The sequence below is a fragment of the Labrus mixtus genome, chromosome 16, assembly GCF_963584025.1.
Source record: "Labrus mixtus chromosome 16, fLabMix1.1, whole genome shotgun sequence".
In the NCBI taxonomy this organism is placed as follows: Eukaryota; Metazoa; Chordata; class Actinopteri; order Labriformes; family Labridae; genus Labrus; species Labrus mixtus.
This window is the reverse complement of record NC_083627.1, coordinates 23,338,993-23,407,641: the sequence shown is the minus strand read 5'-3', so window position 1 is coordinate 23,407,641 and position 68,649 is coordinate 23,338,993. Positions and strand designations below refer to the sequence as shown.

Below are 68,649 nucleotides of genomic sequence, written 5' to 3'. Positions count from 1 at the left end.
GACTTCGTATTTGCAGGGATTTCCCAGTTTTCTGTCCCCGATGGAGCCCTCAGTCCCGCTTCCCAATTCCTTTGCTAGCAGGTGAGGTGGGCCTCTACCTTCCTTGCCAATCGTCTAGCCAATTAGAGCCTTGCTCCGCTCCGCTTCAGCCAATCAGCGGCCGCCTCGCCCTCACCCACAATTCTTCTTTAGTGAAAGAATTTCAGCCTTAATAGTTGACCCGCTGCCATTATCAAAAGATAAGCCAATTTAATAATACGTGGGAGCAGGATATGTTAATATGTGTAACAATCTGCGTGCCTCGTGAGCACGAAACAGGCAGAGTGATTGGCTGCCGGGACAGGAGCGCCTTCACCTGCCAGGTGAGGCGGAGGAGAGACAGTGAAAGGAGGAGAGGGGCAGGGAGAGAAAAAGAAGCGGGGCGAGAAAAGTCGACTTACCTGTAGCTCAACTTCTGGCAGCTCGCTCACTCTATTACCTGCTCCGACTTGAAAGTCCAGTTTCACAAGGAAGAACCGGAGAGGAAGTCAAATATGTCACAGGAGACAGACAAGTAAGTGATCGAGCCAGCAGAGACGATCTTTGATCATTTCAACTTTAAGGGGAACATTTTTTTAAAACATTTTTTTAAAATATTTTCTTTTTACTAAAAAACGTGTGAAAAGTCTATTTTAGTGGATGTCATAAGTAAGAATATGCTGCTTTTGGATAAATTAACGACTAGTATTAAACAATTTTCTTGAGGAAAACTCATGTAAAGTAGTTGGCGCCGTGGATTCGTTCGAGCTGAATTCGCCATTTTTGACTGATGATGGGGAAGTCTTCAAAGAGAACCGGCTGGATTGTTGAGGCATTTTGATGCATTTGAATTAAAAGAAGAGTTTTAGATCCACTGTTGCATCGCTTTGCATGTTTCATGTTTTAAGGTGTACAGGGCGCGGGGGATGTTCCTGTGAATGAGGACACTTTGTGTTGCATGTTGGCCTTTTGTTTTTTCAGCACCAGGAGCTCTTTTACTTATAACCTAAGTACTGCAACAACTGCCTAAAGGAGGGCCACAAAGACCCTTTAACTTCATTTTGAACATTTTCAGGGATTGATTGCTTTTGAAAAATATTTCCACTTGGCTTAATATTTAATATCTAATATATCCTAGAGTAGTCCTATAGGCCTATATGACAATACACCTTCAAATGTAACGGAATGATGTGATGAGTTTTCGTTTATAACAACAAATTCAAATGATTTTGAAAGACTAATAACTGTACTATTAATCTGAATTATACATTTTTGATCGCTCTCAAAATAGGCACTTGCTCCAAATATAATAAATAATAATAATACATTATTATTATGTAATATGTTATTGTAATTATTATCATTGGCCTAATAATATGCTGTTATTATTATTCTTTTCTGTAGTAGTTTCTGTGACATCCTCTAGTTTGTATAGAAATGTAAAGTCATCACATGTGGTGATTCGTAGATGATCTTTTCAGTCACACTGCTGTGTGTGTCTGACTATGTTATGAATCACAACGAAATATTGACTCAAAACCTGCAGCTGTTGAAATAATAACATCTAATGTAGAAATCTGTAATACCTGTTTGTCAGCCAGAGCCACAGGTACTGCTGCCATGAAAAGCTGGCTGAATGTATAACCACTGAAAGAGTATTAAAATAAACAGTTTATTATGCAGCTTTAGTAACTGAGATGACTCATCGGTTGACACATACAGCATGCAAAAAAAAGGTGTAGAAAAGAGCAAATCAGTTTTAACTTACACTGAACAATATATGAGGCAGATATGGGAAAGCAGCTTCATCACACCTTTCTCTGTAAATGTTTGCATCAGTGTGACATCACAGAAAAGAGGCTGGATGAAAGAGCTTGTTTGATTTGGCAGTTTAGTCCAATAAGAAAGAAAATCAACATCAGCAAGGCAAACAAGTTGTTTCACATTATTCATCGATAAGCTGAGTTTCAAGGAGTTCACAGTACAGTTTCAAAACTAAGAATATTCCTGATGAATCTTCCATGTAAATAGTGAGCATGCACTTTATTTCAATTAACTGGGAATGATTTTAATTGTCTAGTTTGGGGTCTATAAAAATGTCTTAAACAGAAGAATAAAAAGGTGGAACGTTGTTTCAGGAAGTTTGTTTGTTTTTTTTGTTGTTTTTTTACAATCATAAGATGAGAAGTTTTTTGTCCAAGATGCTTAAAGAAATCAGATTTTCCAGCATTGAAGAAGTTTAAATCTGAAAAATGAATCAAGAGAATTAATTGTTCTAAAAATCAAAGTTATATATTAGATTAGAAGCTCAACTAATCACATTAGTAATTACAAGGAAATGAACAAAACAGGTTATATTAACTCGTTTGACAATGTGCTGCATCAAGACATTTGAAGACATTGTGATTTTTATACAGATGTTGTTCATTTCACAAGTGAAAATTGACACATTCGGAGCCTCTCAGGGAGTTCAAAGAGATGTTGTGACAACAGCGTGTCTTTAACTGGTCTGTGATCCTGACTTAAGTAGGCCTTATGAGAAGAGAGACAAAGCCCTGAATACACACAAAACAGGCATGAAAAAGGCCTTAGTGTCGATTGAATCCCTTATTTTAAATACAAATAAAGTCTAGAACAACGTTGATGACCAAATCTAAAGGTTTTTTATTTTGATATTCAATCAGAGAGAAAATGTAAACTAGTTTAAAAAAGTAAAAAGCATCAATCTGTGAACTGTAAATCCAGCACATTAATGTCTCCAGTCTCTTACGTGAACCTTTGCACATCTTAATGAAAATGAAAATGTGACTGTGTGTCCCGTCAGTAAGCGTCTGGTGGTGGTCGTCCCAAACGAGAGCTCCTACCCCGCGGTACGGCGAGCGTACACGAGCGAGGACGAGGCATGGAGGTCGTACCTGGAGAACCCGCTCACAGCTGCCACCAAGGCCATGATGAGCATCAACGGGGACGAGGACAGCGCCAACGCCCTCGGCCTGCTCTACGACTACTACAAGGTCCAGATAAGAAATAGTCAAAATAAAACTTCTGAACGTATGCTTCCCAGTGACCTTCAAAGCATAAAGACATTAGATTAAGGTCTATTGTACATTTTCACTTGTTTCTAAGATGAATTACCTCAGAGAGTAAATGTAATGTTCAATAAAAAACTGCCAAGACTTTGAGTAAATCTTTACAACTATAGTTATTTAGCTTGGCTTCATCAGAGGCCCTCAGACGAAGGGAACAAGATGAATGAAAAGCCCACAAAAAGATGTTATACCATATTAATGTATCACTTGAAAGAACTGTGTTCAGATCTGTGTCTGTCTATAACGTTGAAGTTAACAATGATGTAAATGAACACAGAATCTCCTCTTTTTCTTTCTTTAGGTACCTAAAGAGAAGAGGCTTCTGCCTGTTCCCAAAGTGTCTGAAATGACAGAGGAGCAGGAGAAACGGTCAGTGAACTTCAGTCTGTCCGTGTCAAACTCAAGTTGTACGTGTTCGCACAGATAGACAAAGAAAAATGTCAAAAATGTCGTCGGTAACTGAGCAATCCCAGGTATTGGTAAAATGTCATGAAGCTTTTTTTGGGCACAAATGTGACAATAATGCCAAAGCATATGATAACATAGAATACAAAAATAACAGCAAATAATAATAATAATCAATAATGACTTATAATGAGTTATAATAATAATAATGATCAATAATGTTATTATAGCAACGGTAATAAAAAGATAAAAACTTTTCCAAAACTACTCAAATATAATACAAAACTAAAATAGATGAAAGTGTTATTCATTTTTCAAATTTAGTTTATGAAAGACTCTTAAATGTGTGACTGTGTGTGTGCATTGGTATGTGTTTGTGTATTACTGTGTTTAGATTTGTGAATGTGGCTGGTTGTGTGTCTCTAAATGTCAGCTCTGTGATTGACTGACAAACAGTCCAGGGTGTAACCCCGCCTTAGCAGTATAGATGATAGATGGATGGATGGATCTGTGTTGTGTGTGTGTCTGAGTGTGATTGTTTATATCTAGTTAATCCCAGAGCTGATAAAGTGTTGTATTGGGCATTAGCACATTTAGTAATGTGAATACACATAAAATAGTTGAATATTATGAGCTTTAAGTTACAAAAATAATGAGACGATACTTATAGCTTCAATGTTTACAAAAAATGACTGATGAGTGATTCTTGTTTTACCAGAAGAACTGGAAGTAACAGAGGCTGGTCTGAGGTCAGTAAACACCTCATGACTCCAGCAGAAACAAACAAATCCAAAGAAAGAGAGCGAGAGATAATGTGTCTCCTCTTTTGGAACTAACTCAACTAAATCAACTAAACCATTACTGTAACAACTTAAAAGGTCATTTGAAAAACATAACCTAGTTTTCAGGTAGTAGGAAAATAGAGCAGTGACGACCCAACTTTATATTTCTCACCTGTATTCATCAGCCTTAACCATGATGTGCATAATTGAGTGAATCGTTAAAGATACTCAGGTGAGCTTTCTTTTAAGTGCACAAACTTGACCCACTTACTAATAGTGTGCCATGCATGACTAAATCTTAAAGTAATCTAGTTCCATCTTAAATAAACTCACTCATCAGAAGTCTGTATGTGTAGCACTAACCTCCTGCTAGCATGATTATATTAAAAGCATAATGCATGATGAACTGATTTTCTTACTCGATGAGCATTTGTAAATAAATGTTTTCTGGTACTTTAAGTCCTGCATTATAAACATCCGTATTCACCAGCTTCATTTTAGTTGTCTTTGCTGGTCATTAGCTGAATACTCCATGTAGTGAAGCCAAGTCAGGCAAGTAGTGTGAGACCCCTGATAGAAGAGAAACACACAACACAAACAAAAAAGGTACACACATAAATGAATAAAAACTTCTCCATAAAAGTAAAAGTAAAGTAAAGGAATACAAAAGTTTTCACACATTATAAAAACGTTATAATTATAGTGTAATTTGAGATCAAAAGCAATCACTCCAGAGTATAATTATGGTCTGATGAGCAGCATGCCTGGAAGCGTAACCTGCGTTACACCTAATTTAATTAAACAGCTGACATGTATGTTAGTGTTGGTGCTGTAGAATTGTGTTGATCAGTTTTGTGTCGAGGTGGAATAAGGAACACAACTTTTCAATAAAAAGAAGTTATCAACGGTGCGCCATGTTTTTCACAACCCTCTGAAATATAAAATCTGTATTTGTACTCAGGTGTACTCTTCTGAGCAGCCAAAGCGAGCCGGAGAACGTGGAAAACCGAGTCCAGGTCCTAAAATCTGTCCCCGTCAACCTGTCGCTGAACACAGAGCACCAGGAGAACAAACGGGATCAGTTCAGCAGCTCCACCGGGGCGGCCGGAGCTGTGGCGACATCAGGAGACGGAGGCTCACCGGCTCTGGCCGTGGTCAAGGCTGAGATGTACGCGCCCGTCTTCATGACGGGGGCGGGGCTTCACTACAGGGTGGAGGGAGAAGAGTCGGCGAGGGTGATCTACGAGCAGGGTTCTTATGAGGTGACCACCCTCGGCCACAACTCATATGCGAAGGAAGACCAGCAGAGTCCACCTGACAGCCCGTACGAAGAGGAGAGAGACGTGGTGAGAAAAGAGCGCACAGACACTCAAACATGAAGTCTAGGAGTGTGCGTTTCTCCTTTATGGGATAATCTGATCAGAATTTTGATTCATAGGCTTTGGTCAGATTCAGGGATGATTATTTAAATATAGAAGGATTCAGTGTGACTTACAAATTCAGCCCCAGAAGTACAGCAGACTATAGCTCTAGATGCCATGCAGACTCACCAGGTGAGACGTGTCTTGCAGGCTGACACCCTCTGGCATCAATTTCAGAGTCTTCTAAGATTGAAAACCCTGAGCACATGATGCAGAACAAGCAGCCAAGCCTCAGTTAACCAAATCATCATTTTACAATTGAACCATCGACCAGTTCCTATTATAAACAAATCCAGGGCTATGCAGACCAATGCACCGACATCTTTAACCTAAAAATTGGTAACATATTCAGATCAGGGAATCGTAACACCCCTAAAAAATTCAAAACCTGGTTCGGGTCGAGTGATAAATCATAAAGGTCATTGCGTGATTACATTGATGAGAGAGAATAAAAGCATGTTTTATATAGAAAAAAAGTTTATACTGTAGAATTTTCGTTAAACTGTAGAAGTTTATTGACATTTGTTTTCCTTTCAGCTTGAAAACATGTTTAATTGAAGTATTATTAAAAGGAAAAAAATGTATCTTAAACATATTTAACACATGGCAGCGCCTCACAGGTGAACATCGCCTCGTTTTATGAGGATGCAAACTAAAAGGTTCTTTACACAAGTTAAAAATGGCTGCTTTTTTTTCTTGTGTTTTCTGAGAATTTTCTGGGGCACATTACAGTCAAAATGTGGAAAAATCTCATCTGGATGTTCTAGTCTTGATAGATTTGGATGGTAGCCCCCTCAGGTCAAACATCAACAGCTTATCTTAATATTTTATCACTTCTCTGTCCTCCATGAGCGAACGACGGACCAGAACATATTTAGGGGTTGTTTAGAGGCATTGTGGGAAATGTAGACACATAAAAGTCAGATAATGGGTACTCCAAACAGTACTCAGATCCTTAATGTTATATGTCGTTGATATCTTACTTGTGAGGGTGGAGTTGTTATATATATTTGTGAGTGAAGACAGATTGATGTTTAATCATGATTCACTGTTAGTACAAAGGTTACCTGAACAGGAATGTACACATAGAGTCCTGTTTCCGGTTTGCATGCGATCTTGCTGTTGTCATTATTAGCTATGCTTTTACATTTCTGTTGATGAACTGTTGTCTTTTTGTTCTCATTTACTGCATTGTTTAAGCAGTTCCTCTCAAACCACATTTCATTTTCATTGTGTCAAATAATTTCCTCTTTCTGTGTGTTCTCAGCGTTCTCAACAGAAGTATCACACACCTTCCTCTCTAGCTACAGAGGACTTCATATTTCACCAGGAGGGAGTGTAAGTCTCTGAAAAACACTATAACTTAACGCATATGTCCATGTATGTTACAAAGATCTAAAACATCGGCTTAAGGTGATCCAGAAAGGAAAAAACAAAAGTGGCAGTGTTGCTCCCCCACCTTGTTATATGTCTAATCACGTTCTCTCCTCAATGTGTTGTTTGTGTGTTTTTTGTGTGAACAGTGACAGCTTCCAGTACACACTCGATGCCTCTCGCTCTCTGCGTCAGAAGCAGGGCGAGGGACCAATGACCTACCTGAACAAAGGCCAGTTCTACGCTGTGACTCTGAACGAGCTCAGTGCCAACAAACGCCTCCGTCACCCCATCAGCAAAGTCCGGGTGAGCCGATCAATACATGACTTCTCCATTCTTTTATTTTCCATTTTGCTGTAATGGCCATATACATTAGTGTTTTTTTCCTTGTTACGTCATAATTGGAATTAGCATGATAACATTTTAAACACTTATGTGTAACATAAAAATTGCCAGTTTAGCCTCTTTCATCTCATCGTTAAGGTTTTATGGCCCACAACTTTCAGTAATATTGTGTCCAGATGCAGCTCTTTAAACCCACACACTACCCACTCAGCACTGAACAGCAGAAAGATAGATCCAGTCAGCAACTAGCTTAAACATAGAGCAGCATTTGGAGCCAAATGTTTTCCCCAAAAAAAGTTTAATGCAGAACAAAAAGAGAACAAAAGGAGAGTGAACACTGGATTGCTTTTGTTGGGTTGGACACACAAAAACACAACATGAATTGGGTGATTGGATTTGATTAAAGGTCATTCTGGTCATTAGAACTTCAGTGTTTTTAAATAACAGTTTCTATGATAACAATTAATCAGCCGAGTAGCTGCTGCAATCTACCAGAAGCAGTACAGTTCTGATAAGAGGAGGTCAGACAGACTTATTGCCAGACTCTTTAGAGTGTAGAAGTTATCGGTTAGTGCACCATTTCTTGTTATAATGTTTGTTTATACGCTACAGTATTAGCAGTAGCTCAAATGGGACTTGTGACGCAGAACATTTGCCCTAATTTGTTGTTCCACGTTGCTTCTCTAACAACTGCTTATGTCTCTGGTTTATGTCTTTTATTTAGAGATTCTGATACAGTACCAGATTACTTTAAATTAACTTAGTTGGTTCAGTTTTTCCCCAGCATTAAATCTTTAATTTGTGACACAGGAGACAAGATTGGATTTAATTTCAGGTTACATGGAGCTTAAAGTCAAATCCTCTGTCCCATACAGTCATCGGTTCAATTGCTTCACCTTAATCTAAAACTTTTGAGTTTCATCCTCATTTTCTCTTTCTCAGAGTGTCATCATGGTGGTGTTCAGTGAAGACAAGAACCGAGACGAGCAGCTCAAATACTGGAAGTACTGGCACTCTCGACAGCACACGGCCAAACAGAGAGTCTTAGACATCGGTAAGAAAACGACTCTCAAAACGTGAACATCGGCAAACTCTTCAATGGCCGAATTAATGATACGAAACACACCAAGTAAAAGACAATGACAGATTTATGTTATTCCAAATGCTGGAATGCACTCAGCTAATAAACAAGGCATGACCAAACTGTGTGCAAACAAGCCCCCACCCAACTGTCTGCCCAAGGCACTTCAGCTGGCCACCATCATCTAAACGCACACACACACTGAATCTCATAATTTCTAGGTGTTGTTGAGACACATAACCTAAATCCTCTAATCTCTGTGACACTGGCTGGGAGATTGAGCAAAACTATGAGAAACTATTTTATTACCCGGAAACATCTGACTACTCTCACTCTTATCTGGCAGTATTTCCCACAGGTGTATTCTATCCATCTGAAGTATCATATTTGTATCTGAAACCTTTGACCTTGAGTCTATTGTTGTTGGTTTTTTTAAGTTGATGGAGTTGAATGAGAACCGAGCAATGATGAATGAGTGTGTGTGTGTGAGTGAAGCTTGTAGGCGGTTTATGTTTGACAAGCTCGGACCTGCTAACCCGCGCAGAGTCAGAGGTATGTGGGAGAGTGGAGGTGGATGGGAGTCACACACACTCATACACACACATTCACACACCTATACGCAGCTTGTCGGGACAGGGAGAGGAATGCTAGTCACACTGCTACCTTGGCAGGTTTTGGTCTGTTGAATGTAATTCTGGCTCAGTTTAGATCTTCATCTTAATTCCTGTATTTACACGAACCATGACAAACGTTAAACACCCCACTATTCTCACACACCTTGAGTCCTGACTTTTTTTTTTCTCTGAGAAAAAAGTCAAAACTTAGACAAAAGATAAATGTCCTCTTCTGTACACCTTTGTTTCTGCTTAAAGTCTTGTTCGTGCTGCTGGGCATTGCAAGATAATTTCACACAGTTATGAATAGGCTACAGTGATGGGATTAAAGCATTCAGCTGCTTTAAATGACATTTTTCTCTATTGTTTTCTCTTTTTATTCTCTTGTACTTTTGGATACATTTGGCTCCTCTTTCGTGAAAATATAATGCCACAGTCTCACAACAAAGTTTGATCAATATGTACAATAAATAACCATTTTAAAAACCACACTGGGTAAAATGACAATAAATCAAAGTACAAGTTATAAACTGTGAAGTGATTTGAGATAACTTTTTTTATAAACAGGGGCTATACAAATAACAATTGATTGATTGAAATTTAAAAAATATTTTCATGTAACACACAAAAAAACTGCATTTAAAAAAAAAAGCCAAAACTTTGTTGAAAGGACTTTTGTTTTCTGAAATAGGGTTATAGGATTTGTAAGTTTCATGAGACGATTGACCCCACTCTCATATTTCTCTGTTAAATTACAACGTAATGGTTAGCATTAGCCTAGCTTAGCAGATAAAAAATGGAGGGGAAAAGCTATCACTCATAGTGTCATAACTTACTAATTAATGCAACATTTAGTCCCATACACAGTGACAGATTGAGTATGCCTTTGTTTTAATTACAGTTCAAACACCTTGATTAGTTAGCCTTAGCGGTGCTGCTGCGTAGTGTTCGTTACAATGGACAGAACCAGGCTAACTGTCTCCATCTGTTTCCAGTCTTTATAGCTAAGTAAGCTAAGCTAAGCTGCCCCTCTTGGCTGTAGCTTCATACTTAACCAGACTGATACAAGAGTGTCAATATTCATATCTAACGATTAGCAATTGCGCAAAGAAGCTTTTTTATTGCCAATCTACCGTAACTTTACATAATTAAAAATAAAAATACTTAATCAAGTTGCATTCTGAGTGCTACTTTTTCTCATAATTTAGCTCAAAAATAGCGTCTTAATACTTTGTGTCACAATGCCCAATTGTTTATTGTGAGAAGACGGATTCAGAGGGCAGAACAAACACCTAGTTGTGGGAGTTTTACCCACCTGGGGGAGGGGCTACTACCCTTTGTGATGTCACAAATGGAAAATCTCCAAACGGCCTGTTTGAGCGCACATTTTCTGAAAATTGGAGCAGGCAAAAGACGGAGAGAATGGACTTTTCTCATTATTAGTGTTGGTAAAGTATATTTTGCATCGTAGGTGACCTTAAAAGATGTAAACAGTCGATAATGTGGAGGGGAAGTGTGTTATCTAACGTTATTCCCTATGGCACTCTGTATGGCATATTTGTTTGTGTGCGTGATCGAAAGATAGCATGTATCTACTGTTGCAGTTATTTTCCATCACACTGACACACAAGTAACCTCATACTGTAGATACTTCAGTGCATTGATAAACACACTTCCTGAATGCAGGCCTACATACTGCAAATGAGAAAGAAAAAGAATACAGCCTAAGTTTACATCACAATTCCCCCAAAACCAAGTTGACATATTAAAATTCAGATTTTTCTTTTGTTGCAGTTTTCTTTAAAATGACTACAAACTAACTATATAATCATGTTGCCAATTTCTTTTCTGTCAGGTAACAGATAGAACAATTGATCATTTCTATATGTGTGTGCATGACTGTACATTAAGTAGGTAAATCTCCCCTCAGTGCTCTGTAGGTCAAATGACAGACCCCTCCACCCAGCTCCTCAGATCCAGGTCAGCCTGTCGCTGGATGCAGCCTGTAACCTGACGCCGTCCTGAGAGCTGATTTGAATAGCGTTGGAGGGCTTCTGTGTGTCTCTGAGTATGTGTGTGTGTGTGTGTGTGTGTGTGTGTGTGTGTGTTTGGGGTGGGGGTTATCATACCCCTGGGCCATGTCACAGAATGGATCATTTGAATGGGGCTGTTTAACGAGGGGAGACTGGCAGAGGGACATGTTGCTGCTTGCCCCGCTGCTCTGTGCACCTGCTTAAAAAAGAACCAGGAAGTGTTGCTTTAACGGCGGGTTAGGATGATGGAGCAGGTCAAAGGTAGCTGGATGGAGAGAGAGCGATACTCTGAGATGTGAACAGCAGGAAGGTTGTAAGATGAGCCTCTTCTCCCAGGATGTTAAGGACAGATCCTTTGTGACTCATCGTTTGTGGCAGACTTGATTTTTTATTGACTTTATCTGAAAATTGAAGAAGGTGACTCTAAAACTCCCAGCATGCCTCTTGAACAGTACTTGGTCGAATAACAGAAAAAAAAAACCCTGCTTCAACTTACAGATAAACAGAGGCTGAAGATGTCCATTTCAGTCTATCACACTAACTTTTATTCTTCATATTTGACTTTTTCTTACACTTTTCATATAAACAATGGCTACCTACAACCACAATGGATGCCTTCCAAGAAAGACTAATTTCCTTCACTACACATTCCAGTATTGCCAAACAAATACACAAACTCTGTGGGAACAAATTTCTATTTAGCCAATGTTACAGTCATTGTACTGTAGGAACATGTCAGGCTGTGTTATAGTGTGACTCAGAGATGTTGAGCTGAGACTTGATCTTTATCAGATCTGTAACGTTCATTCATTGTGAGCAAACACTGCTGTGAAGTAAACATGGAACTACTTTTCTCCAAAACATTAGAAACATTATTTTACAACCAGTTAACCAACCTACAACTAACAACCATTTCCATTCTATTAGATAACAGTCACTTATATCATGTGCTATTTTTTATCAGCATATATTCTGTTTTTTTTTTGCACATTTCAGGCCCCTTCAGTGAGTTGTAACACAGGTCAACAAATGCAGCCGATCTGCTCACCTGACTGGCTTTTAATACCCTCCTCTGAGCCGGATAGCCTCTCGTGATTCCCCCCCTTGCTTACTTTGAAGCTTTTAAGAGCTTGTTTGCTCAAGCTGATAAGGGTTTATCTCATAAAATTGAAGCGTGCCATTTGATTGCTTATCTAAACACATAACAGCTACCTGCTTTTGTCATTTATTGACCATTTTGTGCTCGTATGGAAGCTGATATAAGTGTTATCTGGCAATACTGGAACATTTGAGTGTGCTTTGGTAGCAGAAGAAATATTTGAACGCTGATTTTATTTATGAAATAAACTATGTTTCTTTTGTCCTTTTAGCTGATTACAAGGAGAGCTTCAACACAATCGGAAACATCGAAGAAATCGCCTACAATGCCATCTCCTTCACCTGGGACGTGAATGAAGAGGCCAAGGTAAAAACACAAATACTACAGTCGTTTAAATGTCACTGTAATTTTCCCAGAAACCGGTTGCCTCTATTTACTCTTGCTGGAGGTGTGTTGTACATGTGAAGAAAAGGCAGTGGGACAGGTTTTTTTTGTGCTGATTCAAGTGTTGGCAAACAAACTCACACAGTCGACAAATTAACCGACTGTGACGCAAGTTTCTTATGAGTAGACACACTGACACTCCGAATCTCATTCAATAACTGGTGAATTAAGTCATCACTGTGGATAATACAAGAACTGAAAGCTAAAAGCACCGTCCGGTCATAAAATTGTTCAGCAGAGTTGTGTACTTTTGCTGTGTTTGTCCTCTTTGTCTTTTGTGAAGCTCCTTTGTGGCCACTCCTTAAACAGAGCCACAACACTCTTATTTGAACTCCAGAGGCCCCCAAGGGCCTACACACACCAATCCCTGTCCCCACCCACTGTTGTTTGTTTTGCCCTCATTTCTGTGAGAATGTGACTCTGTGTGTGTGTGTGTGTGTGTGTGTGTGTGTGTGTGTGTGTGTGTGTGTGTGTGTGTGTGTGTTGTGTTGTGTTGTGTTGTGTTGTGTGGCTCTTTCATTGTAATAGCCGCCCTGGGGACAAAGACGTTGCTGGAGTCAATCCAAGCACAATTCTCCGGGCTAATATTGACTTTTGCTCTCGTTCTCTCTCTTGATCTGTGTGACTGCTGAGCTTGAACAGGTGTAATGACCAGGTAGTTCATTAAGGACTACATGCTTCTCGGGTTGTCGGTATTTGAACCATGTGCAAAGTGCATTCATAATGTCTAGTGTATCAAGTTTAAAGCAGTGTGAGGGAAAATGTAAGTTTGTGAGTTCCTGAAATAACTTGGGATCATGGGAGTTGTCAACATTTTTAAACAACTAGCACTGTAAGACCGGTGACAAGTTCCTTTTTCCATGGTTAAGTTACTGTAACCTTTCATCTACCAGAAGTTCCTTATTGTCTTTCAAAATAAAAGCAGGGTTGTCTCCAAACAGGAAGGGAAGTACCATTAGCTTGAAATTACAAAAATACAAAATGAAAGCACAAAATAAGCAATTTTGAAATGCAAAATAATGCAATTTAAAACATGTCACACATCAAAAATGACATTAATAAACCGGAATTCAGTGATTAATTGTGGTTTTAAAAAAATAAAAAATGTACTCAAATAAAACATTGATGAACACGAATACATTATTTTTAGCTGTTGTAGGTTCATTGGTAGGTTAAAATACCACTTTAAATATTAATTTATCGCGACACAAAGTTCAATTCTTCCAGTTCAAACTGAGGTTTGTAAATCTCCCCGGTCTTCTTCTCTCTCCCTGGCAGATCTTCATCACAGTGAACTGTCTGAGCACGGACTTCTCCTCTCAGAAGGGGGTGAAAGGTCTTCCTCTGATGATCCAGATCGACACGTACAGCTACAACAACCGCAGCAACAAGCCACTGCACAGAGCCTACTCAGAGATCAAGGTCTTCTGTGACAAGGTGAGAACTCACTGACTCTGCATGAGTTCAGCTTTCTGACACTTCAATCATGTCCATTTAGAGAGAGCATTTTGTATGCTAGTTGACATTTTAGTGTGTGTGTGTGTGTGTGTGTGTGTGTGTGTGTGTGTGTGTGTGTGTGTGTGTGTGTGTGTGTGTGTGTGTGTGTGTGTGTGTGTGTGTGTGTGTGTGTGTGTCTAAAAAAGTATAGAAATATTGAGTTTGCTTAAATATATATATACAAATAAAAATAATTAGCACTTTTTTTTAGAAAGTGTAAACAATTCCCTGACCAGGGTGCCACCTTAATCATACATATTTTGAAGTGTCTCATCTTAAAATAGTATTTTATGCTGCTTTATCATTCATCTTCACTGTTTGAGAATTTAATTAATTGCAGTTACATGTTCACAAAATCTGACAAAAAAATGGCTGCTGTGTTTATTCATCTGGAAAGAATGCTTTTTTTAAATCTACCATAGCATATATGTAGAGCATATTTAAAATGTGTTTCAACAGCAAACAATCTGACTGCAGGTAAACTCCTGGCTAAACAGTAAGTGGAGGGAGGGAGTGAAATCCTGTGATTAGTCTCCCTCTAGTGGTTTCACCTTCACACTGAGTCTCCACACACACCTGTACATTAGACGTTGAGGTGTATCCAAAGGAAGTTTGGAATATTGAAACTGATTTGCTGAAAACTTGTTTATCCGTTTTTTTTTCTTCTCAGGGTGCCGAGAGGAAAATAAGGGATGAAGAAAGAAAACTGTTTCGCAAGAAGTCAAAAGGTTTGAAGTTCTTTGTAAAAATGTTTGCATAAAAAAAAACCTGAGAAAACTGAAGGTCCAGGATGTAGTATGAGGACTGGCTTTAAGATACTTATTTACATGTGAGTATATTTCCCTGATGGTCTTTTTTTTTTTAATTTATTAGGAAAAGATGGAGGTGTAGGTGTGATAACCGCTGCCAAGAGGTCTGACACCACTTATTTCAAGACCATGACCGACCTGGAGGCTCAGCCCGTTCTCTTCATCCCTGACGTTCACTTTGGTAACCTGCAGAGAGCCGGACAGGTAGAACAACTCTACACATAGATCTTTGTTTTTTTAATTCATGCTTAAAGGTTAAAACTTATATGAATACTTTATCAATTATTTCCAGGTCTTTACCTTCAACACAGAGGAGATCGAGAGAGAAGGGTGAGTTTAGGAGTCATCAAGAGACTTTTTCATTTACATCCACTCAAACAGATATAAAAGATGTACATGTGAGCAGGTCACCACAAATGCAAACACAAAGCATACTGTGTGTGTGTGTGTGTGTGTGTGTGTGTGTGTGTGTGTGTGTGTGTGTAAGGTGCATGACACACGTTTGTTTCTGTGTTCTGTCAGGAGCGTGCTGGTCAAGAGGATGTTCAGGCCGTCAGATGAAGATCTGTGTCCAACACCTCACAAACAGATCAAAGAGGAGACACACAAGAGAGGTACTGGATGGCTCATTTTAATTTTTAATTTCATCACCTGATGTTGTGTTGCAGGCAAACTTTGCCAGAATTACATTTTTATTATTTTTATTTTTAGAGGCCTTTGCAGTTATTTTTGTTTGAAATAAAGTTAAATTTTTACTTCAATGATTGGTTAATAAAGAAATTAAATCAAGTTTTGGATCTTGTAAGAAACTCATCCTCGGCTGGTGTCGAGCAGTCATGGAAGTGTTGATTATTTTGATTAAAACTTATATCTAATAATTTAGACTATAATAAATAAACACATAAAAATGATTGATGAGCACATTGCAATTGTTAGTAGCGTTTTCCTCTGACTAACTGTCAAATACTTTAATTAGAGTTAATCCATCATGATCTTAACAAGGGACAAAACAGTATGTAAATATTTCAAATGACCATTTTGTTCATCACTATTATATTTTCTTATTGTTTAAATTAGATACGTTTAGATTAGATTCAACTTTATTGTCATTGCACAGTTTTAAAAAATGTGGTTTAGCTGCTAAACAGAAGCCAAAAGCCATAAAATGCAGCTGATATTTATGCACGATGTATGCATCTGAACAGAATTTAAACAAATAGGCAGATAACTTCTGATATATAAAAAAAGTCAAAAGATGCCATCTGGATTTTTGTGTTCATGAATTAAACCTGGTTGTGTTTTAAGTACCTATTTTAAGACATTTCCCTCAAGGTCTGTTAACTATTATATTTACAAGAAAGTCAATCCATCCATTATCAAGACCGCTTTTTCCCGTTCGGGGTCGCGGGAGGTTGGAGCTGATCCCAGCTGTCATTGGGTGAGAGGCGGGATACACCCTGGACTTTTCTCCAGTCAATGACAGGGCTGATATATAAAGACAGATAACCAGCCAAACACACATTCACACCTAAGGGTAATATAGAGTCATCAATTAACCTAACGAGCATGTCTTTGGACTGTGGGAGGAAGCCAGAGAACCCACGCATGCACAGGGAGAACATGCAAACTCAGCTGTATCCAAATTGCCAAGTACCTCTTCAATCTGTCAGTAGGCAGTAGGCAGTACCTACTATCTGTGCTGTATACTGTTAGTACCTACTATTCAGTAGGCGCGCACAGTAGGCAGATATTTGTTCCTACTTCTTCTGATTCATTCAGTATGGAAGTGACGTCATTTATGTTTCCCGAACCGGCCGCATTCACCCTTTTTTTTTTGTTCAGCTTTATTCAAGAAGAGTAATGCGCATATACAGTCAGGTAAACAAAAAACAATATCACAATGTAAATCAAGTAAAAGACAGATTAAATAACTAAATAACATACAGTAGCCTTCATAAAGAAAAGTTGAAATGAAAGACAGTAAGATACAGAATATAAAATAAACCAATAAAGACACATTTAAATAGTGAAATCATTATTTAAATAGAGGGAGAAAGGTTTTATAATAATGCAGATATTTGTTATATTTTCTGTTGTTAATTTAAAGTAGTGATTTCAGTCGGGACTTTAACTCTAGATTAAAAATTGATTCAATTAATCCACGCTCGTTTGTTTTGATTTGGAGGCGGACGTGACGTGACGATTTACGTTTAATTTCGCACTGCATTGTGGGTGGTAAAATACAATTCATTTCCTGAAAGCACGCATCCGATCCATGCTGCATGAAACCCGGAAGTTAGTATCCATACTGAAATGTTCAGTATACTGAGGTGGACCCAAAAGATGCACTCTGAATGACCACGAGAGTTCAGTATACTGAAACTCCCGACTGAAAAGTACGTACCGCATACTGAACTGTGACAATTCGGAAAGGGCCCCTCACACAGAGAAGCCCTGTCTGACTGGGTATCGAACCAGTAACCTTCTTGCTGTGACGCAACAGTACTAACCACTGCACCACAGTTCAGCCTTTTACAAGAGAGTGATCAGAAAATCATTTCATAATGAAAATATGATGTGATACAGACAAAAGCCACATTCCTTTGAAAGTGAATGTGACAAACATGTAAAGAAAAGTCTTACAGTCTGTGTGCATGTCTTATCTCTCTTTTCCTTTAAGTATTTTATTTTTCAGCTAAGAGCCCAAGCTTCATTCTTCCTCCTCTCTCTGCAGTGCTGCTGTATGTAAGAAAGGAGACAGACGAGGTGTTCGACGCTCTGATGCTGAAGTCTCCCACGCTCAGAGGCCTGATGGATGCTGTGAGTGGCTGCTGATTAGATGTTTGAGGCAGAGTCAAAGGCCACAAGTGTTAACAATCTGCTTTCATGTGTGATTGGCAGATATCAGAGAAGTACGGTGTGCCCTCAGAGAGGATAGCCAAAGTGTACAAGAAAAGTAAAAAAGGGTGAGTGAGGACGGAGTGTGCCATTTTTATGTCTATACAGAGCTTCGGTTTCTGCGCATGGAATTACAATTTTAACTCTTTTTTTGTGTATGTTAGGATCCTGGTGAACATGGACGACAACATCATCGAGCATTACTCCAACGAGGACACTTTCATCCTCAACATCGAGAGCTATGCGGACACCTACAAGATCACGCTGACGGAGATCTGACAGCTCCTCAGCCGACCTGAAAAGACTGCGGGGTTGACGCAAAAAAGAGAGAAGCTGTGACTGCTGGTTGGCTGAAATCTACAAGGCTGCTAAGGGATTGGCTGATAAGCTGACTGACAGTATTGAAGACAGTCTGATGGGGCACAATGGCGGCTCCCACACTGAACCCTCTCTGACACTGAAACTCGACGAAGAAAGTCGTATTGTCAGTGCGGGAGGACACTGCAAATAAAAAAATGGACGTTGTAGAAATTCTCTTGGATCTAACTGGATCTATTTGCTTCCTTGTTGTACTCATCCCCTCTCTTGTGAGGTGACATCATGGAATACAGAACCACATACTCCTCTTTTCTGCAATATTTTGTATTGTATAAAATAATTTGTACTTTTATCCTCAGTCTGTACAGTCCTCAGTCTTTGCCAAATAACACATCAGGTGTAGCCTCATGAAATACCTGATGTATTGTATGTAGCTTGAATTAGTCGGTCCTAAACGACATAGCAGCATCCCTGCATGCCAGTCTTTGTTTTTGTTAGTTGTGTTATTATTTATTATTAATGTCATTGTTTTGAATTTCTTTAATGATGTATCCAAGGATTTCAAGTACTTTATATTTCAGTGATTTCTTATCAAAGTCACCCTCTTTAAGTTTTTAAATGCTCCATTTCTCAGCCGTTTTGTACCATTAACATTTCATCCTATAGCTATAAGTGTTTATTTTAGGAACACACATGAGATGGTAAATACTGTAAAGAACTTCCGAGGGGTGACACATGGCACTTGATTGTCTTGTAGCTCTCGTGTGCTTGACTGTTGAAAAAGGGAATAAAGATATAAACATAAAAATGTTATTTTTGTTCAAACAAGAGTAAAAACTTCAACAATGTGATTGCTGCCAGTGGTGTGAAACTGCTCGAGGAAACATGTTTCTTTGAGCTAAATAATAACAAACATGCTAATGTGTACAACTAGCCAGAACATTCAAGCTACACATGGAAAGGCTAAGTTTGGGTTCCAGAGAACAGAAGAACCCTGACTATAGACTCTATAAAACATGGATGTAGTCTTAATGCAGCCTCTAGTGGACAGCTGAGGAGCTACAGTCTTTTGCACATCTGCATTGGCTGAATTTTTCAACACCAGAGGTTGCCACTTGACTTCAACACCAGGATGTATCTCGTCTCATCCTGAAGGGGCTCCTCCACAATAACAATCCACTCTCAGTAATCCTGGTTATTATGCAGCTACACACTCAGGAAACCAATCATTTGAAACATCGATTTAGAAATTACTTTATGGATTTAAAAATGTCTATTTATAAGTTTCATTTATTTACTTCTTCCACTAAACAGACAGGTTAGAGCTGTAGTCTACGGTTAGAGCTGTGCCATAGCAATGATTTACTGTAGCCTTCTTAAAGTGAGCTGGACTTGCTTTGATTACTCACATTAAGCCAAACATTTCTTAAAACGAGATTAGCTTGTATTACTCACATTCAGCTGAACATTTCATCTATGTTAAAGTGAGATAAAGTGAACAGTTCTGTGTCCACATGAATCAGCACAGCACCCAACTGAGTTTTTCAGCCTCATAGATGTCAGCGTGAGTTGACATTTTCTTTCCATTTTTAAAACACCACAGTATATCACTGCACGTTCAGTTTGTGTTGCCTTCATATTTCAGAATCACCTAGTTACTCATGTTTGCTTACTATCTCATATTTTAAATGTTCAGTATTAATTAATACAATATAGATTTTGCTTTCATTTACCTTTGTTTTGTACATGACTACAGTACTACAGTACTGATATTACTAGATAGCCTACACTCTCAAAGCGAATCAATTGGGGGTACGGGTTACGTTGCCATTTGGGGTTAGGTGTAAGTTTTCTGGTGTCTTCTTGAAACCAAAGTAACTGTAAAATTGATCCGATGTTATGAGGTTTCAAGGTTCCTTCGAGTTGATTGCTAACATCAGCAGGCTAACATTCTCACAATGACAATGCAAATCTGTAGTTGATCCTGTTAGCATGCTAACATTTGTCAATTAGCACTTCACAGTCCAGCTGAGGAAATAGGAATCACTTAAAGACTTTATATGTGATTTTTCACACTTAAATATAATATAAATCAAGTATATCCTCTGAAAATAACTCTGTGAGTCATGACTGTCTACAATGGGTGTAACACCTGAGTCCCACTGTCTGTGATGTTTTCAGTTTTCAGAGTCCTATCTTCACTTTGTTTACATCGTCAGGACGGCCGGCTGACTCCTCCCCTCGTGTATAAAAGTTGTTTAATTGAGGGACTAGAGAAAAGAAGAATAACATACTGTACTCACTGCTTAACTGTGTTTCTAGATCACGCTCATTTCAGGTAAATTTACATGCAGTGTGAAGATACGAGCATAATAAAGATCGCTAGCATTAGCATGCTAACACAACAATGCACCGCGAGTTGTTTTGGTTTCATGCTGGTGCTCAAGGGCGACATCTGCTGGATCAAAAAAATCACATATAAACCCTTTAATTCTTCAGACAATAGTCATGAACCTTGTTTTTCAGACAATGTAATATCTTGTCCTGAGGATTAGAGGCTACTAGAGAAGAAGTCAATAACTATGACAAGCCATTTCTCCATGTTGCTTTATTTGAATAACAAAATGGACCTCCTACACAGAACACATAATGCAAGTTAACAATACAAAATCTACAAAATGATACAGTGATAAAGTTCTTTTTTGTTCGACAAGTAACAACTGTACAGTATAAATGGATACAATACTGTTTTATTTTAGTTGATGTATCTATATTTGGCACTTGACCACAAGATGCTATTGAAGTGAAATGTGGGGCTGAAGTACCAGATCACCTACTCTGTAGAATATGCGGAAGAAGAAGCCCAGAGAATTGAAGCATCAGTGCTTTTCTCTCCAAACTTATCGTACATCTGCCTGTGGAGATAGCTGTGTAATATTATGATGTCTTCAGACCAGCAGGGCGAAGCAGGTCAAAAGAACGCAGACTGGAAGCTGTCAGTAAATCCTGCAAAAACACAATGAGGTTCTGTGGACGCTGCTGTAACTCAGTACCAAGGTCAGTGCTTTGTTCTGACAGTTAAGTATCAGTAATCTCCAGTCACAGCAGCACTCAAAGAGCTTTACTCTTACAGTTATATTTGACGTCGACATGCATGAAAGTATAAAGTCACAGATGTTAACATTGCACTTTAATGACACTTGCACTGATTTCTTTCTGTTAACTTTAGAGTGCTGAAGGGAATGACCTAAAACCTGGAAATTAGCATTTTTGCACTTCTGGTTCCCTCGTCCCAAAGTCAGTGGGTTTTTATAACTGTTTAACTTCAATGACTGCTAAAGCTTAAAACTACTAGTTGCGAAGCTTTTACTTGCATTTTAGCATAGATGTTTGCTAGCCATCATAATGAGACTACAGAGGTTGTCGTGGAAATTAAATGTTTCAATCTATGTTTCAGACAAGTTAGAAGCCTGATGTAGGAGAGGGGAAAGCTTTTTGTTCTCGCAAGAAATAAAGTCTTAAAACCTTAAATGTTACTGAAACTTATTTCATAGAACAAACCAGAGAGCCTGTTTTCTGAATAATCAATAGAAAAAGAAAATGACCACTGTCTTTGAGTCAACGGAGGTAGAGCAATGCTAACTTATCGGCAAGCCTACACAAAACTTCATCCCTGCAGCACTCTAAACAGGAAAAACGTTAGGACTCCTAATGTTGTGTGGCTTGGTATCAAAAGAGATCTGTACATAATTTCTCTCTGAAGATGAAAAAAAAGGAATAGCAATATGTGTGGTCGTCTCCTTTTTTTTTTTTTTTTTACCTCTCTAGCATAAATATGAGTGAATATACATTTTTCTTTCATATCATATTTGTCAAGTAAAAGAAAATAAAATGTTTATCATCACATTCCAATAATTTATAAGTCAAAATTTTAAATCAAATCTTCGACTGTGACAAATTGCCACAATGTTATCACAGAGTAAAAGAATATATAAGTACATTCTATATATTCATATGAGATCTAACTTTTTTTTTTTTTAACTGATACGCTTGTTAAATCAAAGTTGAAGAAAAAAAGAATCACAGCTCGGTTTATATTCATATGTCAAGTTCATGTGTTCATCACTAACAAGGTTAAATGTTTGTGTGTGTGAATTTGTGTATATGTGGACACAGAACTTGGCATGAAAAGTCACTTTTGAAAGAACAGATGTGTGTAATCCCCTTCAAGAAATCTAAGTCAGTTTGGGTTTGATGAAACATCCCCCCAAAAAGCACATAAAAAAATTATGTCTTCAAAGGTTAAAAACTACATTTCCCAGATTTGCTGTTTATATGAGCCATACTGTAGGCTGTGAACACTTGTCCAAGACTCACATACTTCATTTAATTCAGTGCAGACGGAGTGTGACTGCAATGCTCTGCAAAGATCTGTCTGTCTTTACACAACAACCCGAGTCAGTAAAAACAAAACAAAACAAAAAATGAGCATGATTTCCTCTAAATAAGGAATACTGCTTTAAAAAACAAAACAAACAAACATTAATGAAACAAAAGAATAAAAAGAAACAGCGAACTTGGATTCGGCTCTGTGTACCTCACAAATCTGTTGGATGATCCATGTTGGCTGCCCTCCTCAGGCAGAGACAGCACAGCTTTGATTCAGTGTTTAACAAGTCTTTGATGAGATTTCAGTCCTTTGGGTTATATTTGTACCGTATACAAGACCCGTGTTGTCTGGAGCTTTCCATCAGACATAGAGGCACATGTACAGTATGTGCTTCTGGGTGTCTGAAAGATTATATGTGGTATTTGTAGCATATACAGTTGCATGATGTCTATATTTAAGTATAATGTAAATGTGTGTGTGCATGTGCCTCTATGGCTCAAGTGATCAAATGTCAATAATCTCAGGTGGGTCAGCAGGAAAGGATTTCTTTTTGAAGATTTGTTCAATTAATCAAACTGCAATGAGGAAAAAGAGTCCAGTTTTCTACTGCCCAGCACTGCTGGGATCACACTGAAGCAGCCGCACGATGGACGGGTCGCTCTTCGCTCCCTCCACAAACTCCTCCAGGGACAGTTTACCTGAGACAAACAGAGAAAAAGATTGAAGCTTATTCCGGGGTTTTTCTTCGATGCCTTTGCCAGTATTTTATTGGTTATAACTTTGGCTTTATTACATGAAATCAGCCAAAATGATCAGCCATGTAACATGATTGAGATTTGCATTGTACAGGCATTAATGGGCTCAACATGAAGAACACAAACTAATGTCATTTTAGTTTTTTACAACTTGTTAATATTTTGTCATAGTTCTGTTGAAAAAGTGATATCAAAGCTTACATTGCATTACATCATGCTTAATGTGACCGAGACAAGAGTCAAAGTGGACTTTTTTGAGGTCTATAACTGGCTACCCCATAATGGTACTGCTTACCACAAAGTGCAAAAGCAACAATAATGAACAACATAATATATAATACATCACAGTAGAAGAAAGGCTTTTAAGCAAACCACTGTTTGATCAGAATTCACTGCAGCAAAGTGAAAGTCAGCAGCTCACCATCTCTATTTGTGTCCATCTGCCTGAAGATTTTATCTGTGCGTTTTTCAGGTGTTGACTCATCCTCAGGCATCTTCATCACAGAGGAAACCATCTTGTAAATAGCCTGAAGACAGAGAGAACACAGAGAGAAATCATTAACAAAATATCATGCGTAAAACAAACAGCCTCTCATCTCATCTCTCACTTTTAACATCTTCTATTTCACTGAACCCCATACTGAAAGATAAAACACAGACAGTCTAACAGTCTGATCACGTTTCATATCAGTTATGGCCCCGAGGTGAAGAAGAACTACAACCACACACTAAACAATGTAGCATCAGCTGGAATGTCACAATGAAATATATACACCCCATCAATTTCATTATCTCTTTTAAGATGAAGAGAGATTAAGGATTACTTTAATTTATGTTCGACTCTTTTCTTGGAAACAGGAAGTATTCAAGCCAAAGAGACAGAGCTACTAAGAAAAGTGTCTGACAGGCTGCCATAAAAATCTCTTGGTGTCTTATTACACATTAAGAAAATAAACAAGCAGCTCCCCAGCTTTAAGAAGGGGTAATGTTTAAGCAATCATAATCAAGATTTTTTGGTCGTTCCATCCATAGATCTATCAGGTATAAGTATGGTGAGTGCATGTGAGTGTGTGTGGCTTGTTGTAAGGAAACAGTGGAGCTGCTGAGGAATCAGTAAAAGGGGAACTGCTCTTCCTTGACCTGCATGATGAGTGGATGCAGTGCTGAGTCAATATGAGGATCAGAGTAGGAGTAACTTCCCTCTATGTAGAAATCCACCACAACCAGGTTTTATTTAGAGACATCATGGGCCTGACAGGAACTGCTGGTTTCTAAAATTAAATAGCAGCTGGTTCTCATGTAGTCAAATGGTGCAGGACTCAGAGGCAGACGGATATATGATACAGCAGCTGGTGTGGATGACTGAACAAAATGTTACTACACTGCAGGAAAATGATGTTACTGTGATGGCATTTAATGAACGCTGAAAGACCAATATCCATATAAAGCTAGAGAAGAAGAAAGTCTAGTTAAGGAGAAGGTAGGATAGAGAAAAAATAAATAAATAATTAACCCACCGATACAATTTCCAGCATCTCTGCCTTGCTAATGTATCCGTTCCCGTCCAGGTCATACATGCTGAACGCCCACTTCAGCTTCTGGTCTAGACGACCGCGAGAGGTCACGCTCAGGGCGATGATGAACTCCCTGAAATCTATAGTCCCATCTCCGTTGGCGTCAAACGTGCGGAAGACGTGCTCGGCGAACTTGGAGGCGTCTCCATACGGGAAGAAGTTGGCGTAGATCTTCTTGAACTCCTCCATGGAGAGCGCTCCGCTGGGGCAGTCCCTCAAGAAGCCCTTGTACCACTCGGTGATCTCGTGCTCGGTGAAGTCCGTGTTGTCCATCAGGTCCTGCATGACGTCGGGACGGAGCTTGCTGTTCTGTTTGCCCATGGTCGCTGCTTCTGCGGAGGCTGTGGGTGATGTGAGGACAGCGGCGGTTTAGACTGTGGACAGGGAGGAGGAACGAAGGAGAGAGAAGAAGGTTGTTAGAAATAATGTGGAATGACCAAGAGACTTTCTGAAACAAGAAGGGAAGTACACACAACCTTTTCTTTTCTTGATATCCACAAAATTAATCCACGTATAAGAAACCAAAAAAGAAATCTCCTGCATGAAAACTTGACTTTTGGTCCACTTTGGGACAGCGGAGCAAGCTGTAAAGTTTAATTCCAGCAGCTTTAACTCTTAAAGAAAGAATAGTGTCACAAAGCAAACTTCCTGAATGAGTGCTACTATTGGCTCAGCCTTCATTTACTTACCATTTATGTATGAAAATGAAGGATGTACTTGAGCTTTCAGAAAGCAGAGAAACGCGTGTAGAAGCTTTATCTGATCTTGACACCGATTACATCTGTAGTTTTCTTTCATTTTGTACCCAGTAACTGATGAAAGTGTGATGCAACTTCAATTCAACAACTTTTGATCAGCCTGCAATAATCTTTTTCATTTAGTTTTCAATTAATACATGCAAATAGCTATAATAAAAGCAACAACACAAGTTCACTAGATAAAAGCAAAAAGGGGGATAAAGTGGAGTTTGTGGTCTTGTCTCCTCTGCAACACAAGACTGCCAAATGTTCTCATGGTGCACAGCCACCTAGCTGCACAACTACACCCACTCATTCAGTGTCAAACAAGTGCAGCTGATAAACTCAATTCATGCTGATATACAGTATCTGTGTGCATCACTGCAGACATATCTTCCACTTCCTGCGGGAGCAACCATGCCAATGTCTCTAAACAGACATACTCGTCCTCTGTTTAAACGATCCAAGATATTTTATGGACCTCGTTTGAGTTTGGATAAGACCTTTGAAATAAAACCTGCAGAGAAGACACACAACAGGAAGTAAAAATCCAATTAGTTTTATGGTTTCCAAGTGTACAACCACCCTCATCAAGAACAAATGAGCGGTTGCAGAAAGTGAGTGGGGAGCTTTAACCGTCAACAGAGGATGCGGTTCATCATCTAACCCTGCAGCTAATGCGCTTAGAACTTTCCCCACTAGCCGCTGCTGAGCTCTCCTGGCTCAAGACAAGAGGGAAGCTATTCTAGGCCTAGGCGAGGATAATGACAGATACAAATCAGCCATGTCAGGTCGGGGCAAAGAAAATGACCGTACAGGTAGCTTGTTCCTGGAATGGGAGTAATGATCTGCTAAATCTATGTTTCCTGGTAATGCTTGTGGTCTCTCTTGTTTTCTTCAAAGACTCCAGAGGTAAAATATCAAATGGATCAGAGACATGAATATTGTATTTCGTGGTCAATTAACAATTCAGTTGTTTGCAAAATAGTTAAATCTGGCTGTATAACAAAAGCAATGTATGTAGACTGTTTTCTAACCAATTTGTCTGATGTTTCTCCTTTCAGATAATCCATTAATTAATCAATGAGGGTTAAATGGAGCGGCCATCTTTCCCTTTTAAGTGGACGCCTCACTGAATAAACTTAACATGAATGGAGGTGTTGCTGCAGTGACAAACACAACAGGATATGACTTAACAGAATCATCAAATACAGGAATATTCTACGCAAATCAATTTGGCTTTTTTTTTTGGCATTGATTTGAAACTGTTGTTTGTGTTTTCAATTTCCATTAGTGTTGGTAACTGCTAATGCAAGGACTCAGTCTTTGTCCGTCTGTATTTCACACTCACATGTCGCATTAAACAGCCAGCTAAAATCCTTTAATTAACTCAGAGGAAACACGCCAGCGATGTGGCACCAACCTCTACAAAACGTCCCCTGCTGTTGCCTTTATTTCACCTCAATGAGCGTCTTGAATTCTGGAGCAGCATGAGAAGTCGATTAACACCTGTTTACACACTTATCACTACTGGAGCCAAGACGCACAGCGAGGGTCTCATGAGAGAAGTGTGTCTGCCCACAGTGGGACATTGCTTACATTACAACATTTACACCTTGAGTATTAACTAATGAGTTATCACAGACTTATAATAAACTATTTCAATAACACTATACATGTTAGAGCTGCAGCAGTTAGTCAAATCAGGTAATAGTCAATCGTCTGATATGATGTACGAGTTATTTTCTGGGAAAAATAACAAACATTGAAGGTTGAAATGTGACTTTTTTATTCTTTGAACAAAAATATTAGAGCATGCATATTTTAACAACACCACCTTGTGCCCTGGGTAATGCTCCCTGGTGCTTTCAGAACGGATTAGAAATAGATTAATCAATTACAAAGTAAACATATGCAGCACTAGCAAATCAGCACTGAAATCGTCTTAACAACGGCATTTAAAAGCCACTGAAAACACACACAGTTTTCAATTTTTCACCTGATTAGACCTCTTATCTCGCTTCATGTTACCTACACTCACAAAGGCAAGTTAGCATTAAGGTAGCCAAATTAAGTTTCTTATCTCTTATTTGAACTTAAATACCAAAACACATAATAATGTAGCGATAGGAGGATCTGAAAAACTGCCTCTGAAGCCAAACATTTTTGCTTCTAGACAAACTCATCCCACTAGATGTTTGTCTCACTTCTATGAATAAATAAATCATGTTAGAGGTGTAAGACAACTCAGATTACTCTTCCCACACACACACACACACTTCTGACTGTTATTCTGCTAATCAACCAGCCGATGTTTTCCGCACCAACTCCCTTCACTTCATTCATAAACTCTATTGTGATGCTGTGAACGGGACACGCACTGCAGTTTTTCGGTCTGAATTTTAATTTCTTAATGGATTTGTTGAGCGCTCCCATAATTATTGAGGCTCTGTTGTCATGACTACTGACCTGTACAATCCCCTTTTTTTTTTTTGGTTTGTCTTGTTTTGTGTCAAACACTGCCAAAAACATTTCCCTCAGGAGGACAGCTCCTTTTAGTCAAATAACAAATAATGGATCTTTTTGTGTTGAGTGCTTTGATTTAAGCTGCTGTTCTAATTATACCGGCTCCATTAATACAAACTTATTACACATCAAGGTGGAGGAACAGAGCGGCTTAAATGTTTTCTCCTCATTTCTCTACACGAGTGAGGGAGGAATCAGTCATATTTTCACTCGCTTAACAACAACAACAACACATGAACTTCAAGTCATATTTAGTTATGACTCATATGTTTGATGTATTTGAATGTGTAATAGAAATAAATGTAAATGTTGATATGACAATGATGTATGAGTACGAGATTGTTAAGTCAGGCTCAAAGCTCACAAAGTCGAACTTCAAATAACTTGTTTTCCTTCTCACCAAAATATCTAACTTTTTAAATCACTGTAAAAAAAAAAGATAATAAACAGGTCTCTGCATTTAAAGCTTAATACAGCTCATTTCTAGTATTTATGTTGATAAATGGCTTGAATAAAAATTGTTGTCACTTGATTTTGTTTCTGCACACTAAAAGATTTATCGACATTACATTTCCTTTTTGAACTCCTTGTCAACACACATAACTGAAGTACATGCTACATTCAGAACACAAGCACACTTATATATGCAATTGTTTTTTTCCAACTTATTTAACCCGATGTCTGATATTTGAATACAAAAGGCCTAATTTACTTCAGCTACGTATTATTTTTTCAAGATTTTTAAACTGCACTACGATGGGTGCAGTTCATACTCATTTTTGCATGTTGCTCCCTGTGGGTTGTTTGTTTCCTCCCACAGACCACAGACGTGCAGGTGACCTTCAATTTCATCGCTGACAACTCATGTCAATGGAGTCCTACCAGAGAAAATGTCTTCATGTTCCATGTTTAGCTTGGTAGCACTCTCAACCTTCCCTTTTTAATATATATAAGCAATCCATTTTAGTCATTCTGTTTATAAATCATCAACTCACAGAAGCCTACATGGGGAGTTATAGTAAGTAAAGTTTCAGAAATGTATGTAAAGAACCTCACACTGCTCCATGCAGGCAGCAGTACGTTATCGTAAGTGTTTTGGACAAATTCATGACTCACAATGTAACATCCAATGCCAACCCCTCCTCCGTCTCTTCTGGATGACGGTTTCAGTGTATTTTAAGAGAAGAATTGACAAGATGAGAGCTCAGACCTCCCCTGAACATCCCTTCAATTCCCGACTATTTTGGTCTCTCGGAGATCATAGCCTACAATTAACCGCTAAGACTCTTACCTGCTGCTGCTGCTGCTGCTACCGCCACCAGACCTCTACTGGTTCTGTTGCATAACCAAGGCTTTGACTAGTGGACAGTTCACATGTTGAGCCAAGTTTCTACCTCCTTGAACCATCTCCTGAGGTCAAGTCAAGTGAGTAAACACCAGTCATAGGCTATTTTAACCTTCTGAGAGCGTCTGAGAGGAGAACAGGCCTGAGATATAGTCGACTGAAAGGGTATTAGTTAAGAGGAGAACAGTCTGTCACTTTCACTTACTAATGACACTGCTGGTACAGACCAACATCATGTGACACATGTTAACACCTAGCACAAACAACATGCAACGCAGCATCAAACTGGTAATCAAATAAAGACAACAAGATGACACACCAGCCAACATGAGAGCAAAGTCTGAACTGGAGAAGCTTCTGTCTTCTTATCCAACAATCACTGAGAGCAATATCATCAAATCATCATCACCATCTTCTTTACCATAATTCACATAAAGTACACAATCCAAGACAAATATTATTGCAAGTGTACTGATTTAGAAAGATTACTTAATATCATAGTCATGGGTAATAAATGAACAGCACCCATTTTGGAGGGGGGGCTAAAATAAGGAAACCTTAAATTAAAAAAAATCAAATAGTTGGAGTTGATTTAAAACCATAAAATAAACTGAATAAGATGAATATGGAATCTTTTCTTAAAAATGACAAAGCATCTTGTTCATAAGACCGGTCAACAAGATGGCTAGCCTACTTCTTGCTTCAGAAACTGAAATATTCTCCTGTTTTCTTAACCTTCGACCTTGCTGCGTGAATCAGAGGCCCTACACGAGACTGTCATCCTGGAACATCTTGTTGTCTGTTTACGTAACACGCACAAGTCTCCATTTATATCCTGCAGGTAAATCTTCACTCAAAAGTCCCATGGATAATCCAGAGACGAAGAGATCTTGGGGGTAGGAAGCCTACAGCGAGCCAAAGTGAAAGAAGGAGAGCTGAAGACAGGTAGAGAGAGTTTATGAATGATACATTCATAATGAAACAAGATCTGTCTGTGAGCATGCCTGCAGAGCAGAGGGCAGCCAGCCGCTCTCTGCCTAACAGCAAACTAATTATGAGACGTTCAAGAGCTGCAATCTGATATTTACACACAGGTGAAAATGAGATAACTATGTTTCACTTCAGCCGTGATAAGATACAAAATCCAAGAGCTTTTCCCTCCTCAGATTAGATATGAAAACCTGAGGATAACCTGAGACAAACACACAGCCACCATTGTGGCTCTTCTTTTATTTAACGTTATTTATCACTAACTGTGTTCAGCATCCTTTATAATGAAAAGAGCTGAATGTTGTACATTTGGTTTACAACATGTCTAAAGCTGGACAAACACGTGCAACATGTCAGTTTTGTCCCTGCAAGAAGACTGCTTCTTAGATTTACAGAAAACCATATATTTTCATTCTCACACTGAACACATTTAAGGTTTGGTTTATTAGCCGTTATTCAGCCTCACTTACTTCATCAATCCATCTGGTGATTGTTCCTGAAGATCTGTGTTTTTACATAAAACTCATGTTGTTTTGGGATGTGTTCATGTAGTTAAAAGATTAAAGACAAAATCCTTCACTTTTAAACTGTAGTACCAACATCTTCCAATCAGCTTTGAGTTGTGTCGAATGGACAATGGGGAAAATTGTATCCAAGTGTCTGTGGTGAGATTTATCCCCGATGTGATGTGACAGCTCATACCAGGACTAAGTGAAGACTGACAGAACTTCACCATTTCTGCAAACTCGTTTCATATCCTTATTCTGTAACATGTTCAAAAGATCAACATCAGTGTCATTAAAGTTCAGTAAGGTTTAATAATTGTGTAGGAAGAAGAGAAAATGACACAGCAGAAAACGTTTTACTTAAACTAGTCAGATCCAGAGTCTTAAATCAACACCAACAACCTAAAACTTATAGCCTCTCAATGTGCTAAAAAAAAAGGAACAAAGTGTGAAAACAAACAAGGAGAAGTCTGGTTTGTTTCTGACTCCTTCCATTTGGCTCACCTCAACTTCTTAATATGTATTTATCTGAAACCACCTTCACCACCACCTGCTAGCTGCAGTCATTTTTGCGATCACGTGTCTGATCAGCAGCACATTTTAAACCACCGTTGAAGTTGCTGCTGCAGCAAAGCAATCATAGCTTTGGGAGCACTTCTTGTTCTCACATTACAAGTATCGTGACGAGTGAGCGCTCTTATGTGTAGGATGTTTCAGTGGCTTCTTCAATATCTGACTGCAACTCTACCTCCTGAGTTATTTGGTGTAAGGTCAGAGCTGATCTACCACTGCAAAAGTTTTGATCTTATGCTGCCTGTGAAAACAGGACTCATGGGCCACTAGTAAAGGAAGGTCATATCAGTTCACGATGGCTTCTATATCACAAAGTATTGGCAGAAAGGTTTACAAAGTGAGAAAAGTACAAAGGAGATTGTCTTTGGGTCTTGGACTGAAGCAACATTTTCACCATTTCTTGATATCTTGTTGACCAATGCATAATTTAAGAACTTAATCAGCAGGTTGAAGAACAAATTGCAATTTGCAACTCTTACCTAGTTTCCAAGCTTCCTGCACAAGAGTGCAAACATAAGAATGTTTTGTACCTTAAAATACAAACTAAAAATAGCCACCGCTTCATGAACAAATGTTTGTTTTTGTTACAATACCACCTCTATCAAAGCCTCTAACAATGTGCATCAGTGGACTCTGAATAGCGGAAAACACTTCAACAAAACTTGCGTTAAGACCGAAAATCCAAACTCGTCTCATCGACAACAAAAGCTACGAGCTGAGACAAATCGTCAAAACAAGTGTTCTTAAAAAATGCATTTAAAGTATTCATTTCTGTCTCTTAATGTTGGTTAACATCCCACTCCAGCTTTTCAGTGAAAAACTTGAGGCAGCAACTTCATCATAATGCAGCACACATGAGCTCCTATTGTCAACCAGAGCGCTTTGTGCGTCAAGACGCTGCAGAAAACCACAGTCATGACAGAGAAGCCATTATGAGGCAGCGAATGAGAACAAGATAAAAACATGTCACTGAAAACAACTGCAAGGAGGCAGGCCTGCAAAACAGACCCTGGATTGGACAAAACACTCACATTCGCAGGAAACTGTCACTGATTGTATGAGGGGGGCTGCTGTTTACTTTGCACTGAATATCTAACTGTGCCTCTCTGAAACAGCCTGTTCTAAAGACAAAAGGCTGCAGAGATGGAAATGTCAATCTGTCTGATGACTAAACACCTCCCACCCCTCTCTGCAAGCCATTTATGTCGCCCAGCATGTGTGAAAATGAGGCTTTTAATCCAAAAAATTATCTCTGGAAGGACCAGACTTTCTTTATTTCTGTCACAATATTTACCTCGGCAAATCTTTTATTCAGTTTTATCCTTCCAATAATCCATGCTTTCTTCCACTCACTCACTTGCCTCCTCTTGAAAAGGTTTAAATCAATTCAAGAAAAGCACAAACTGCATGCTGCCCAGACGAGTATAACTACAAAGGATGCTGGCAGTGCGGTCGGTCTGGCCTAAACAAACCCAACACACCCACGCAGATGAAAATAGAACATCTGTTCAAATTTAGCACATATTTGTAAGAGCTCAGCATCTTGAAGTGCTTGGAGGGATGCTTTTATCGCCGAGGGCACTATTATCTGGACTCCACCCTTTCGGTCAGCACCTCCATGGGTTTTTTCAATTTTCTTGTCATGACTTTCTGAAGCAATGAGAAATCTATGAAAGCTGCAGAGCTTCAAAGATGGCTAAAAACGAGGTGCCCCCTTACAGTGTGTGTTTATCAGTGGTGGTCCTTTTGCACAGTGAGGCCTCTTTATTCCCCAAGCCTCTTTTAATGCAGCAAGCTTTTCTTCAGTCTGTTTAATCCTTGGTCCTTCTTGTCCGTTAGAGAACTGGAAAATAAGTGTTCTGCTTGTGAAGCTATTCAATACAGCCTGGAAAGCAAATAATGAGTATATCTTTCATCATTGTTTGACTGATTGTTTTATCCTCACACTCGATGAATGAATAAGTAACGGTTGGCAATTTTGCATGACAAAAGACATCAACTTATCTGTCTAGGATACAAACTATTGCTGTTACATTTTCAGCTGATGGACTGATAGATTAATCAGCAAATTGCTTCCTCACAAGTAGTTTTAAATTGCATTAGACGTGAATTTGAGACTGCATACCAATAAAACCTTTCCATGAGAAATGGTCATTTAGAAGCTTGAAAGTGTAAACATCAGATATTTTTGCTTGATAAATTAGTTAAAAAATTAAAAGATCAAGTTACTTACTAAGTGCTTAATATTTGATCTCATGAGCAGTGATCTTAATTCCTGACTTCCTTCCAAGTTTTTTATTGTATAACCAGCAAAAAATGAAATTCCCAAAACAGTCAGCTCATGTAAGTGAAGACACATCTAACTGCTGCTCCACTGTAACTACATGCACTGATCGGGTGGATGATGATGAGTACTATGAAAAGTTGTACTGTCACAGTAAATAAATCATTTCACACACTTGCCTCCTCATAGTAAAACAATGCTCTGTCTCCTGCTTTTAATCCACCAACTGACTGATGTGTATTTGCTGAAATAAGATACCCCACACTCACTCGGCCATGGCTGGAAGCAGGAGTCCTTTTTCACTTCCTGTCCCCCCCCCCCGCCTCAAACAATTAAATAAGTAGCGTGTACAAAGAAAAACACGTCTCTAGGGCTCCCTTGGGGGGGTCCATTTAGGACAGGAAAAACAGCCTCATCCGATTAGACATGTAGGTAAAGCTTAGCATCTTTTAAGGCTGCTGCACAGCTAAAGTTATGGAGAAAATGTGTAACTTAGGTTATACCAGTTGAATCCTACAGACAGATAAGAGTGTTTACGAGAGTTTAAAGGTGTTAGGTGGCAGCTTGAACCTGTAAAGTCATCTCACCTGAGCTGCATGTAACAAAAAGAAAGTAACAGGAAGCGGACAAACTGCGAGGGAGGGACGGCGGACACAACATAAGCGACAACTTACCTCGCTTTGAAGTTGCTCGGGAGGCTCTGTTGAAAGTCTCTCTAATAGTCCATTACCTGGAGTGAACAGTAAAATATTCAGCGACAATCACCGGCAAGTAAACAAGTTGCAGGAGCTACAACAGGAGCTTGAGTTGCCCGGCTGCTCTCAGTCCAAACTCTACCAAGCTTTTTCCCAGAGCCGCTGCACATACTCCGCTTAGCTCCCACAGCCTGTAGGCGTGACGTCAAGAAAGTTCGACACGTGGTTTTGCAGCGGCCAATGGGAAGCCGCGTTGTCTTGGCAACCAGAACCCAGCACCTCAACGACTTTGTTAGCATGTAAAAAATCTGAACAGAAAGTAGCTGTTAAGCAAACAACACATTCTCATATATAATCTCAATTATCATTTATTATTATTCATTTAACATGCTACTCACACGCATTTCTTTTCATTTGCGTCATAGTTTTATTTTAATATATTTATCATGTAAGGTATACAATTTAATTTCTTTGCTAACTCTGTTTTTGCTTTCTGTATTTTGTCTCTGTGTCTTAAAGTTCAGTGGTTTCCTTATTTGTATCATGTTTTGTATTTAACATTAATAATGAAAAAACTTAAAATAAGCATATCAAATATTTAGAAAGTTACAAAAAAACGTACCAGCTGATTGTGCTGGAATTCAGTGCATGTGCCCTTATGTGACAACAGCCTAAATGTTTTTATTTTATACCCTAATGCATTTGATGCAAAAATCCTTCAATGCAAATTACTTTCTACCTATAATTTTGCATGCGTTATGTATCCTGATTGCCTTGCTGTTTTTCCCCTTATATGTAACCAATTCTTATAATTCAAATAGCAAAGATCAATAGTTGTGCATTTCTTTTTAAAATATCATCTTTAGCATTCCCTCACATTTTCTCTGGTCCATATGTTCTGCTGGAGTGACAAAATAATGAGCTTATTTATTTCTGAGTATTGCATGATGATTATGATGATGACGATGAGAGGGATTATGGTGATGATAACCCACCATGCATTTACTGTGGCCCAGGACAAGTGTTCTCATGCAGGCACATTGGGAGCCATGCTTTGCCTAAGATGATTAGTGGAAGTCAAAGCCACAGGGCTTATTCATTCGATGTTCCAGAGAGCATTTTCTTAATGGCCTTATAATGTACATTGAGAACCACTCCCAGCTGTTGAGTCAACAAAATCCCTGCATTTATAACTGTAACATTAAAGTTTTACATGATGATTGCATAAAGCCGTCATCACAGCTTCTGTGATTAAAGATGGCTTGCTGCACAATTAATAGCTAACAATTGTAAAAGTAGTTATGAAAGGGCAAAATATAACAGACATATCTCAGCATAACCAATACGCCTTCAAATTGTTTTGGTTCCTGACCAGACTTCAACACAAGTTTGTTTTTCGTGAACATCTACATTTTAACACAATATTGCATGGAGAGCCTCCAGAAACACTTTTCAGAAAATCATAAAAATCAAGATTTCAAGAACAGTCATGCAAAAAAAAAGTGCTATGCATTCTGTTATCAGAAGCAGACTGGAAAAAAAGTCGTAGGAAACCTCGAATTTACCAAGCCTGGTTTTGTCTTTTGTCATTTATACAATTTGTATGCAATAATAAAGATGAAAATTATGAACTTATCTTTTTTAAACAATACAACAAATCTGATTAATTGCAACCAAAAAATAATGAAACACCTATAAATCAATATTTAATGATCAAACAAAGTTCAGGAGTCTCTGAAGCCTTTACTGTTGCAGTCTGAGTCCTTCTCTGTGTCATAGCATTTCTGTGTCATTATAAGGCTTAAAACAACGGTAAACAAACATTTTTATTTACTCTTTACAGAAGCGAGAGCTCATCAGAGTTTGACCCTGAGAGAGACTGCCTGAGTACTGTTCAGCTAGCCGTGCAACCTCTGACTAATAGGTTTGCATAACATTGATCTAACTGACTCTTCACTGAAGAGCAACTCTGCTCTCACCCCCTTCCTGGCACACACACATAAAGTACCTATGTGCACATCAGTGAGACCTTCTCAAACACCAAGAGGCTTTGAACTACACAGCCAACTTCTAAATCAGCCAGCCCCATGTCTCTACACGGGGCTCTGTCATTAGGTAACAGCGGCTTTAGAGACAAGACAAGGCTAAGAAGCTGGTGCAGATGGAGAACTGAGCTGCAAAGTAGAGGAGCAAACAGCCTCTTCTCGCTGATTATCTGTTACCTAACCTGATGTTCTGAACTTGCCAGAGGAGTGCGGCCAAAGTGTTTAGGATAACTTAGCTCGCTGGCAGTGATACCTTGGCCAATGAATATGATCTTATTGAGAGAAAGCCGCTGAAAGTAACTCCTTCAGAAGTTCTCCCCCAGAAATTCACCCATCAAGATTGAAACCAAAATTAGTTTTTAACACTTTCTGTTTCAGTTCCGATATTTTTTACAAGTATCTATAACTGAAAAATTAGTGGTTTACGACCCCGTGTAAGGATTGTAATATGCAAGTGTATTTTATTTTCAATATATGCAGGAGGTTACCCCTGCATTTTCTAAACCAAATTTTGGACTGCTGGACATCAGAGACATGCAGGTGATCCTCTAGCAGTCAGAGAACGAAGTGTCGACCTGTGACTTTATTGCTGTGCGTCATGAGCAGCACACTAATGCTCAGGCTCACTGGATTACCAGGCAGGTGAATTTATTCTCAACCAGAACATGCTGAGGGTTGCGTGTTCAGCGTCTTCAGAATGATTAGACAGGCATAGGTGTGAACTGTGTCTCTGTGTGTTTGCCGGTCTCTGTTGTATTTCTGCAAGATGACAAGCACCTGCAGCAGGGGCTATCCTCTGAGCACATCCAAGAAAAAGCCCAGGGATGAAACCCTCAGAGGGGGTTGCCTGAGTCGAGACGAATTGTACTGCCAATGTCCACTAACTATTTCAAAAGGCTCCAAATGGTTCCTGTTGAAAGAGTTCGACAACATTTAGCACAATTTCTCTGTAATATGTGCACATACATGCAAATACATTATTGTTTCTTATGCATGTTCTAAAAAGATTTATTTTAAAGGCACAAAATGAGGAAAGGTTTTGTAAGATTGTCAAACTGTTGGTCCAAGATGTAAGGTGTACACATACGTGTATTTGGCAAATTATTTCCATTTCAACAGTTATGGGTTAATCAACTGAATATTCAATACACAGGGGATATCTGGAAGGATACTGCAAAGTTTAAAACACATATTTGTATATGATTATTATCCCATTAGCTACAGTTTTAAACAGCTAACGCTAGCATTCTGACAACTAGGAAGAAATACTGTTAGCTAAGTAAGTGGCCAAAAAGCTAATATTTTAATTTGTTAGAATAGACAGGAAGGGTGTAAATTCCTCACTACTGTAATGTAAGCTAGAAAGGCACAATCTAGCTAACCTAACGTTAGCATGGAAAGACTTTGATTGCTTGCATTAACTGTTGTCTAATTGTATAATAACCTTATCAAACCGATATGTTTTACCTTGATAAATGTTCTCTGGTATTTAACTTTTCAATGGTCTTTTTAGTTGCTCATCAATTGAGAAGCAGTGAAATGTTAGTAATTGTCAGATTCACTACTGAAAGCAGACATCACATGTTTTGTCTTCCCACCCTGAGCTCCCTGCTTACTGTTTGATTTTACAGCTTCACCTCCACAAACTATTGCAGAATCAAAGTTATTTGTGCACTCATTAAAGAGAAGCCTGAATAATAATTAAAAAAGATATTGTTCAAATTTGTTGTGCATAATTAATACTTTTACAAGGAATAATTTATGCTCATGGCCCACTGGTTCTAATGGATGAGTGATTTATTTTCCTATTTTTTATTAAATATTGTATTGACTTTGGGCTTTAGCTGCATCATCTTGATTGTTTAAACTTTCTTTTTGTACTTTTAAAATGAAGTGAACTGTGATTTTCTTCAGCCGTAAAAATCAAGGATGCAGATTTGACACTGCAACAGAGACACCATTTATAAAAGGTACAGCCGAGTCATCTTCATTGTTCAGGAGTTTTATTTTTATCTGCTTGGAGGAGGCAGAGTGAGAAGCAGCTACACCTTGACTTCAAACAGCTCTGTGGCACTGATAAGCTGAGTCAGGCTGAGGACTCACGTCAGCAATCTATTATAGAGAGTTATCCTAAGGACTTTATCACTTAGGCTAGTCTTCCCGACATGCTGTACAATACAAAGCGTGACACCACTGGTCAGGTAGAGCCAACACTAAGTCTTCACCTGTTTGCAAACATGACACAGTGAAATGCACCACACAATGTTGTTTCGTGGTTGTAAAGAATTTATAAGGAGATACAGGTGTTGAGCTACTTTGAGCAAATATCTGTAATGTGTGTTGCATTTGCCTGAGAATACAACTAACCTCTTATTTGACGTCATGTGACGGATCTTTGATGTTTTTAATCAAGGACAAAAGTTGTCAACAATATCCAAAATGCTTTTAATTTACCATATTGACAAAATAGCAATTTGTCTCTGACGTTATGGTGGATGGTGTTAAAAGCTCATAATGTCATATTGCTGTGTCCCAGAAACCATAGGGATTTAGGGATATGGTTACTTTTTTAACTTCCTGTATATTCCAACTAAAAAGACAAAGACAATCCAGGCCATATTTCATTTAAAAAAAACATATTCATTAATTTATAGCTACCTTAGACAACAATTAACATAAGTATTCAAACATTCCTAAGCTAACACTACAGTTAGAAAACTGTATGGCTAAAATAAATTACCACAGAAATGTTAGCTAGGACTGTAGGCTACTTATCTAAACTTTTGGCAAAGAAAACTATAAGCAAAGAATAACCAAGTAAGCAAGCTAACACTTTAACACTGTTCAAGCTAATGGTAATGTTAGCTAGGAAATGATGCCTTTGCTATTGTACTGTTTCCATTAAAAACAGTAAAGATAGCTGGAGGCGGTTAATGCTAGCATTAGTTGACTTCTAACTGTAGCTAATGAGTTATCAAATGTATTATTTTAACTTGAAAACAGCCCCCTATTTCTTAAAATGTTCACAATGAAATGGTGAGGATTTTTACGACGGAGGATTAGGGCCACGTAAAAAAAAAAAAATTTCAAGATTAAAGTTGTAAATTTACGAGATTAAAGTCGCAAATTTACGAGAATAAACTTTAATCTCGAAAATTAAAATCTAATCCTCCGTCGTAGATTTTTAAATATTCCCTGCCTTTTTAAAACTTGCAGCCTGAAACACAGTAGTAGGATATTTCATAAAATGGGAAAAATTCCCGCTATGGGAATTTGGAGAATGAAGCAGAAATGAAATAATTCATGTGAGTCAGCACTTTCTTAAAAACTCTCCTGCTGCTGGATGTGGCAGCAGATGGAAGATTGGCTTGAGATCTTAACTTGATAGATGCCTTGTTGACTCCTGTAAATTTGGGGGAGTTGATAAGAGGGATTGAGAAAAACAATGAAGAAGAGATCGGTGGAGGTGAAGAGGGATGGTAGATACAGGAGTGGGGGGAGGAGTGAGAAGCAGATAAATGAAGGTGGTGAGATTATGCAATAGTGAATCAGCAGGTAAGCTGCTGATCTACAGCTGCCTCGCACACATGGCCCTCACCGATGCTCTGGATTGTTGCAGGACTCACGGGCATAAACACACACGCAGACAGACCATTACTTTACACACACATGTAGACAATCACATCATATCTAACTCCTTGTTACTAACTGTTACCAAATCCAGAGTGAAGCTGCATTAAACATAATCCAATGTTTGACACGCTATTAAAGAGAAACATAATTAAATACAGCAATGGAAAAATCTTTAATGACAAAATCCAGGAGTGAGAGAATGCATCTGAAGTCAAAGCCTGGAACACACTACAGGCCGACTTGTGTCTGAGTGATCTGGTCACTCTAGTGGAATTTAAAGCGATGCTGAAAGACCACCAATCTAAATCAATTGGGAGTTGTCTATGTTAACAGCCCTGCATTGGACACTTGACTTGACTTTTAATGTGTTTGTCTGATGTGTGTATTGGCCATGCATCTACTTTGTGTTTTTGATATCTGTTACTTCAATGTTTTTTATTATTTTATTTGCCACTGAAAAAAAGATTACAAAATTTCAATGAGACTACCTGGTAAAATAAAGGTAGGCTAAAATAAAAAAATAAAAAATCAGCATGCATGCTCAATAAGTCAAGGAAACTCAAGGTAATTTATTGATATCGCACATTTACAAAAAACAAAAGTTATTCCTGCAAAAATGTTACAGTTACAATAAATCTTGTCAGCTTTTGGTTAAGGTAAACTATTTTAAAGGTTGATGATCACTTATTCCGAGGAGACTTGAGATGGATAAGTTGTTCTTAGGCATGATTGATTTTTATGTGATAAAAAGGTCTTTACATCTGCAGGACCCTGCTGATGCAAAATCATGTGAACTTAAAATCACTCTCTGGTCTAGACTATAAGGCAATAACCTGCTCATACTTTCCATTTAATCGGTCACAAGGAGTAGATGGTATGCTAAAAATGTTGGGAACCACACAGTGTTTTCTGTTGTTCTTATGATATGCTATTGCAAATAAAACAAACTAAGTTAGCTATAGTCAACCATCCCACTCAAAATAAAGAACACTACTGCACACAGCAGAGATGCAGGGAGAGCCACAGTTTAAAGACTCAAACAGGTAAGCCCATTCAAACACATGTAAACTCTATGCATGGCCACTTTATAAGCCAGGCTCATGTTAAACTGTTACTGCCACCTAGTGGTTTCAGATTCAAAAGGCATTGGTTCCTAGAGGGTAGAAAACCTTGTGGTGAATGTAGCTAATGTAGTTAAGTTGATGTTGTTTTTTTTTTGTTTGTTTTTTAGCAAAATGATACCATCAGGGCTTCCTGCAAAGTCTCACAGAGGCCAAAAGTTCACAAATTAAAAATCGGTTTGGTCAAATAGCTTGATAACTAACTCAAAAACCTGGCTTTTTATAAAACATGATAATGTGAGTCTAGGCACATTTTTACAAATGTTATTTATCCGCCTTTCTTATCAAACCAAAGGTTTGTATTTGACACAATTTGCATATATTTATAATAAATAGATTTTTGTTTAGTGGTATGTTTTGTTGCTGAACTGTCTGCATGCATGCACTTCCAATTACATGCTCTAGCAATTCCAATCATTAATTGCCGCTACAGTTGCTTCACGTCCTCTTTCAGGATCATCAGATTCTTCATAAAAACAAGAACTCGCTGGGTAAAATGATGGCACTAAGAAGGGGGAAAAACTGCAAAAAGGACAGTAAGTCAACCCAAAAAGTATTAAAAGCTAGATCTCTACGGGTTGTTTTGTGTGTGCACTGTCTCTTTATGGGCGGTGGGAAAATACACGACCATTGGTTGCTTTGCTCAGTCTTATGCAATCACAAGCCTGGAGGTCTGCCTGCTGCAGCCACTCACTGTGCCTGAATGAAAAATGCCACTGGGTGCAGACGACTCTATGATCAGTCTCTGAACGTGAAACTTCAGTTAAAGTACAACAGGAGGTCAGATACTATCAAGAACAGCTGGATGTCTTCCTCTTGACACCCAGTTTCTGCAACTTACAGCAGAGAGTCAGAAACTATACTTCCAGCAAGGTGAGAGCTTAGCCAACTGTAAGTGAAAATGTAATGCCGTTTTCAAATAATAAAATGAATTGTCTCTCTGAGCACCCATAAGTCTGTTGACCCACAAGTGTCATGACAATCATTTATTCATGGCTATTTGATTTTCTTTGACTTTACTTTAAATGCATGACATTTTTTTAATTTATTTTTTTGTCCAACACTGTAGAGATTAGCAGCTCAGAATGCGAAGTCTCTGCTTTGTCCGATGTATGAAAACACTGTGGGATCCAGCACAAACATACCGTCTTCTGAGAGTCGCTAACCTGCACAGATCTGCTTGTCACATGCAACACAAAAAGGTATTTGTGTGATTTGGATAAAAAAACATATTTTTGTTTTGTTGAATGTCGTTGGCAAAAGGGCGAATATGATGTTTGTTTTTCTTAAACTTAAGTCAACTTTTTTAGTTCAGTGCAAACAAGTGCAGTTCAAAAGGACAATGCACTGATCACACACAACTTTTGAGTTTTTACAGTGTAAGAAAAAAACATAATCATGTCAAAGCAATGTCATCAAGATTAAGGTTTGGAATTTAATTACAGCTTCATAGCACTGGAGTACAAAAAAAATACATGGACAGTTACCAGATATGAAGGGTTAAATCATAAATTATTATTCTATAAATAATGATTAAAAGTAAAATAAGTGGAGGAACAATTAGTTGAGAAATTACATTTCAAAATTGGCCATTTTCAAATACATAAAACAGGGAGAATGAAAGATGCCTTGGCTGAGGTATGGGTCAGAGTCCAAAGCTATACCACTTTTCCCAGCCCCCTGTTTGGTTTAAGCATCATTTTTAAAAAGGTTAGCCATTAAACAGGATAGTCTTGATGACCTTTCTGACCCACATCTCTGTGACTATAGTGAAAGCCTTCCAGCATGCACAGGGGCAACAGATTTATTCATATTATTTACAGTCTGTTGTATATTCCCATCACCAGTTCATTGAGTTTGACATGTTTCATATTGATAATCATATGAAAACATAGCCTATACTGCATGACCGACTTAAACAACAGAAAACTAGAACAAATAATAAATGAAAAAGTACGTTTTAAAAAGCAGTCATTATTGCCATTATTTATGTTGGTGTCATCTTGATAATATAAAAGTATAGGCTAATGTAGTAGGCCTAGAAGCGATGAATGTCGTTGTTGAGGAGAGAAGCTTTTATTTTGAAATCTTCGACACTCCCCATATTGTTGTTCCTGGTTCAAGAGCAGAAAGAAACCAGAGGCGGATACACTTTTGAGTAGATTCCGGTTAGTCCCTAACCTTTGCAGAGTTCCTCCTGCATTGCTGAATTATTAGATTGTGACCTTAAAATGCGTCAGTTGTATTTAATGTTTTATTTAACGTGTAGTAAGCTAATGTCTGTGTAGGCTTAGTTAAATGTGAAGTGATCTGCGACATCCATCTTGGATTCACGTGTTCATAGTGAAACATTCACTCGATAAATTAAACAGTAATTAAGTGAAATGTTGATTGCAAAATGTGAGAATATAAATAGCAATGTCAGTTAAATAAAGATAAAGCAACATCAAACACTCTCTCAGCTTAGCATACAGACAGTAAATATCTATAGTAATATTTACAGTCTATGGTAAATATCCGTCCAAGGAGAGCAGTGACTTTATATCGGTTCTTTTTGGTTGCCTAGCAACTGTTCAGAGGCCGTAGTCTAAATAACCCCCCCAGTTATAACTTACTTTTTTCTTTCCAGGTTTTTTAATGTGATAATTACTGAAAAATGAAAATGTAAATGTGCTGGTTGGCAGGTCTTTTATTATATTTGTTTATTTTAACCTTTGGCCAAGCCTAGGCAAGCTTTTTCTATCTAATTTCAGTCATTATAGATTAACTTGAGATACATTACATAGGCCTAGTTTTTCTACAGAAATGCCTGTGTTGTTGATTTTTCCAGCTTATTACTCAAACATGTTTTAAACAGACTGTTTTCCGGTGCATATGGTTCTAAAAACCAAATATAGAGTTGATTACACTATAAGTTTAAATGTCACATTCTTGATTAAAGAAAAGGCCTGTCTTTTAACCTCCTGTAGGTCTGGGCAGTCAGGGCAATTGTAAATGCTGGCCTCTAAGTAGCCTTTTATAACACTTGGATATAGTATCATTAAAAGACAGTTAAATCTGAAACCATTTGCTTAATCTCTACCTACTCATGGACATTTTCTGAATGAAAGTGTTTGAATGCTTGTCCAACTTTTAATTTCTGTTAAATCTCTCCAGGTAATGGAGGACAACAAACCATGGGCTCTGTTCTCCAAGGAGGGCGAAAACAGTTACCTGGAGGAATTCACTGATATAATGAAACAACACTTCAACATCATCTGCCTCAAAGACTTCCATCAAAACTCCCAGCTGTACGGTCCTAAGATCCAGGCCATATTCGTGTGGTGGAGCCTCCCCCCGACCGAGCCCTCATTTCTCCGCTTGCTCCCCTCGCTGAAGGTGGTCTCCAACGGAGGAGTGGGCATCGACCACCTGGATGTGCCATACATAAACAGCCTGGGAGTAAAGGTAACCAACACACCTGGTGTGGTGAGCGATGCCACGGCAGATATCGCAATGGCTCTGCTGCTGGGATCAGCACGAAAGATTGTTCAGGGTGAGTTAAAGAAACAAACAAACAGGCAACTAAACTAAATCAAATCAATTCCATTTAGTTAGTTATCAGTTTTTGTTATTCCAAACGTCTGTGTTTTATGTTGAACTAGGTCACCAAATAGCCACGTACAAAAAGACCACCCACGTACCACTAGACCTGATGGGAGTAGAGGTCACAGGGTCGACTCTGGGGATTATTGGAATGGGACACATCGGCTGCAAGATAGCTCAAAGAGCAAAAGGGTTTGACATGAAGATCCTGTATCACAATAGGAACAGGAGGTCAGTTTCATCATAGAAAAAGTTCAATATCAATTCAATCAATCAATCCATTTTTATTTGTATAGCGTCAACTCATAACAAGTGTTATCTCGAGACACTTTACAAAAGAACAGGTAAAAGACCTTACTTATTGTTATGTTACAAATATGATTTTGTTCATTAAGAAGGGTTTTGGTTAATAAAAAAAATGAAAAAAGAAAACCTGAGTCACTGAGGTCAGCTGCAAAAAAGACAGTTGATTGTAAATAAATAAACTACATGTATTACACAAATATCTCAATAATGTGTGTTGAGCTTCTGAACTGACATTGAGTGCATAATATATCTGATCTTAAGAACAAAATTGTATTGTATTGAGTACAATTTAAACAAGTTTTAGTGATTTCTTCTTACAAATGTATATCCAATTCTGGCACTAAACCTATAATTAGGTATGTAGTACATTGTAAAATTGCAAGTAAGCTTTCTCAGTTTGCAGATATATCACTGCTGTAATGACATATATTTAAAACATATTTAAACTAATCATAATCTTGTTCAGCTGTACTCTGTTTGCTGTCAGCTTGATCTTTTCTCTGTGCTGTTCAGGAGCTCTGAAGACGAGCAGGCGGCCGGGGCGAGTTACTGTGCGAACATGGACGACCTGCTGCACGAGTCAGACTTTGTCGTGCTGTCGGTCAACCTGACCCCTGAAACCACGAGTCTGATCAGCCACCGAGAGCTCTCCCTCATGAAACCCACAGCAACACTGGTGAACATCAGCAGGGGTGAGCGTCATTTCAGTTCAACAATTGCAGAAGTTAACTGTTGGAGTTATTCTGAAATGAAACCTGTTATCTTGTTTCTTGTCATGTCTCAGGTCTGGTGGTGGACCAGGATGCTTTAGTCAAAGCGCTGCAGTCTGGAACGATTTGTGCGGCAGCATTGGACGTGACTCACCCTGAACCTTTACCAAGGTCTTACATATTATCTTTAACCTGAGTAATATTTCTATATATATTCTATTTTGTCATTGTACCAGCCATAGCAGGAAGCTAAATTAAGTTATAACAACTATATTCTACCTATCTAGCACCAAACAGCTGATGGACCCAGTTAGAAACAACTGGTGAACTTCCAGACTCCATTTGATCTGCAGAGTCCCTCTGCACCTTTAAGAAAAAGCTAAAGAGCCAGCTCTTTCATGAATACCTACTAACTTAATGATGATGGTCTCCATATTATTGATGATGATGATGGTAATGACGATGGTTTTTGTTTGATAACGACGACTTATAAGATGGTTTCTATACTGATTAGAGCTCTCAAAAACTGCCCTCAATGTTGTACTTTGCCTCTGGTCACTTCCTGTCAGCACCTGTGTGTCCAATCAGACTCAAAGCTGATTGTTTGCTCTTACTGACATTGTTCCTTTTTTTTAGATCCTTACTTGTGTTGTACTTACTCTTTGATGTACATCGCTTTGGATAAAAGCGTCTGCTAAGTGAATTGTAGAATTGTAGAATTGAACATAAAGTTGGGTATTTAACTATAACATTGCCAGATATTTCCCTCATGAGTTGTTGGAGACCAAAAACTAAGCTATAATTAAAAACTGTTGCTTTGCTTTGTGTTAACGATTTCAAATCCACATTTTAAATTCACCATCTTAACTCCCTCCTAACTGCTCTTCCTCCTCCTCCTTTTCTTCTTCTGCAGGGATCATCCTCTCCTTCACCTTCCTAATGTGCTCATCACTCCCCACGTCGGCACCAACACTCATAATACAACAAGAAAGATGGTGCAGAGGATGGTTGACAACGCCGTGGCTGCAGTGAACGGGCAATCTATTCCCAATGAAGTCAAGCCAAAATAACTTCACAGATTCATTGTTGCAAAATGAAGTACTTTTTATAGGTCTTAACCCGTCCAATGATCTACTGTAATGAGTGTTATAACTGTTTAAAACTGTTTTAAAATGACTGCAGTATCAATTAGACATGTTTAAAACCACAGGTCTGTGAACAAATGTTGGATGAGAAATTATAAGTTGAGATAAATGTGTTAGTGTAGCTGCACCTCATTTTTTTTATTGAATAACTTACATAAAAAATAGAAAATTCTGCAATGCCTAAAAACAAATAAGATAAGAAGAAATAAAGCTACCTCTGATTTTACACATTTATATTTAGGATCAATTCCTTCCACACAGCATCATCTTTCATGACTGTCTGTTTTTCCAAGTCCTCACTATCATTAACAACACCAGCAAAACATTTGTGGTCAGCAGGGTCAAACAAGTTAAATAAGTTGAGCCATGGTTGAAATGCCTCTAATAAATAATTTACACTTTTGAAATGATTAAGTGATCTTTGTTTTCCTTCCCTCTTGTGCTTCTAGTTACAGGTTAGCAAATAAAAGTATCTTCTGTTTCAGACTCGTTGGGCTGTTTTGAGTTTATCCTTCAACTAAATCTAAGAAATGTTTAACCTTAAGTTTTCAAAAATCATTAAATGGTTCACATCAGTCAAAATAAAAAAGGCACCCTTTTTGATAATATTGTAAATGTGTTTGCACTATTTTTAAGCGGAGTTGCTGATCTCTACAATGCACAACATCTTTGTGAAGCTGCCGCTGGCCGTGACTATGCCTGATTATAATGCAACTGCTAAAAAAATATTTCAACATGAGAGGAAATTGACGGATTCAAAAGAGATAATATCATGCGGCTTTACCTTTACTATTGGGTTTTAATCCCCAAAATAAAGTCGCTTGTAAAATTTAAATTCAGGCATTGACAACATGTACTAAACCTATCTAATCATCAAGAGTCGACGCGTAGAGAGAGACCTAAAGGCCCACAACACCAGGCATGAAAATAGAAGTGAAAAACTGCCGGGGGAATAACATTTTGGGCAAATAAATAACGTAACTTGATTAACATCTCCAGTTCTTCTTCTGTTTGACTCTGTGCATCTGCACTCTCAACAACACCATGTTTATCTCTTCACAAAACTCACCGCCCTCCTTCAAAGATTTCACCCTGGTCATGGTGAGTGTTACATCTGGACTTAGTTTCGTTTAGAGGATAAGACTCCAGTGTAGTAACTTATTGATATGTCTGATTTAGGTATGTGTTATAACAGATGTCTAAGTGCTCTAACTTTATTTCCGTCTCAAAGTCTTGTCATACTGTGTCTGTAAAGTTAAATCAGTTCGGTAGACGCGTTCAAGAAAGTTGGACATTTTAATAATAATAATAAATTAGATTTATATAGCGCTTTTCTAAATACTCAAAGACGCTTATATATTTTATTATTATTTATATATTATTATATTATTATTATAGTACATATTTCACAATGATAATTAATAAAAATCCTACGATAGTTGGTACCATTTTGTATTAATGTAATATGTTTTAAATTCCCTCGCCATACTGTTGTTAGCTTGCAGAACTTCTGAGTTAGCTGGCGACATTTTTTTTTTTTTTTTGAACCGTCTTTATTGACAAATTTAACATGTACAAAAAATGTTTATACAAACTCTTAAAGAGGATGAACATACAACAGCAAAATACACAGGAACAAGTCAATTCAAACATAATTCAAGACTAGGGAGGATTATATATAAAAATAAATAAATAAAAATCTAACTTTTCCAAAAGAAATCAGGCAAATGTAAGCAGACAACAAACTGGAGCAAGGACAAAAAAAATCAACAAGGGACAGAAATCAAAACAACGACAAAGAATGATGACAACAACAAAACAAGAATTTCGATAAGTCGGCACTAATCTTTCTAGCAATCCTGCTAGATTTCAAAGCTGGCCACATTTAGCCTGCGTGTTTATTTCCGCCCAGCTGCTGCCAGTGTGAATCAGCTCCCTTCATTTGACTTTGAACTGATCTTAAAGTATTCTGTTGATAGAACTATTTCAATGACGTTTTTGTCCTCCTACGATCATCAAAACAAGATAAGTGAGATTAAACAGCAGCATGCCGTGTGTTATCCATAGTTTTGGTCATTAGTAAATGTTTTTATAATCCTCTGATTTATTTTTCTGTCCAACTTAAAGTCCAGACTCTAGACATGAAAACTAACTAACACTGTTAACTGTGTTCTCTCCTGCAGCCAGCAGTGGCTGTTGGTAATGTGGGCCAGCTGGCTGTGGACCTCATGGTGTCCACTCTCAACATGAACAGAGCGGGATACATACACACAGACTGTCTCATACCTATGTCTGGTAACAACCCGTATGCCACCTGCAGAGGAGATGCAGAGGAGCTGCACACACCTGCAGAAGGTGATGATTGATCCCTGCTGACACACACACACACACACACACACACACACACACACACACACACACACACACACACACACACACACTTTTAAACTGTGAATAACTTGTAAGTAAGCTCCTCTAAAGTTTACTCTGTTTCTGGCTTTGAACACATTTAGAAATCAAATCCTCATTTAATCGTTCAACCTTTTTTCATCAACAGTGTACATAGCAGCAGAACTGAAGTTGGCAGTTCTTCAAATCAGGGCGCCAATTATTCAGGTAGTTGGTGACATCATTTTTTAATTGTATAATTCAGGATTTTTAACTGAGCTTTAAGAACATGTGAACTAGTTTTTAGACTATCCATTTACCTGCATTGATAGCTCTCATTGTGCTCTATTGCAGACAAAATCCAAAAAGTTCAGGCAGCTTGTGGTGACATGGATCAAAGCCAGCGGGTTCTCCAGGACCGTCATTCTGTCCAGCAGCCACGCCTACCAGAGGGACGACCAGCAGCTACAAGGGTACCGGCCACAAACTCATCAACGTCATCGTTGACATTCCTTCTCTGTGTGCTATTTAAAATCACGTATTCAAATCAAACGTGTCTGTGTTCAGCACTCCTTTGAGGTACCTGGCCACTCCGTCTCTGCATAAGGTGAGCGAGGACGCGTTTAAAGAGCTCGGCTGGAGGGAGATGGAGCGAGTGCCGGCCTTCCCCGCACTGACAGACGCCAGCACAGAACCACGCCTCTACATCCCTGGAGGAGGAATAACCAAAGGACTCTACACAGACAGGTGCAGAGAAAGGAGCGACCTCAATTTGAGTCTTTGTTACAGTTTATATTTATCATTTTGCAGAGATTGAAGAAGTAAAAAAAAGATTCATAGTTTTGTATTTTCAACTGCATGTCCATTGTTGTTGATATTACACTTTCACACTTGGCACATGTAGCTGGTTAGCACTCTCGGCCCAATTAGTCATAGTAAAGTTCTTATATACAACTAGACTTTCTCTTGAGTAATAAATAACAGAACACATTGTAAACACCACACAACATGTGGTGTTTTTGTCAGCACACTTTAACAAACTAGCACAAGGTTTATGTTCTTACGATCTTTTTTTTGTATTTTCTGACCATGCGTGCTGAATGATGTGTTCAGTTGTGAGGAGGATCTCCCGCTGGCTGTGCTGCTGCTCTTCTGTTCGGAGGGGGACAACATCCCGGATTCCTTCACGCTCGTCAACCACCTGAACGACTGGCTCCACCTGCTGGACAACCCTGTGAGTGACACACTTATGCAGACAGTCTTACTCCAGTCTGGTTGAAGAGATATTTAACCTCTAATACTTTACAGTATTGAGAGAAACTAAAGAGAAAAAATGGGAATTAGTCAGCACTTAAGAACTCTTCACCGCAGTACAACATGTGACTTAAGACTGTACACTCTCTAATCATTTTGTCTTGATTCTCGTTGCAGAGCAAAGAGCCCAACAAATGGAAGATCCCAACTTCCTGGAGTCTTCTGTTTGGCAGCGGTATCCCGCCAGCGCTGTTCTGATACTCACATACCTGGATTTAGTTTTTTTTGCTATTTTTAGCTCCGCTTCTGGGAAATGCAGTAAGCTCCAAAACCTCACAGATGTTTTCTTTGACATCTGGGCGGTCCAGTTGTAGCACCTTGGTATTCTACAGAGCCTTGTGCATTAGTGGAAATGTATTACTAGTAAAATGATGATTGTTTTTTTGTGCCCTAAGCTCATAATACCAAGACCAGGAACTAAATGAAAGGACGTTTGTCTGCTCTAAACAATGAAAACAGACATAAAGCAAGGATGTAAAATAACAAGAAGCTCCAGCTTTTCAACATTCATCACAGTTTACTATTACTCTTAAGATGTATAGACCAAAACGTACCAACATGCACTTCTGGAATACTGCAGCATATCAATGTATTTTTCTAACAAATAAAAGATTGCTACAAAATGCAGAAGGAAGCGAGATTATCTGGAATGATTTCATATTCTGTCTTTAGTGACGCCCACTGGACCCTGCCCTCGCCTGTTTAACTGAACGTGTTTGGAAAGGTGCCATCCTGTATTCCTGGCAGACCCGCCTCTCTGTAATTTGATTCCTTCCTACAATATGTTTGAGCGGTACATATTGGTAACAAGGAGACAACACTGTGATTCATACGTTGACCTTTTCAGGCTCTTTTGCTAAGTTTGTGGTTTCCCTGTCTGTCTGCATTGTTTTGGGTGGTTTCTGTGTGGACTGTTCTGTTGGGAGAGGAATGCCCTGACAACATTTTCTTTAGAGGTGAAACTGAAGAGAAACCAGGAAATGAAGACTTTCACTGAATATAGTATGTGTCCTTTAAGATGCAGATTCCATATGAACAATTGGCAACAAAAAGCCACATGTAATCAGATAAAAAATATACTTCAATCCTGTCATATTGCTGATTTATATTGTGCTTCTATGTTCATAATGTTCAAATGAAAGTAAAAGTTCAGTGTCTTAGAAGTCAACCTGCGACATCTCAACACCACATTCATAATTACACTGTTAGCTTAGATTTGCAGAAAGACTCAGAACAGTGAGCTGTACTGTGTCTTTAAAAATCTGCATTATGAACAAGTTGCTGAAAAATTGATTGTCGTTAATGTGACAGACATTTTCTTAGCTAGGGGCAGCGTACGCTACTTTGCCAAGCAACTGCAAAAAAAAAAAAAAAGAAGACATTTTCACCCTTTTTACTAATACAACTTTTTCAGAATAAACTAATTTAAAGTGTAATTTAGGGGAGGCTGAGGCTCAGTTGGTAGTCGTCGTCTCTCAACCGGAAGGTCGAGGGTTTGATCCCCAGCTCCTGCAGCAACATGTCCGATGTGTTCTTGGGCAAGACACTTGACCCCGAATTGCTGCCGCTGCTTCTTCAGTGGTGTATGAATGGGATTAGTTACTTCTGATGGTCTCACTACATAGCAGCCTCTACCATCAGTGTGTGAATGTGAAGGTGTGACCTGTGGTGTAAAAGCACTTTGAGTAGTCAGAAGACTAGAAAAGAAATATACAAACTCAAGTCCGTTTACCATTTAGAAATGTGATTATCAGTTTAAACGATCAAAGCTAACAGCTGCTTCTACATTTTTTACAGTCAGTGTAGGAAACTAATAAAAGACATGTCCTTTGACAATCAACAAACATGTTCGGAGTGTCGTAACAAGAGAAGAGCCAGGACAGCTTTGTATGTAAACTAGATCAAACCAGTTTTATTTTGTAGATTACACTCTAAGAGAAAGAGAAACTTAAGACAAAATGCATTTCAAAAGGAGAACAAGTCATCAAATCAGCTTTTTCTACTGTTTTCAAATATGTAACATTGTCGTCCATCTTTTTTCTTTTTTTCCGTACAAGCAAAAAATATGTCTTTTTACACACATCTTTTTAAAAAGAATATTATATACATCATGGAAACTTTACATGCCACTGAATTTCTCATGTGGGAGGAGGCAGTGCTTTTCATGAACACCCCCCTCCTCCCTCTTTGTGAAAAACTTCAAGTAATCTCATATAAAAAATAGAACATTTTTATTTGCACCTGCACTAAAAATACACATATGAACAGCATTATAAATTGGCAATGCATAGCCCCTATTATCACTCTTAATTTCATGAATGCAAAGAAGCATAATAGAACAAAAACGCTGCAAATAATAAAGTTAAAGCAAACAAAGAGGTGGTGACTCCAGAAGCAGCACAGGCTGTGGTTGAGGGATGAAGCGCTGGTGTGTTTATCTGGTAAAATGTGCTCTCTTCAAAGAATGTCGAAGTGTCGGCTGTAAACAGTTTAGAGAGGATGAGGAGATTTGAGGAAAGCTCTGAGGAGGACTAAGGCGGATTTGAGAGTGACTTGCTCCTATTAAGAGAAAAACAAGGGAGGTGCCGGGTGAAAAATGCTACTAAGCTTGGATTTAAAAAAAGAAACGTGAAAGAGAGGACAGCTGGCTGTTGAGGTGGAAGGAGAGGAAGAAGGGCACAGAGGTTTGGGAGAGAGCTGGAGTTCCCTGCCGAGGTTTTGCTTTTTGCTGCCAGAGCTGGCAGTGCGTTGCTGGCCACAGGTGGCGGTTAGCAGTCGCTGGTTTTCGCCCTGTCATGAGATAAAAAAATATTTAAAGGTTGAATAAAAAAAACAAACTACAACAGTCAGTTTAGCTCAAGACAGATTGATGGTATTTTTTCCACAAATTCTCGTTAGTGTTTCCAGTTAGCTCAAATTCAGAGATAAATCCAGACCACAGACAAGAAGAAGAACGAGAGGAGCTGTTAAAATGACACACTGTGACCTCTTCGATCACACCGATGTTAGATTAAGAATCAAAAACAAAAGCAGGAAACCGCGTTTAATTAACATGTCACACTGTTTTTCAGATGTTTTAAGTTGAAGACGTTACTTTTTGGCTGTTTTTGAAAATTGCAAGTGAAGTTATTGCATCAGATTTGATGATCTGGATGCTGAAAAGCAGACACACTCAAAGGACCCCCCCCCCCCCCCCCCTATGGTTCTATGGTAAACGCTGACTAGCATTTTAACAAAGCTATGGTTTTTGGTTTAGTGAAGTGGAAAAGGAGAAGTTGTTGTGAATAATCTCATCGATGACACATAAAAAGGTGCCAAATTGTTTTCCCAACTCAACGTGACATTTCAGAGCTACAACCATAAACCACAAATGTACACACATACACACGCCACACACAAACACCATGCTAGAGTGCAGCCAAAAAAATCAACCAAACTCCAAAAACCACACGAGCGAAGCAAGTCACAAAAACAAGAACAAAACCTCAACCGAAACTAAAACACAGCAGACACCAGGCTCAAACTTACACACACAAACACACCTTTTTGAACAAGAGTAGGCGGGTTTATTTTGTTTTTTTTGTTTTTTTAAAGCGGTGGGTAAACTTCGTCCTCTAACTGTGCTCTCCATGGTTGTTGTCGCTGTCACAGAGGGGGGGTAGAGACACACTGCCCCCCACTGGACAGGCCAGCTCTTGTTATGTGCAGCAAATGCAGCCCAAGCTGTCCGAGAAGAACCACAACAGCAGAGAAAAGACCTCGTCAGAAAAAAAAAAAAAAAAAAAAAAAACGGTACGGGGCTGCTACTCTGGGGCCCAAATTACTGGAACAACACTGACATATCACACAACAAAGAAAGGCTTCTCAGAAATGACTTAGTGAGCTGCACAGTCATCAGAAATAAGTGCTGCATCAGGTCTAGCTGCCTGGTCTCAATGGGAGCTTGACATATATATGTCACTTAGCTGCACTGGAGGCTCCACACAAAATGATGAGGGGAAAATAAAAAGAAACTGAAGCCTACGCTATGCATCAAGTGTAACTTATGTTTTCAGGAGGTTGAGTCATACACAGGGAAAATATAACTGTGTCTGATTCAAAGAACTGTAGCTGAAATCAAACTCATATCTTTTGTGCTTTGGCATCTCTTTGAAATCATCAAATGTGTAGTGAAAAGCAACAACAGTTAGATTCAAACATGATTAGATTAGATCTGGTTCTGAGCGGTATAATAAAAACAAAGTATGGAAAATCAATCTTAAGTGGTATTGTGATGTTGCATGACAGTTACAGAGTTTGTTTCAACCAGACGATGTGATCACCTTTTTCTCTTCTTCTCGGAGTCGCTCGTCTTGGGCTTGCTTTGGGGTGTTTTGGCTGAGGCTGATTTGGAGATGCTGTCTTCTCTGCGTCGTTTGCTGCATAAAACAAAGAAATGGATAAAAAAAAAAAAAAAACATTGTTTCCTGTTACTGGGAGAGGTGTGTAGACAAGAATTGGGAAGTACAGAGAAAATGTCGCCTTTACAAGACCACATGTGAGACATACATGAGTCATACTTATCTAGAGCAAACGTTTTAAGGATTAGGGCCACATTAAAAACATTTTTTTTTATATATATATATATTTTGAGATTAAAGTTGTAAATTTATGAGAATAAAGTCATAAATTAACGAGTTGTGAGACCAGCCTGCGCGGAAATGATGAAAGTATTCTTAAAGTCTTTAAAGAATAAAGTGGTTATTTTAGTCTATATCACAAGAGCAGCAGCATCCTGTTCTCAAATGACAAACATGGAGCATCAATACTTTAGTAAAGGTTTCACTAATAAGGAAATGTGTAGTTTGTAAAAAACAGTTCAAGAAACGTATTCACTTCAACTTTCAAGGAGTTCTTTATCTGTAAACTGATGAACAGGACACAAACTGTCTCTGCACATGAGACACTTTAACAAGGCAGACTGATGACAGACACAAATAGTTGTGTTGGGACTTTACTTATGCAGATATGAAACGACACATGCTTTTGGCACATCATCATCTTCACATTGTCATAAAATATCAGGAACCTGAAAAGATACTGCAAGAAAGAAAGAACCACACTGATTTGGAGGAAGTTGTCTAAAGAGGAAAAGACTCTAATTTCATCATTTTCTACTTTCATCATTTTCGCGCAGGCTGGTCTCGAACTCGTCAATTTACGAGATCATTCTATAAAATTTACGAGTTTAATCTTTCATCTCTTTTTTAACATATTTTTTTCAAATCCTCCATCGTACTTATTCCCTAAAGTACTTTTAAAATATTTTGTGAAAAACACTTTTGTGTAAATAAATTCTATTTTTTTCTATTTCTTTGTGACTTTAATCCGTTGTCGGACAAACATGTCATTGGACAATCATTCTTGTGAAGGTCTGGATTTAAGAGGATTAGCCGGGGGTGGTCAGAAGGATTGTGTGGATGGGGGATGGATAGGAAATCTTTCAGAACTGTGATCATTTTAATAATGTTATTGTCCTACACATGATACACTTTTATGTCTAATATATACTGCAAACAAGGGACCGATGTCACCAACAGTAAACTGAAACACTTTTTACTAGAAATTAACAATTACTCAAATAAAATATATCAAAAAAACAATAAACTTGAATTGAATAAACCTAGTTATATCGGAGATCAAATAAGCCGATACTGAAGGTTATATGCTAATATCAGGACGATTTATAGGTCAGGCTAAAGTATGATGACTTATTTAAAAAGCTGAACTTTTAAGATATTTAGAAAAAAGAAAAGATTTAACAAATGAAAAAAAAATGTGTTAGCTGTGGAAAGTCATGTAACCAAAATTCTCAGAAATAGTTTGAAAATCGATTTCCTCACTGAGGCGACCGCAGACACAAACTGACCACAGATCTGATTATTTTTAACTGATACCATGCAACCTTTTCACTAACACACTATCATCACTTTTTCTGCTTGTATGTTTCATTCAAACATTATAACATCTTAATGTGAGCGTGGACCTGAAATGTAACCCTTCTATATCAAATAGTTTGAAACTAAGATTATCTAATATCAAATAACCGAGTCAGATCATTTATTCAGTTGTTTATATCATGGTGCATGTTTTTTAATTTACTCACTGTGCTGTGCTGCCGTCCAGCTCCTGTTCTTTGCAGGGAGACTGCGTGGGTACTTTGCCATCCTGTCTGTACTCTCCCCCCTCCTCCTGCTGACACCCCCGCTGGTTACCGTTGCACCGCTCTGTCTGACACCTTGACTGAGTCTGAGCTGAGGGGGGAGACTCCAGTATCGGCTCCTGGTCTTCTTTGGACAACTCCCGCCATCGGTTCTACACAGGTACAGCAAACAGCAGGAAGTAGAACAAGGTTTCCATCAATCAGATGGTAGTTTTTCTCTGTATCACTCACAGGAAACAATGTAAAAATAGATGTTACTCTCAACAGAAAAACAACAAATGAAACTCATGTCTGCTACAACTCACATGAACACAAAGCTACATTTTCTTAAATTTATATATTAGAAATAATGATATATTGTCACTCTGGACACAAGATTGTGAATTTGATTTTATTATTAATCAGAATTGCCACTCTTCTTTGTTTTGGATTTTAATAAGCTGTGATAATGTGAGGGGATTATGAAGATTTTAAAATAGAGCTTTTGAAATTTTGGTGCTTTTTATTCTTGTGATTGTTTACCCATTCACTAGAGCCAAGGAGTCAGTTCATGGTCGCGCAAGAGTTGCCCGTCAACAAACAGCTTATCTACAGAGACAACAGCCTTGATTTGTTTTTTCTACAAACTGCTTCCTTGAAGGAAAAATAGTCTTGCTTCTCACCATGATTTCACAAGGAAATTGATCTCTAGTCCGTAGTTTGTACCTTTTGGCTCTTTCTCTTTTTTCTTCATGAGTTCTGTGTGTTTGTAATGTTCAAAAGTTGTGATTATGGTCCCGCGGTGTTTTTGGTTCTTTTTTCTGCAGCTCACAGACGGTGAACACAGTGGAATGTGATTTTATCAATTGTTTCAGGTTGGATTTGGAGTTGAGTAGCATGATTATTTTTCCCAGGTCGTTTTCTGGATCAGAGGGGGAATGGTCCGAGGACGCTGGTAAACTGGAAAACATGATGTTGTCTTGAATAAATGCGCGAAGTCCAGAACTGTCCGTCTGTTATGGTTGACATTTCAGTGGGAAGAGTTTCAATTGAGTTTTTTAACTGTTTGTTCTCTGTAGTAAGAATGATGATATGTTCCTGACTGAATTCCAGACTTTGTTGTAGTCTCTGAAATTCCCTATGTAAGAGTTTAATGAGTCAGGTGACAGGGCTCGTTTCACACTGGAGGGTAGAGCTGGTTGGACTATAGCCAAACATGTCGAGCAGGTCATGACGCTCATCAATCAAATGTACCAATTCATCCAGTTTTATCAATTGATCAGAGCAGCACAGGGGTTAAATGTTAGTCCTTAGCGTATTTTTTTTTATTGGCTTATTCTGTCAAGCATCGTCAGCAACACAGCGCTGCCATGTTACACCGTGCACCAGTCTTGAAAATGGGATCACAGCATCATTTAACTGTTTTGGCATATCATAGAAAGAGTGAGTGTGTCATAGTGAGCGATAGAAAGTGTCATGATGTGCTGGTACAGTACAGCTACCTGTAAAGAAGAGTCTCCCTTGATGTACTTGGCTCCTTCCAGGACAGCCATGTAGGAGAAGCGCAACTGGTCCGGGGTTTGTATCAGGCCCATACGGCACTTCCTCATGTCCAACAGGATGCTCTTGATGTCCACTGATGAGGGATCTTTCCTCTTGTCCATCTGCAGGGCGCGGTCATGTAAATTAGCTCTCCAAAGCAGGATGAACCCCGACCTTCTCTCAAATCATGACTCATTTAATGGTTGTGTTTTTAAAGGAAATTGTAGCCGGACACATTCTTACACCATTACACATCAACGGCTTATACAGACCGAAACCTCATCATGTTTTTAAGTATTTTCCAGCATTTTCAGCGCAAAACATAACTAAACTGAACAGCTCCAAAGTAAAAAAGACAGATCCAGAGTTCATTAAAAAACAAGGAGGCAGGACTTACCAGAACTACACATGTGTCAACTAATGAAAATGTCCCTGAGCGTCCAATTCCAGCACTGCAGTGCACCACGGCTGGTCCATGATCAACGCCGAGCGCTCCCGACTCCCGCACTTTAAAAAGGAAGTTTAGAAAGGATGCCGGGGACTCTGGGACACCAAAGTCAGGCCACGTGGTGTAATGAAAGTGGTAGATCTCTCTCTTCTCTCCAGTCTGTGGAGGCAGAAAAAAACAGAGACTCAATCAGCAGGTTAGAAAAAACGTTTTCATCTGCAGTGCTGATAAAATCAGTTCTGTTTGAGGTCAGGGGTTATTTCAGAATATATAGACGGCTCAAGCAGGAAGACATTCCCACTAGTTTCTGTATCACTTCATGAAGCACGTTATGAAAACTTGTCATGCCAAAACAACAATTCAAGAAAAGCTTGTTCTTATTTGTTTTCTTGGCACTTGATCTGCGATTGTTCTTTTTTTAGGCAATAAGGAAAAGAAGAGTTCACTTTTGTAAAAAAAAACAAAAAACTTCATGAACAACTTGAACTTGATGAACAAGGATGTTTCAGAAACCCTCAGACATCAGAGATACATGTGATCCCTCTTTCGGCGACAGGCATGAGCAATTTCAGTTCTCCTTTGCCGATTCTTACTGGGAATGCCCCCTTGGGTTAAGTTAAATTTTGGCCTACACTCAAGTTCTGAAGCTCCAGGACTCTGGTGGTGTAGTATGACTTTGTGTCTTCTGACAACAGCGTGACCAGAAAGCGCGTGTCTCTGAAGGCCATCTCCCTCTCCTCAGCCGTGGGCCAGTACTGGGCACATTTTTCCTAGCACAGAAGAAAACAAAGAAATCTGGTTAGAGAAACCAGGATCAACACACATGATGAACAGCACAGGTTAGCTGGGCGGCAGGGTTGGCCTTGAGGTAAAAGCAGATGTCCTAAAAGGAAGACGGTTTGCTCCTTGGCATCAAAAGGGAAGCTGGATGATTTGAGTTTAAAGAATGCTGAGTACAAGTACCAATTTTGTACGCCTTATTAAGGAGTTTTCTGGTTGTGAATCAGACTAAAATTAGCATTGATGATGCCGCTTTACGACCAAGACCATCAGCAAGAAAATTGATTTATGTATTTTTTTATTTTTAATGGCTGTAATTATGCCACAGGGCACGAGTCAGACAAAGCAATACACTGTGAGCTGCTGGAAAGGCTTTTTTTTTTAATTTCCTACAGAATTCAATTGTCACTGGGTGATTCATATGAATGTTAAGAGACAGCAGGATGAGGCTTTTTAGATGAAACACATGCACATGTTGTGGACAACAATCCAGAGGGTCAAGCGGTGACGCATGTACATGCACAGTTACTGTTCAGTTGAGTGATCGTCTTGTCCACGTTATACTATATATATATTTTCTGGAAGTGTTCGATAACTTCATTTGAGGGATCGAAGCAATAAATGTGTAATTTATAGGTATCTAGCTCTACAGATCAAACATACATCGAAGAAAGTTATTGGCCGTTATCCAATTTTTTCTCTCCCCAATATCACCCATAATAACATGAATCAAGCACCAGAGGAGGTTTGTGACCCTGTATAAACCAGCTCTCTCAGAACGCTCCGTTTTGGTGTGTGTGTCTCTTTAAATGCAATGAGCCCCCCTGAATTTCCCCGGTAGACGTCACTCCTCTGTAGTGAGAATAAAAAAAGTGGACCTGTGTAAAAGTTTTGTTCTAGGCTGGGGGTGGAGACCATAGGTGGAGATATCAGGGGAGGAAGGGGGATTTCTTTTTACCAGAATCCCACTGTGACATCACAAGGAGAGCAAATTTGAAACGGAGAATTTCTCTCTTTGTTGTAAGACTTATGCAGACCACAAACAAAAGACTGGATGGGTTTATTTCACATTTTGTGGGTCAGTAGACACTCAGGAAACGCAAATATATGTTCAAAAACACTGTGAAAGTGGATTTCTCATAATATGTCCCCTTTAAATATTTTTCAGAGAACAGAAGTCAAATACTGTGAATAATACTTCAGTCAGGTGAACAGCTAACTTGTCATCCCACAGTGTTGTGTTTTTCACAGTAAACAGACAGGGGTCAGAACTGTTGGGATAAGTCTATTATGTAACAATCCCTCTGCAGGATTGGAGAGCTGGCCTACATAAAAGATCCTTGTCAGGTTAATAATACCCATGAACTAAGTGCTCTTTATCTTCCTGTTTCCAAGAAAACATTGAGAGTGAATCTCATGGCCGAGCGAGAGCCTAGCCAGCTGCTTTGTCGAGAAAGATAGAGAAAGAGAGAGAGAAAGAAAGAGAGAAAGATAGAGAGAAAGATAAAGATAGAGAGAAAGAGAGAGAGAAAGAGAAAGATAGAGAGAAAGAGATCACAGATGCTCTGCGTGAGAGAGACAGAGTGTGTGTGTGTGTGTGTGTGTGTGTGTGTGTTTAATCGTTGCAGGATCAGAGGAAATAAAAGAAGTTGGGCTTCATCCCAGTTCCCTCCCATAAATCTGTGACCACATTAACTAAACATTAAATTCCAGTTCTCCCTTTTAAGCCTTGTCTACACTTTCAAAAAAATGTATGAAAAACTTTGAGGTGCGCTGCATGGTGTGGACGCAAACAGCTGAATGTTTCACTCTGACTTTGTCTGGAGTTTCTCCTGCCGGCCCCCTAGTCATTTTTTCTGCAGAAACTCAGAGTGAGCCGATGTGAGATCGCAGCAGGACAAAATCCGGAGAATTAACTTTGAGCTACTGTCATCTTCACGCACGTGATTAAACAGCTAAATGAAAACTTTAAAAAAAATTCCGCTCTTTCCTTGACATTGTGAACACATAGGATTGATATAAAGAGAAATATTCCCATGATATGGTTGTATAGCAGACTGCAGACTCTATTGCCAATAGAGATAGTCTCCCGCTGTGAGTTGCATGTGTGAACAACCAGATCAGGAGGATTTCAAGGGCAGTTCTCTAGAAATGTACAGGAGTGCATGTGTTAAAACGGCTTTACAGAAGAGGGACGCTTCACAGTAGGCCATTAAACAGAAATCAGGATTAATCAAACAAGCTGCTTAAGTTATTTCACAGGCTCCAAATTTTAACAGTGTGTGTGTGTGTGTGTGTGTGTGTGTGTGTGTGTGTGTGTGTGTGTGTGTGTGTGTGTGTGTGTGTGTGTCAGAACAAAATTCTGTTTTACTCACCGAGCCTTTCTCAATGACTCTATTAAGCATGATGACAGCCTTGGTTTTCTGCTCCCAGATCATGAGCCAGAAGTGGCCGCATGTGTTCTTGAGGGGGCCCTGATGACAACAAACACACACACACACACACACACACACAGGCATTGTTTGGATTGGGTCCAGCAGGAGAGCGGAAAGTCTTTTACAAATGGAATGTGGCAATCTGTGTCGCACTAATAATAACACTGGACTCACTTAATACATCAGCTGAGCAATTGGCTGAGGATTGATGTAATCAATGTGATAACAGTGCAGAGGATGATTAAAAACGGTTTACTTAAAGGTCAGAGCAGGTTTTTAATCAATCGAGAAAGCTGCCCTCTATGAGGTAATGATACATTTACATTTCTCATGGCATGAAAGGGTGGGAAATACAAGATGGGTAAATATTGTAACAGTAACTCACTGACGTCATGTAAAGTAGGATGTTATTGACTGGGAATGTGGGAAAAAATTATGAAACACCAAAAGCAGAATTGCATAAATTTCTATTATTAGAGGCCACTCAAAACTGTATTAACTGGAGCAAACATTAACCCAGATCTTTGCCTTATTTACACATACTTATTTATTACTTTTCATTGTGTAAACACAGGCAGAACACAAACAAATGGTACCACTTGTGCTTTTCCTTATAATTTTTAAAAAATAAAATGGGTAACATTTGTTTGAGAAATGTATCTTTTTTTTTTTTGAAAAAGCTATAATGTGCAATATACTGACACTGTCCTTTAAAGCTCAGTTAGCAAACTTCCTGTGGCTATACACTCTTCAAGTGATCAGCCTGTGATAAAAAGATACAATGAAATAAATCGCATAGAAAAAGTGTTTTTGACTTCACTCTTCAGAAACAGATGATTCCTAATGCTCAGTAATGGTGGATATATTAAGCATAAGATTTGAGTTATTGAGTTAGTCATTTGGAGGGTTACAAAACTTTTAACAAAACAATACTGCTCCTCTCTTCCTGCTTTGGAAATGAAGAAAGCTCTGTGAGGCTCCTTTGATTTCGCCTGGTTTTAAATGTCGGTGTAATTACATGATTAGTAGACGTGTCTGATTACAGTCGTTCAACATTCATTAAGACGAACCATAACAACAATGATTTCAACCTAACTGCCATAGCGACTGGTGGTGTTCTGTCGAAAGCGGCTTTCTTAAAAAATAACCTCTTCAAAAATGCAGACGTCAACACCAAGCAGCTGACTGGGATCAGTGTGAAACTCTGGTTTCCAGGTAGCCATTAAACTGGGATAAAAAAAAACCCAGATAAGGTTCATCTGGAGACAGATTCTACCCTGCAGGTTTCTTTCTTCGCCATAAGACGTCAGTTAAGTAACCTCTGACACATTTTCTTTGCTTTACTAGTCACTACTTTGAATATCCAGACGATAGGAAAGTCATCATTATGGTCTGTAAAACACAAAGTCATGTGCATACAAACAACATCATCCACGGGCAAAGGGGTTGTGAGGAAAAAAGCTTTTGTTATGACAGACATCTATGTTGATTTGTTCATCTAAATGAAAGTAAATATGACTTCATTGTCTGTCATCTTACTGTAAGTCTTTAGCCTTTGTCTGTTATATTGTCTGTCATACGGACAAACAAAGGATATCAAACAGCTGTGTAAGATTGGAACACATGGAGGGATATTTTCATTATTCATTGTCTTAAAATAAATGTGTGCACATCTTACTAAACCACTTCTTCATTAAGATTTCAGAAATAACATTAACTTCATTGTTTGTTGGGGATTCAGTGCTTCAAAAATAAATGATTATCCGACTTGGTGAATATGAGAATAGTTTGAAAGATCCATGAAAGTGTTCTGAAAAGGACAAAGACGACTACTTCTCACTATGTCATAAATTTCAAGATAGAAGTTTTACCAGCTCTTTTTCATTTTCTGGCCACATCATGCACATACCATGTAACCGTTACATAGTGATGATATATTCATCACTTAACATTTTAGGTTAACCAAACCAGCACTTCTTTTCAACCATCATGCTCGGTGACATCACATTAACTCATAAGTGAACATGCAGTCAGGAAAGTGAAACTGGTCAACTCTGCTAATCTGTTGGACATTAACACAGATTTGTTTTTGCTTTCAGTCTGATCAGTCTATCGGAATCGGGTCTATATTGACATAAACTTACGTATCAGATATCAGGCTAACGGCGCTGATCCACGGCGCAGATCAAGAAACATTGTTGGACAGTTCTTACACTTCAGTTTAAAAGATTTAATTTGAAAACCTTACAGTCGGTGTTGCTTCCTGTTTGTATACGAAACCAGCACAAAGCAGGTTTGCTACAGCGTTGTGTAGACTTACACATAATACCAACAATAACACTATTAGTTATGATCAGTATCGGCACATATGTATCGGAATCGGATCAGAACTGAAAAAAGGTTAATCTGTGCATCTCTATTTTATACTTTGAATTTTTTGTTGGAATAAATGTAACATCCTTTAAATTGAACTTGTTGCTCACACATATGTAGCATCTTTTTTCCGCCCACTGGAACAGAAATCAAACTTTAGGACTTGCCTGTGTTAATATGTAGCTTCTCTGGGCTTCCTCCATTACTACCAGACTTGCATTGATGTAGTCATTTTCTGTGTTCTCCAGCTTCACTCGACTGTGATCAACTGCAGGCAGCATGAAAAGAAAATTACTTCAGAATTGTTGAAGAAATTACTAAGACTTGACTCCACACCATAAGACCCAGTTGACATCAGATGGCTTACGTTGATGAAAGTTTATACATCAGATGAATACTCATGAGGAGACATGATTCAACATCACACTTCGCGTCTTGCTCAATCACATCTGCAGAACTTTTCGAGAAGGCATCGCATATATCCTAAAGACATTACAATTATCAGGGTCGTGTCACATTGACCCACCTAGACTAATCTAAGACAATAAGTCTACCAAACATCCTTGCAGATATGAGGGAAACAGTTGACACTCTCCAAGCTGTACTTGGTGTTCTAGTTAGGGCTGGGCGATATGGACCAAAACTCATATCTCGATATTTATTAGCTGAATGGCGATACTCGATTTATATCGATATGTATTTTATTAACAGTGAAAACACATGGAAAAATAAACTACCTGTTTGTGAGTTTAAAAAGTAATATTATAAAATAAAAATGTTCCTTAAATACAATAAACGAGAGAGAGAGAGAGAGAGAGAGAGAGAGGAGGAGCAGGGTTAAGAGGGACAGACAGTCAGTCATCATCAGTGAGATGAGAAAAAGGTGACCTGGCACCTCTGTAACGTTATTTTAATGAAACATAAACTATATTGATATTAACGATACTGTCTTACCCTATATCTTGTTTGAAAATATATCGATATATCTTAAAAACTCGATATATTTCCCAGCCCTAGTTCTAGTCACAGCTGAACTCTATCAGGTGTGACTGACATTAGAGAACAGTGAATAAACATAATGACATCTGTACATTATAATCTAAATAACTACAGAAATTCCACCACAAGGATCAGCAGTACTTCTTTTAAGACGTAGTTAGAGGTTTGGAGAAGTTTGGACCTTTCACAAATGTTTACCTACATGGACTGACATCTCTGTATCTGTTTCGGTTGCGATTCTCCGGACACTTTGCCACTTTGTAGGAGCACTCGTGGGACTGATTCCTGATTTCCTGAAGACAAACATACATTTTTTTCAGGGGAAGGAAATTACCAGACGAACAACTAGCATGGCATTAAATTTAATTTCACACTGACACAGTGATTCAATTCCTTTTTTTTTCTTTTTTTTTTAAAAGCTGAATAAAAGAGGAAAACAATGACAGACTGTTTGGAATAAATGTGTCAAATAATCAAAGTGTACAAACAGTAAACATGTGTTTTCAGCTCTGAATATTATGTAACCTCATAATAAGACCATATTGTGGGCAATAAACTCATACATAAAAATAATAAACAATAATAAACAATAAACAAGTTAATTGGGTAAATAAAGAAGCCATTCACATTGATCTTCTATCACATGATCATGCTTATGGCAACATGTTAAATATAAATATATCCGAATATATACTAAACATTTAACATAAAAAGTGTGAAGTGTAACCTGAAAAACAAACAGAAAAACAGCCAAACAGCCAAACAGGAGACACATTTTAAAGTGTTTACTGTTATCTTGCTGAAGTGAATCCGCACCTGATGTACAGACTATTTATGTTAGCTCTATGCTAACTATGCTAACACACTTACATGGTAGAGTTTCTGCCACCGGCCCTCTGAGTCTATGTCTTCAAACTCCTGGTCCATATTAACCCAGGCGCTGTCAGTCTTTTTCGACCAAGGTTGTTGTTATTTGTTGTCCGACTATCTACCTCATTACTTAGTCCCGGCTGGAGCAGCTTTTGGTCATGAATTGTTTCTTCTCTGCGCTAGCGAACTCTCGCTAAATGTTTGTCCGTTATCTCTCGTCTGCAGTTGACATCTGAGAAATGTTCTAGTGCGCATGCGCTAAAAGAGGTCCTTCAAGCAGCTTTCAAACCAAAGAGCAAAGATATTCAGCGAGCGATCGAGATGTCAAACACAAGTACAGCATTTAATCTGAAGCAGCCATTTTGAGAATAATTTGAAGCTTTTCAACAAAAACTTCTCTTTTACTTTTTGTTCAACATGAAAAATGCAATGATTTTAGTAATAGTTTGGATTAGGTGAAGGTTCTACAGAATTTCCTTTTTTAAGTATTTGCAGAGAGATTCAAGTCTTAACAACAATTTTAATTATTTTTGTTATTGATTATAACGTTTACATTATAATCACATTAACATTTTTAAATGAATAAGCCTTTACACATTTTTCAAGCTTTAGACCAACAAATATATTCATATTTGGCAACAATTTTAATTATTTTTGTTATTGATTATAAAGTTTGAATTAAAAGTCAAAACACATTAACATTTTTAAATGAATACGCCTTTATGCATTTTTCAAGCTTTAGACCAACAAATATATTCATATTTGGCAAGATGGACCAAGTTAATTTACAGGCATTTTGGTTTGCCTTTCAAAATACTGACATCATTTTTAAGAAGTGTGACAGTATGAAGCCAGTTTCACACAATGTGAGAAGCTTTAATTTAGTTCTCAAAGAGATCATCATGATATTCTTGAAGAAGCTGGAGATTATTAGATTATTGTATTTAACAAAAATAAAATATATATACAGTATATTCAGTAGAAAAACAGATCTTCCAAGCGGGCGGCCCAGGTTCAAATGCCTCCTTTCCCGCATGTCATTTCCCACTCTCTCTCTCTCTCCCTGATTTCCAACTCTATCCACTGTCCTATCTCTACATTAAAGGCACAAAAAGCCCAAAAATAAATCTTAAAAAAAAGAAAAACAGATTTCTTTTCAAACTGTTAGAGAATCACTGACATTACATATTGTCGAACAACTCAATTTATCAGATGAAACACCACCATGACGTGAGCTATGTCCTTTCACAGTAACACAGTCTTTGTTAAGCAACATGATCAGATGGAGAAACGTAATTCTCAATGTGACTCACAATTGACACATCAGTTATCTGATTATCATGTGACTGATTACAGGTAAACAAAGAGGTAAAAACAAACATTACATTTGTTACCGTTGCTCCAAACTGGTCTGCCTTCATGCCAGAGCTCAGCTAACTGCTTCTTATCTTTCTGTCTTTTTACAAGACAAGTTAATACGCAGAGATGAGACATGATTGATAAACAGCTTCAGTGCAACACAATACTTGATGTGTTATATTTTCAGGGATGAATGCAGTTTCTACACTATGTATTGTATATTGTCTAACTAAAACATAGTTCAATGAAAAGGCCAATGGTCATGAAATACGCATGCAGTATGCTGATGCTCTACATAATTCAGAAAGAGTATAAAAGTAGAGTTGAATACAATGTTTTCTCACAGAATAGGAAGAAGCCTTTGGGGAAATCTGGCATACATTTAAAACACAAAATGATCTCTATCCATAGGGAGAAGTTTAACCTTGCATTGTGTCTTTTCTAAACATTTATGTAAAGAAAGGAGTCTTCTGGAAGATACAGAGAGCAGAAAAGTATGTCTGTGAGTGTTTGTATTAATTGAACATGAAACATTCATTCGGGGGAAACCCGTTTACTAGAAGATAAAGGGGACTGGGTATTTAGGGCCACATTGGGATGATGGCCTACAAATAGCCATGAATGAGCATAGGGGCAGAATTTTTTTTTACTGACACAAATATTTTATGATATGCCCCCAGGTGCCATGTACTGAATTTTCTCTAATGAAGTGATGTATTTGTATGTCTGACAAAACTCCTCTCTGGTAGCCACAGGGTGGTAGTATTTCTTCTGCTAAATGAACACTAACTGGAACATAACACTTAGTTATCA

The 68,649-nt window shown here is 38.4% G+C and overlaps 5 protein-coding genes across 9 annotated transcripts; 3 read left to right on the top strand and 2 right to left on the bottom strand.

The window, feature by feature from the left end:
* Nucleotides 1–213: 213 nt before the first annotated feature.
* On the top strand, nt 214–19,035 carry grhl2b (grainyhead-like transcription factor 2b). Of its 2 annotated transcripts, none has more exons than XM_061059852.1 (16): nt 214–553; nt 2,843–3,032; nt 3,409–3,476; nt 5,256–5,640; nt 6,983–7,053; nt 7,239–7,395; nt 8,377–8,488; nt 12,533–12,627; nt 13,984–14,142; nt 14,873–14,930; nt 15,076–15,215; nt 15,304–15,341; nt 15,534–15,625; nt 17,746–17,831; nt 17,913–17,977; nt 18,074–19,035. In XM_061059852.1, exons 1-16 carry the CDS (start codon nt 534–536, stop codon nt 18,186–18,188), a joined length of 1,851 nt encoding a protein of 616 aa, XP_060915835.1. In that variant the 5' UTR covers nt 214–533; the 3' UTR covers nt 18,189–19,035. The 2 variants fall into 2 exon arrangements, with proteins under 2 accessions (XP_060915835.1, XP_060915836.1); XM_061059853.1 differs by lacking the exon at nt 214–553 and adding an exon at nt 633–926.
* A 1,783-nt stretch (nt 19,036–20,818) lies between these two features.
* On the bottom strand, nt 20,819–34,803 carry ncaldb (neurocalcin delta b). Its single transcript, XM_061059314.1, has 4 exons — nt 34,582–34,803; nt 24,890–25,320; nt 23,794–23,899; nt 20,819–23,315 (listed from the first exon to the last, which is right to left on the bottom strand). The coding sequence occupies exons 2-4, from the start codon at nt 25,265–25,267 to the stop codon at nt 23,221–23,223; spliced, it is 579 nt and encodes a 192-aa protein (XP_060915297.1). The 5' UTR covers nt 25,268–25,320; nt 34,582–34,803; the 3' UTR covers nt 20,819–23,220.
* A 7,267-nt stretch (nt 34,804–42,070) lies between these two features.
* zgc:136493 (uncharacterized protein LOC692276 homolog) lies at nt 42,071–47,557 on the top strand. Of its 3 annotated transcripts, none has more exons than XM_061059526.1 (7): nt 42,071–42,274; nt 42,478–42,603; nt 44,558–44,936; nt 45,046–45,217; nt 45,806–45,984; nt 46,077–46,173; nt 46,916–47,557. In XM_061059526.1, exons 2-7 carry the CDS (start codon nt 42,487–42,489, stop codon nt 47,070–47,072), a joined length of 1,101 nt encoding a protein of 366 aa, XP_060915509.1. In that variant the 5' UTR covers nt 42,071–42,274; nt 42,478–42,486; the 3' UTR covers nt 47,073–47,557. The 3 variants fall into 3 exon arrangements, with proteins under 3 accessions (XP_060915509.1, XP_060915508.1, XP_060915510.1); XM_061059525.1 differs by having other exon boundaries at nt 42,072–42,274; nt 42,473–42,603; XM_061059527.1 differs by lacking the exons at nt 42,071–42,274; nt 42,478–42,603 and adding an exon at nt 43,490–43,569.
* Nucleotides 47,558–48,032: 475 nt separating this feature from the next.
* Nucleotides 48,033–51,483, top strand: psmg2 (proteasome (prosome, macropain) assembly chaperone 2). The gene is made up of 7 exons (XM_061059528.1): nt 48,033–48,248; nt 49,331–49,502; nt 49,705–49,763; nt 49,890–50,008; nt 50,103–50,282; nt 50,649–50,769; nt 50,967–51,483. The coding sequence occupies exons 1-7, from the start codon at nt 48,192–48,194 to the stop codon at nt 51,045–51,047; spliced, it is 789 nt and encodes a 262-aa protein (XP_060915511.1). The 5' UTR covers nt 48,033–48,191; the 3' UTR covers nt 51,048–51,483.
* A 1,250-nt stretch (nt 51,484–52,733) lies between these two features.
* Nucleotides 52,734–66,719, bottom strand: ptpn2b (protein tyrosine phosphatase non-receptor type 2b). 2 transcript variants are annotated; one of them, XM_061059215.1, is made up of 10 exons: nt 66,478–66,719; nt 65,806–65,900; nt 64,776–64,876; nt 62,176–62,274; nt 59,653–59,790; nt 58,970–59,179; nt 58,533–58,694; nt 56,995–57,203; nt 55,172–55,267; nt 52,734–53,639 (listed from the first exon to the last, which is right to left on the bottom strand). In XM_061059215.1, coding segments are annotated over exons 1-10 (1,134 nt in total). In that variant the 5' UTR covers nt 66,480–66,719; the 3' UTR covers nt 52,734–53,617. The 2 variants fall into 2 exon arrangements, with proteins under 2 accessions (XP_060915198.1, XP_060915197.1); XM_061059214.1 differs by having other exon boundaries at nt 65,810–65,900.
* Nucleotides 66,720–68,649: the final 1,930 nt, after the last annotated feature.

Excerpts from the sequence above, each read along its gene's own strand:
- ptpn2b (XM_061059214.1), bottom strand. The coding sequence starts at position 66,534 with ATGGACCAGGAGTTTGAAGACATAGACTCAGAGGGCCGGTGGCAGAAA. Across the intron at positions 64,877-65,809 it reads ATACAGAGATGTCAGTCCAT|TTGATCACAGTCGAGTGAAG; the intron begins GTAGGTAAACAT and ends TGCTGCCTGCAG. Across the intron at positions 57,204-58,532 it reads AGGGAGACTCTTCTTTACAG|AACCGATGGCGGGAGTTGTC; the intron begins GTAGCTGTACTG and ends GTACCTGTGTAG.
- ncaldb (XM_061059314.1), bottom strand. The coding sequence starts at position 25,267 with ATGGGCAAACAGAACAGCAAGCTCCGTCCCGACGTCATGCAGGACCTG. Across the intron at positions 23,900-24,889 it reads AGATGCTGGAAATTGTATCG|GCTATTTACAAGATGGTTTC; the intron begins GTGGGTTAATTA and ends CTCTGTCTTCAG. Across the intron at positions 23,316-23,793 it reads GATGGACACAAATAGAGATG|GTAAACTGTCCCTGGAGGAG; the intron begins GTGAGCTGCTGA and ends TGTTTGTCTCAG.
- zgc:136493 (XM_061059526.1), top strand. The coding sequence starts at position 42,487 with ATGCGAAGTCTCTGCTTTGTCCGATGTATGAAAACACTGTGGGATCCA. Across the intron at positions 45,218-45,805 it reads TATCACAATAGGAACAGGAG|GAGCTCTGAAGACGAGCAGG; the intron begins GTCAGTTTCATC and ends TGTGCTGTTCAG. Across the intron at positions 46,174-46,915 it reads CACCCTGAACCTTTACCAAG|GGATCATCCTCTCCTTCACC; the intron begins GTCTTACATATT and ends CTTCTTCTGCAG.
- grhl2b (XM_061059852.1), top strand. The coding sequence starts at position 534 with ATGTCACAGGAGACAGACAA. Across the intron at positions 7,054-7,238 it reads ATATTTCACCAGGAGGGAGT|TGACAGCTTCCAGTACACAC; the intron begins GTAAGTCTCTGA and ends TTGTGTGAACAG. Across the intron at positions 17,978-18,073 it reads TACAAGAAAAGTAAAAAAGG|GATCCTGGTGAACATGGACG; the intron begins GTGAGTGAGGAC and ends TGTGTATGTTAG.
- psmg2 (XM_061059528.1), top strand. The coding sequence starts at position 48,192 with ATGTTTATCTCTTCACAAAACTCACCGCCCTCCTTCAAAGATTTCACC. Across the intron at positions 50,283-50,648 it reads AAAGGACTCTACACAGACAG|TTGTGAGGAGGATCTCCCGC; the intron begins GTGCAGAGAAAG and ends TGATGTGTTCAG. Across the intron at positions 50,770-50,966 it reads TCCACCTGCTGGACAACCCT|AGCAAAGAGCCCAACAAATG; the intron begins GTGAGTGACACA and ends TTCTCGTTGCAG.